The following is a 72,089-nucleotide window of genomic DNA, read 5'->3' as shown; positions in this document are numbered from 1 at the left end:
AAGTGGAAAGGGAAAAAGGCGAATTTTAAGTGCCTTTCTGGTGTCCCTGCTCGGTGGAGTCGCGCAGGTAGAGTCGATGGTCTTTACCCGAGTCGGTCTTCACACGAGTCGGTCTTCACACGAGGAGGCTGAACACGAGAGCTGAACGCTTCCGCTGACGCTTCCGCGACAGCGCGCAAAATACACAGATATACAGAAAAATGCTTTCACCGCTTGAGTGAGTACAGCTGTTTCGGGCTTGCAATTAAGTGGATAACGCGATAATGGGCCAACTTTCGCTTTGAAAGTGCTAGGAGCAGAGGCTTAAAGTGCAAATTAGACTTTAACAATAATAATTTAATTTAAAAGTAATTACACACTAAAATACTATAATTTACCATATGCTTACCAGGTAAATACTTAGTAGTTAGTTTGTAGTTTCTCTGCATTTACATACTTGTTACCTGTGGTAATTACCAATAACCAACTATAACTTACCATATATTTACCAGGTAAATACCTAGTAATTAGGGGACTGTAAAAGAAAGGGTTACCGTTTACTTTCAGTGTACTGTGGTCAATGAGTTGAACAAACGCCACCTAAAATGAATTTCTGCAATAAAATACTTTTGTTTTGTTTTTATTGACAGGAGAAGGGGTATTCTGATGTTTACTGTGTACAGAATTTTCCAAACTCATGAAGTTTTAATCCAAACCAAGTCAATCTGAGAAAGCTGCAGCTGTTAAAAATACGCCATTATTTCACCACAAGGTGTCAGTGTTCGTCTAAACTAGTGATCACGACGCTGAAATGAGAACACAAACATTTATTTATTTGGATTAAATATTTTAATCATTCTGTGTCATTTTTCAATGTCAATCTTTTTACTATTTACATGTTTATGCCCAAAAATGCTTAATTAATATTGAAAATAGTGGACTGTCGTTCTCCTCTACGCTGTGTGCGTTACTGTTGAATATTAATTAAATAGCCTATAGCCTATTTAACATCGTTACAGGCAACTATTTTAAAAGACTGGAATGAAGAACCAATGCACACAAGCAATCCTTTTTATTAGTCAAATTCATTTAAAAATGTAAACTCAACAGGTATAAAATATAAGTAAGAGAAAAACACGGTTAATGAGAAGACAAGCATATAGGACTGCTGCAGGTTAGTGGATAAATATATTTAGCCTGTTTATTATTCAGAATGCACAGTTGGAAAGAAAATATATTTACAAGGACATTTCAGCAGGCTCAAGATAATCAATACAGAGATCATTATTCATTGTTTTAATCAATTGGCATCCATAAAACGTAGTGATAATCTGCATTCTCATGTATGTAGGTGCGCTGAACGCTATAACCGGAAACTCCCGATATGTACTAAGTAGAACGCGGAAGTAGTTGTGCAAGTAGTCCATTGCAGGAACATCTCTTCTCTTATCTGATGGCGTTTTCTGGCGTGGGGGTCACTAACATTAGGTCACAGGTACAGCAATAGCAAAGGAAAACGTACTCGGTTACCTAATGTAACCTCGGTTCTCTCTAGAAGAGGGAACGAGTATTGCGTAAGCTAGCTTACGCTACGGATAAAGTTGTCTTTTCTCGAGATCTGAAGCCAAAAAATGATCCTTCATTTTGTATTTATTGTCAACGCAGTGCAGCAGCCAGCAGACCATAGCAGGCTGTATAAGCGTGCTCATTGGCTGTCCTGCGGCAACTGCTGCAGCCTACCAGTGAGCCCCGTGTGACGTCATGCCCAGCTTCGCACCCTCCACACCCCTCTAACCGTCAGAATGGGCGTGGCTAGCGTGTATAAAGGAAGGGCTCACAGGCTGGAAATCTGGTTTTCATAGTCTGAAGTGAATAAGCTCGTGGCGCGACACGGCAGGTTACGCAATACTCGTTCCCTCTTCTAGAGAGAACCGAGGTTACATTAGGTAACCGAGTACGTTCTCTTACGAGAGGTTCTCTCGTATTGCGTAAGCTAGCTTACGCTACGGGAACCCCTTGTCAACGCCGTGCGCGCCGAGCATCCAGTGCATGAGTCCCAGGGAAACCGGGGCCAGTCGGAGAAACGGGCCAGCACATGTAATAAACACTTCATATAAAAATCGAGCGGCACTGCCGGTCTATGTAATAATGTAAACAATGCAGCACAGTACATAAGCACATCATAGGGGGAAAATAGAGCGGTATCACCGGTCTATGCATAGAGAGAATAATCCCCAGCGCAAAATGGGGACAAAAAAGACAGAGCGGCACAGCCGGTCTGTGTACAGAGGAACTCTTCCCTGAGTGCTATTTACCAGAAATGCTAGCAGTACATGAACGTAGTCTGCACATAAGTGAGTGGGCAGAACATACATATCACTTATACTGATAACAGTTTAGCCTGCAAGGCGGGAACTTCCAGGTTATAAAACCTCACGAATGTAGATGGGGAGGCCCAGCCCTCCGCCATGCAAATATCGTGAATAGAAATCCCGCTGGACCAAGCCCACGACGAGGCCATGCCTCTAGTGGAGTGGGCTCTGATGCCCATAGGGCACTGCAGGTGTTTGGAGGCATAAGCTGCTGCGATCGCGTCCACTATCCACCTGGACAGGCTCTGTTTCGAAGCGGCGAGACCCTTGGTGCGCCCACCAAACAAAACAAAGAGCTGCTCGGAACACCTAAAGGCGGCGGAGCATGTGATGTAAACTCTCAGCGCCCTGACGGGGCATAAGAGGTTATCACTGTCCTCGCTATCGGATGCTGGCAGAGCCGACAGGGAGATGATCTGCGCCCTAAAGGGGGTACCAATTGCTTTGGGGATGTAACCGTGTCTCGGTTTGAGGATGACTTTGGAGTCATTCGGTCCGAACTCGAGACATGCGGGGCTAACAGACAGCGCGTCTAGATCCCCCACACGTTTTACTGAAGACAGAGCTATCAGAAAAACGGTTTTAAACGAGAGGTATTTCAAACCACGGATTCTAGCGGTTCAAAGGGAAAAGCCTTCAGGGCCTCCAGGACCAAGGACAGATCCCAAATAGGAACCGAGGGGGGCCGCGGGGGATTAATCCGTCTGGCTCCTCTGAGGAAACGGATGATGAGCTCGTTCCTTCCTATTGCACGGCCGCGCGTCGTCTCCGCGAACGCTGCAATAGCCGCAACATACACTTTGAGCGTGGAGGGGGACCTGCCCTTCTCCAACAGCTCTTGTAGGAAGGAGAGCACCCGTGGAACCCCGCATGTACGTGGATCCAGGCTCTTAATAGCGCACCATTTAGAGAACGCAGACCATTTAGACGCGTAGAGCCTTCTCGTGGAAGGAGCTCTAGACTGCGTGATCGTGTTTACGACCCCTTCTGGCAGGTCAACGGGTATCCGTTGATTATCCACGCATGCAGAGACCAGCGCTCTGGATGGGGATGCCAAATCGAATCACCGGCTTGAGAGAGGAGATCTTTTCTCACCGGGATCGGCCATGGGGCTAAGTGCGACAGCCTCACTAACTCTGGGTACCAGATTTGGTTCTCCCATCGCGGGGCTACGAGAAGCACTGGGTGATGTGTTTCCCTGATTCTCTTGATGACCTGTGGTAACAGGGAGATCGGAGGGAAAGCGTACAGCGGGCGGCTGGGCCAGGTTTGGGCCAGCGCATCCTCGCTCTTTGAGAAAAACGTCGGGCAGTGAGCGTTGTCTCCTGACGCAAAGAGGTCGACTTCCGCCCTGCCGAATAGGCGCCAGAGTAACTGGACTGTCTGAGGGTGCAGAGACCATTCTCCCGGGGGAATGATGTCTCTGGACAGTCTGTCTGGGCCGACGTTCAGATGGCCCGGCACGTGCGCGGCTCTCAGCGAGCGCAATGAGTGATGAGCCCACACGAGAAGGCGTTCTGTCAGATTGCAGAGGTTCCTGGATCTGACACCGCCCTGTCGGTTCACATAGGACACCACTGACATGTTGTCCGAGCGGACTAGCACATGGTGATCTCGTATGTGTGGGAGGAAGCGCTTGAGCGCGTTCTCGACCGCTATCATCTCCTAACAGTTTATGTGGAGGCATTTCTCCTGGTCTGACCACAGGCCAAAGACCGGTTTGCCCTCGAAAAGAGCGCCCCAACCTAAGTTGGATGCATCCGTCGAGATAACTTTGCGGTGCGAGACGGCTCCCATTGTCACTCTCCGCTGGTACCAGTCGGCCGCTAACCAGGGCTTCAGTGCTGAAACGCAGCTCTGAGTCACTCTGATTCGAATGCCGCCGGACGCCCAGGCTCGGTGAGGCACTCGGGCATTCAGCCAGCGTCCAAACCCAGAAAAGAGGTTGACTGAGTGGGCAGTAATGAGCTCTTGGTCCAGTTGACCGTGAGACCCAGGCTTTCCAGGTGGCTGAGAAGCACTGTTCTGTGAGCAATAAGTTCTTCCTCTGACTGTGCTAGAATCAGCCAATCGTCCAAATAGTTCAAAATTCAGGGGAGCGAGAGCCGTATCCATGCACTTCGTGAATGTACGGGGTGCCAAAGACATGCCGAACGGCAGGACGGTGTACTGATATACCTGACCGTCGAAGGCGAATCTCAAGAATGGCCTGTGACGGGGTATTATCTGGATCTTGTTGATTGTTCAAATATCTCAGATCCAAAATCGGTCTGAAAGCTCCGTCCTTCTTGGGAACGAGGAAATAACGGCTGTAAAAGCCTGACTCGCTCAGAGAAGGGGGTACCTGTTCTATAGCCCCTTTGCACAGAAGTGTCACTATTTCTGCCCGAAGTAGATGTGCTACTTCCCCATTCACTCTCGTCTCAGTTCGCGCTTGAAAGCGCGGGGGACGGCGAGCGAAATGCAGAGAATAGCCCTTTTTTACTGTGCTCAGCACCCATTCTGACGCGCCTGGAATAGCTTCCCACGCTTTCGCATGTGCGGCTAGGGGCAGAATGGCCTCAGAGCTCTGATTGCCGTGTTCCGCGGGCTTGAGAGCTTGATACGGAGGCGCGGGCGCATTGCACGCGCTCTCTGTGCTTAGATACGGCGGCTCGCATGCAGCGATGGCTGGCCGTTTTACACACAATGTCCCGGTGGCCTTGGACGGGGAAACCTAAAGTGAGGGCGAAATGTTTGTTAGTATGTGTGAGCGCTCGAGGGCGGGCACAGGACTTACATTTGAAACATGACCGGTAGTAAGAGGCTGTGTAACAGAGCGGGCAGTGAGTAGGTGTGGGCACAGGGGTGTGGACACGTGACCTACTTCTAACACTCGAGCGGCTTTTGCCCGCTTTATGAGAGTGGGCTCTGTGAGAGACACAGGATTTATAGTGCTTGTGTGTAGGGGTGAACACAGAAAAGTGGGCACATTTACTACACTTTACACTGCACATTTACTACACATCCATATCGCGGAGAAGATCGGCCTGGAGAATCTGCAACACAGCCATCGAGTGCAGGGCTGAAGCAGCCTGTCTGGCGGCGGTTAAAGCGCGGCCGACGAGGGCTGATGTAGTCCTGCAAGCCTTTGACGGGAGGGCAGCCTTTGAGCGCCATCCAGAAGGCGGGCAAAGGTGCGCTGCAACCGCCTCTCCCACGGGGGGAATGGAATTGTACCCCTTCTCAGCGGCGCCGTCAACTTGTGAGAGCGTCGAGGAGGCATGGGAAGAGACTCTCGCGGAGAATGGTGCATTCCACGATTTAGCAAGCTCGCTGTGGAGCTCAGGCAGGAAAGGTGCAGTCCTGGATGCTGGTGTTCGGCGGCGATGAAGAAAGCAGCCGTCGAGTCTGTTCGGCGCTGGCTCTTTCGGAGGAGACCACTCGAGGCCCAGCTGGTCAACGGCCTTGGTGAGGAGGCGCAAAAGCTCCGCGTCCTCGCCTGCTCGAGTGCGGCCGAAATCCTGGAGTGACGAGGAGGCAGTAGACCACACCTCGCTGTCAGAGGCCAGGATGGAAAGCACGGGCAAGAGCCGGCGGTTGTGCGGCCGGGAGGGGGGGGCGGAGAGGGCGAGGGAGAAGCTCGAGGGAAAGGTTCCGGCGAGCTCCTCAGTGCCACATCAGTCTCCGGTGGTCTCTGGGAGCGGCGCTTCTTCCTGCGCGGCCCGGCAGAGACAGGCGGAGCGGCAGTTTGGTCGAAAGCCTCAAGTCGAGCCCGCAGGGTCAACATTGAGAGCTCTTCGCACTCGGGGCAACCACCCATAGAGAGTGCGGTGGCGGCGTGCTCGCGGCCCAGGCAGAGAGCGCAGACGATGTGACAGTCTCCATGGCTGAGCGGGGCTCGGCACGAGCCGCAGGAAAAACGAGGCATTTTTAGAAAAACGCCTCGTGCTCTTTTAGATAAAACAGAGAAAGTATGTGTCGCAGGGCGAACACACACAGCAATGAAAGGATATGTCGCCGGATGGCGTAGCAGGCACGGATGGCTGAAGGCGGCGAAGGCGGCAAAGGCGGCCGGATTCCTCAGGCGCTTTCCTAGGCTTGCTGGTCACTGATTTCAACGGCGGCGGCTCTCAAGATCCAGCGATGCGAAGAGCTTCGCTGAAGACAAGAAAATCAGATTTCCAGCCTGTGAGCCCTTCCTTTATACACGCTAGCCAAGCCCATTCTGACGGTTAGAGGGGTGTGGAGGGTGCGAAGCTGGTAGGCTGCAGCTCACTGGTAGGCTGCAGCAGTTGCCGCAGGACAGCCAATGAGCACGCTTATACAGTCTGCTATGGTCTGCTGGCTGCTACACTGCGTTGACAATACATACAAAATTAAGGATAATTTTTTGGCTTCAGATCTCGAGAAAAGACAACTTTACCCGTAGCGTAAGCTAGCTTACGCAATACGAGAGAACCTCTCGTAAGAGAACAATCAAATCAATTCTCAATGGACAAATTCAAGTCCTGTCCTGCATTTTTTCTTGTTCAAGAAGTCATTTCACTATAGATCTCACAATAGGGAAGAAAAGACTATTGCAACTTCTATTTCATGCTGACTTTAAGGTTTAAGTTTTTCTGAAGAGCCTATAAAAGGCTGTTTAATCACAGGTTCCGTTGTGACAACTTAACTCATAATAAATAATAAAATAATATTTTCTCATTTAAGACCATTTCTTAAAAGAATAAGATACTACTGGATGTATTATTCTACGTTAAAAAATGGTATATAGAGCTGAGAAGATCAATCTAGGCCAAGAAGAGTGGGGGCATGTTTGATTTTCTATCTGACCAGTGAACCAAGGAACCGTGAAGTGTAAATGAGAGAGCTCTTTTTTTACATGTCCAATAATAAAATTGAAATTGAAAATACCCCCTGTGGATTTGGGTCATTGTAAAAAAACCTTCTTGATTCTGTCAGATAACTCAGATAGTTGGAGGACTCAGTAGCTGTGACAAACGTGAAAAGTTTATTAGAAAACTTTACTAAAAAACTTTAGAAAGTTTACAAAAAAAATAAATAAATAAAAATTCTCAGTTTGGTGGTTCCCGTGCACACCGCACACAGACTAGAGGAAATAGCACAGGACGACCACAGAAAGACGGACCCCGAGTCCAGCAAGCGAGATAGTGCTGCTACAAACTCCTCGTCTTAGGTTCCTGAGCACAACTGAAGTCACACACATGAAAGAGAGCACAGAACATGAGACAAGCACGCGGCAAGGAAAATGATCAACTGACAACAAGAAGTAGACACAGCTGGAAATATAAAGGGTAAGGGAAACGGTCAACAGGTGGAGGAGATCAGCTTGTGATTGTGCACACAGTGCTACCAGGCAGCACTGATTGCTCAAAGCTGCAGAAAATGACAGGACCAAGACAACAGAGAAGAACCAGTGACACACCCTGACCCGTGCCTCCTGGCGTCCCCAGAGGACTCACCATGTGATGGAATTGGAATTGGCCAGTGAGAGTGCGGTCCAGCACGTCGCGAGCCGGAATCCAGCATCTCTCCTCCGGACCATAACCCTCCCAGTCTACCAGATATTGGTGACCTCTACCCCTCTGCCTCACATCAAGAAGTCACCGTACCGTGTAGGCAGGCAACCCCTCGATGAGTCTGGGAGGTGGCGGAGCAGAGGTCTGGGGCTGAAGGGGGGAGCGAATAATGGGTTTGATCTCAGAAACATGAAACACCGGGTGAATCTTCTTAAACTGAGGGGGTAATTTGAGTTGAACCGTCACCGGGTTAAGCACCTTGGTTACGACATACGGTCCAATGAATTTGGGTCCCAGTTTATGTGCGGGAAGTTTAAGGGGAATGTCCTGGGCTGACAACCAAACCTTCTGACCACACACGTAAAGTGGGGGCCTAGAACGGTGATGGTCCCCCGACGCCTTGTTCCTTTCGCCAGTCTGGGAAAGGGCTTCTCTGGCAAGCCTCCACGTACGAAGGCACCTCTGAATAAACAAATGCGCGGACGGAACAATGGCATCGGATTCTTGTGAGGGATATAATGGGGGCTGGTAGCCTAAACAGCACTGGAAGGGTGATAACACCGTAGATGAAACCAGGAGTGAGTTATGTGCGTACTCAACCATGGTTAATCTGGAACTCCAAGTTGACGGCTCTGCAGTCGCCCCCAGTTTTCGACAGAATTCTGTCTAAAATCTAGACACAAACTGGGGACCCCTGTCAGAGACCACGTCCATCGGGAGGCCATGAATGCGAAAAACGTGATCTAAGACAATGGGAGGGAGGTGTCTCCCTCGCTGAAGGCAATTTGGGGAGGGGGATGAAATGAACCGCCTTTGAGAACCTGTTCACCACAGTGAGAACCACGGTGTTGCCATTAGCCGTGGGTAGGCCTGTGACAAAGTCCATGGCTATGTGTGACCAGGGTCTCGAGGGAATTGACAGTGGCTGGAGTAGCCCGGCTGAGGGTCGATTCGAACTCTTACCCACCGCACACACCGGACAGGCTGATACGAACTCTCGAGCATCCCGCACCATCGATGGCCACCAGAACCGCTGCTTGATTAACGAACACGTTCGAGCCTGAAGCGACTCCGGCACAAACAGCAGACCGGCTGGCACCCCGCGGGAACTGTGATGCCGTGTAATGATTCATGGACCTTGGACTCAACTCCCCAAGTAACCGCCGCGACCACCCGTTTGGGAGGAATGATGGCCACTAGCCTCTAGTCTAGCCTCTGCCTCAAATCCGTGAGAGTGCGTCGGGTTTACCGTTCTTACTACCCGGGCGATACGAGATGTTAAAGTTGAACCGGCCGAAGAACAGTGCCCAGCGAGCCTGCCGAGAATTTAGTCTTTTAGCGGAACGAATATACTCTAAATTCTTATGGTCGGCGAGACGGGTCGGGGTTGGTGAGAATAGGAGCCGAAACAAAGCGGCTCTTCAAACTTTCAAACGCCTCTTGAGCCTGCGTTGACCAACAGAAACGCATTCGTGTGGAAGTGAGATTCGTCAGCGGCAGGGACGACCTGGCTAAAATTCTGAATGAATCGCCTGTAAAAATTGGCAAACCCCAGAAATCGCTGGACCGCCTTATGACTATCTGGAGTTGGCCAATCAGCAACCGCTTTTACTTTGGCAGGATCCATTCGGATGCCTTCGGGCGACAGAACGAAACCCAGGAACGGAACCGACTGAGCATGAAACTCGCACTTCTCCAACTTAGCGAACAAACGATTCTCGAGTAGCCGTTGTAACACTCGCCGGACGTGCTGGACATGGTCGTGTTCATTCTGGGAGAAGATCAGGATGTTGAGGTAAACAAATACAAACCGGTTGACCATGTCTCTGAGCACATCATTGACGAGTGCCTGGAAGACCACCGTGGAGTTTGAGAGTCCAAAAGGCATGACCAAATATTCAAAGTGAACTGTAGGGGTATTAAAGGCAGTCTTCCATTCGTCCCCCTCCCTAATCCGAACTAGGTGATAAGCAATGTGTTAGTCCAACTTCGTAAAGATGGTTGCTCCCTGCAAGAGTTCGAAAGCTGAAGACATCACTGGCAAAGGGTGGCTATTCTTTACCGTGATGTCATTCAACCCCCGATAATCTATACAGGGACGCAACGACCCATCTTTCTTCCCCACAAAGAAGAACCCCGCCCCAGCCAGAGAGGAAGAAGGACGTATTATACCGGCTAGCAGAGAATCGCTGATGTATCTCTCCATGGCCTCCCTCTCAGGACTGGAGAGCGAGTAAAGGCGCCCCTTAGGTGGAGAAGTGCCAGGCAATAAATCTATAGCACAGTCGTACGGGCGGTGTGGAGGGAGAGATGAAGCTTGGGACTTACTGAACACCGCTCACAAGTCATGGTAAGCCTCTGGTACATCTGCCAGGTTCACCGGTTCCTCCTGTAATGCAGAAACAGACATTAAAAGAGAAGATGCAGACACTAAACACTGAGATAAACAAAATGAGCTCCATGCCGACACAGAATTAAGAGCCCAGTCAATCTGAAGGTTATGTTTAACCAGCCAGGTGTGCCCCAAAACCACTGGAGCAGAAGGAGAGTGTGAAAGGAGGAATCGAATCTCCTCAGCATGATTGCCCGAAATGGTGAGGTTGATAAGACCAGTGGAATGAGTAATCCTGGTGAGAGGAGTACCACAAAGGGTTCTGGCTGAAATCAGTTCGGCCAGGAGAGAACATGGAATGCCCAAACGCTCAGCCAGTCCAATGTCCAAAAAGTCACCATCCGCTCCAGAATCAATCAAAGCTGACACCCGATGGGCAGTCCCCTCCCACTGCAGAAAAGCTGGAAGGATAGAGCGACCACCCGATGGCAGCAGCGTGTTAGTAACGCTCACCTTGCTTTGTCCTCTGAAAGGTGATCGTTGCCTCTTAACGGGACAAGCCGCAGCCATGTGCCCCGCCTCCCCTCAGTAGAGGCACAAGTTATTGACAAGACGATGATGCCGTTCCATGACAGACAGATGAGCTCTCCCGATTTGCATGGGTTCCTCCTCAGGTGGCCCGAAATGCTGTGAAGTGTCACCTTTCACGCCTGATGCATAGCGAGAGGATTCATGAGAGAAACCCGCCCTCCGATGCTGAGAATGAATAGAAATCCGATTGTCAACCCGGATAGCAGGGTTGACCAATCCGTCGAGAGAAAGGGGTAATTCCAAGGAGTAGATCTCGTCCTGGATGTGTTCAGCCAACCCATGGAGAAAGTGGTCCCACTGAGCTTTGGGATTCCAACCAAAGGATGCAGCGAGTGTACGGAACTCGATCGAATATTCCGACACGGACCTGGCTCCCTGCTGTAACAGCGACAATGCTCGTGCCGCCTCTGTACCCAATGCTGAACGATCAAAGACTTTACGAAGCTCCTGTGAGAAATCCTCATACGATCTGCAGCAGTCGTGCTCATTGTCCCACATGGCTGTTCCCCACTCCCATGCGAGCCCTGCAAGGTGCATGATGACGAAAGCCACTCTAGACCTCTCCGTCAAAAGCAGGAAGGCTGCAGTGAGAAAGTCAGTGAACACTGTGAGAGAAACGAGCGGCATGAATTGGGCTCACCGGAGTAAGGAGCGGGTGGGTTTAGGCGGGTGTAAGAAATTATGTTCTGTTCCCAAAACCTTCCACTCCAATATATATATGTATATCAAAATGTTCCTTCACTTAAAAGAGTTTAATTATCATATAGAGAAAATTACATTCAATCTCAGTAATCAGTAAATAGTATCACAGAGGGCAACCAACAACCATCTTGATTACAGGGACTTCAAATAGCTTGTCACCTTAAACCTTTGACCGTTCTGTTTTAACAGAAGATCAAAGATGTGATCACTTCAGATAGATTGTATTACCTAAATCTTTTGCTGTTCTGATTTCATTTACATTAAGAGTTGACCATTTGTGTTGATCACATCCTGAACAAATGGTAATCAATTGTAGAATGGGAATGGGTGTGGGACACAGAGAATCTTCTCAGACAATGGGGTGTCTCAACTTCATTAACATACAGACCACAGCTGTTACAAGAAGAGCAACTTTATTGACATTAAGGGTTGTAAAATGTAACAGGATAAAAGGTTTGAGATTTGGATGTTCTGGGTTCATTCTGACGCCGGTGAACCCAAGGTGCTTTGTGTACCTTGCCACTGCTATGCTGTAATAAACTTCATTTTTGAGATCTTCGACGTCAACATCATTTTTTCTTACACGGGGTTCAGAATGGCGGAGAACGGCCACCTCAGCGTCGGGTTGATATGATGCAGTAGGAACCACGGGAGGACTGGTCTGAAGCTGTTCGAGCCATTGAGTAATCCTGGCTAGATGATGTGACATCTCCGTCATGGCCTGACGAGAAGCTGTCAGTTCCTCCTGTTGCCGTCGTAAAAGAATTCCCCGTTGAGTAATGGCTCAACGCAACTCAAGTTCATCCGCTGAGTCCATCTTGGTCAGTTGATTCTGCCAGATAACTCAGATAGTTGGAGGACTCAGTAGCGGTGACAAACGTGAAAAGTTTATTAGAAAACTTTGAAACACAAAATAAATACAAAAAAATAAATGATTCTCAGTTTGGTGGTTCCCGTGCACACCGCACACAGACAGAGAAGACCACCTAGGGGAAATAGCACAGGACGACCACAGAAAGACGGGCCCCAAGTCCAGCAAGTGAGATAGTGCTGCTACAGACTAGTGATGTTACATATGACACTTAAGCTTCGAAGTGCGAAGCACATGCGACGCGATTTCTAGTGAAGCCCCGTATCGGGGTGTATATTGGTTTACTAGAGTCACGTGATCGACAACAAATGAAGCCTCACTTTCTGTCCAATCACGTGCGCGTTTCGCTTTGGGTGTCAGAAGGCTCGAACCCCAGATCTTATTTAACGAGTCATTGTTGGCTCAGTCTGGTTGATGGGTTTGTGAGGAGAGAAAATGAATTTATTTAATGAACAAATTGAAAAAAAAATGAAACACAAACATGTAAGGCTTTTATTTGTACACATAACATTGAAACTATGGAGTGTGTTGTTGTTGCTTCATCTGCCAGAGCTTCTAACACAGGCTTCTGGCTGCTTTATTTTAAATAAGCACCAGATGGCGCTATTCTCGACACTCTCGAAGCTTTGAATCTTTTCCCGGAACAGTCAGGGGAAAGCCTCAGTGATTCATGAGGCTTCATTTCCCCATCCCTACTACAGACTCCTCATCTTAGGTTCCTGAGCACAAATAACAAGCAGGTAAGTTACTGAAGTCACACACATGAAAGAGAGCACAGAACATGAGACAAGCACACGGCAAGAAAAATTATCAACTGACAACAAGAGGTAGACACAGCTGGAAATATAAAGGGTAAGGGAAACGAGCAACAGGTGGAGGAGATCAGCTTGTGATTGTGCACACAGTGCTACCAGGCAGCACTGATTGCTCAATTCACAAGCTGCAGAAAATGACAGGACCAAGACAACAGAGAAGAACCAGTGACACACCCTGACCCGTGACAGTTCTTGTCCTAGATATACTGAGACACAATCTTATGTTGTTGTTTTTTAAATTCCCTATTAAAAATACATTGAAATAAGAATAAAAATATGAATACAGCCTGCTTGAGAGATGGGCAGATTGAGCCATTTTTTTATGGCCATCTTTTTTTACGGTCTGATCATATAACTTTAAAAAAAAAAAACTTAAATAACGCTTTTTTTTTTTTTTTTTTTTTTGCAACAGTGAATATTCAGAAGAGTCTGTATTATAAAATAGTCTGACACTTTAAAAGGATGAGAATAGGATAACTTATGTGTGGTTGTATGACTAATTGGAAATAGTACACTCATAAAAAAAATATTTTGTATCCTGAGATCCTCCCAAACTCCTCTAAAATTGACATAATATTGGGTAGTGACTTTGAAGGATCATATATATATATAATTAATTAGCATACAAGGACACTATATTATTTCCCTCCTAGTTATCCCTCTAAGTATGTGAGGTGCGAAAAGGGTTCTATGGTGAGTGCAAATAAAAGGGGAGAGAGGACAGCCTTGTCTAGTAGAGCAACTGATTTGGAAATAACTAGAGCTATAACATTTGTTAATTGTTTTTACTGAAGATCGAGGGTTTGCATAAAGTAATTTAACCTCTTACACTCCTAGACCATTTTTGGGGATTTCCGCCTGGATTTTCCTACCGAAATTGAAAAGCCTCCCATTTCCACATATTTTTTCCAAAATAGACAATTTTGGTGTCATTTTACAGGAAACCCTTTGCAGATTCACAAAACAGTGCTAAAAGTGATAAACATTTGAATATATGTTGTCTGAGCTGTAATAAAAAAAAAAAAAAAAATAGGCGCTTTTTGATTTTTTTTATTTTAAATTCATTTTTGAAATTGTGTAACTCAGGCCCTGTGGGGTCTAGCAACATGCAGACACTTATGGCTGTTTCCTCTAGATGCCAGCAAACACTGGAAAAAAGAATTTTTTCTCTATACTAAAAAATGAAAAAGATGTGTATATTAATCTGAAGGGAGGAATATTACCTTTTTTTAATGTAATTTCCACCTACCCAAATCTAAACTCTGCTCATACCCATATACAGTGGAATATATGCAATATTCCAGTGTCATTTTACAGAAAACACTTTGAAATTATATAAAACACTGCTGGATGTGATAAATATTATAGTATATGGTGTCTGTGATATAATAAACAGAAAGAAAAAAATAGGCGCTTTATGATTTTGATCATTTTATTCTTTCAGAAGATACAAGACTTATCATTTTACAAATTATTTACCTAAAATCTTTGGTCTATTACAATCTAGAACAGGATCCTCATCCTCCAGATTTATATCATTCATTATATGGGCATCATTTTTGTCACCTGTGTTGTGCATCACCTCAACATCACCGGCCAGCCTCCTGGTGATCTGATGCCAGCTGTGCCGACAGTGCCCACAGTGCCAATCTTCAACAGAACATGAAACAAAGAAAACACTATTTATACATAGTTTCTGCACTGTAATAATATCCATTTCACAATATAAAAATGTAGATTTACTGAAATGACCATTTTATTCCACTTATGGAAAGTTGGAAGCTATTGCGCAATCATACTTTCCATTTACAAAACGTTTGACATTTCTTTTCAAATAATAGTTTATCAGATTGGTTGCTGTGCTTTCACATTTCAAACTAACAATAACTTTATCAAAAACATTATATAAACATTATAAATGTTGAAAAACCATAAGGTTATACGTACCCAAAAGTTCAGTGCATCTGGAGAGTGCGCATTCTCCAACTCCAAATCGTCCATTTAGAAACCAGTTGCACTTCCAAAGATCGCTTTTATCAATGCCATTGATGCTTTTATCTTTCTAGATGCAATTATAAAAATCAAAACAGTTCATAAACTATAATAACACACGCAAACTCGCGCATATCTTGCTCAAAAGAGAGCTCGCGCGCTGACCCGGAAGTGATCAAGGGAGCGCATCCATATAGCGCGTCCGTTTGTCTCTTGAACTCGCGTCGTCTCTGATATGTGACGCGAGATCAGTTCCGGTTAGATATATATACTATATAGACTTCCCTTAGCAGTAGCACAAAGTAAGGCTCGCGCCTGTACAGATGGCTTGAAGATCCAGTGTCTTGCGCTCAGAGCGCGTCTTCTCTCAGTTCATTCGAAAAGGTTTTTCTTACCAACGAAAGCTCGCAGAAACGTGAAAATGGTCTCATTTGAAAGATAACATCCTAAGCTAAAAGGTGATATAGATTATGTGGCTGTTTGCGGCTGACTGAAGCCGCCATCGGAGCAGGAATGTGATATTTTTATCTGTCATCTCTGTTTGATTTTATTTCACTGCGGGATTCTTTTGAAGATATTTCGGTCTATGATTGTCTCACAATGTAATAATCTACATCGTCAAATTCCTTAGAATGAGAGCTTTCTTGTGATATATGACTTGTGAAATATATAAAAAATAAATATTTGTAGAAATATTTCTTCGCAATCATAAAGCGGAATTTTTTGCCTGGGACCAATGCATATTTAAGCTAATATTTCATTCGATATGTATCATAAAAACGAAAGTGATGGTATTCTTTGTAAAGCTTAGATTCTAAGCTTTCAAATGATACCATGAATTCTGTAATACCATATAAGGAAGTTTATTAAAAAAACGTACGAACTTCTTAACGAAGATTTTCGATCCCGGTGCCGGGATGGTGGAGTTTATATTAACCAATGAAATAAATGCAGGGCCGAATCCAAACTTTGATAAAAAGGAGAAAAGATAATCCCACTCCACCCTATCGAAAGCTTTTTCTGCATCTAGGGAAATAAGTATATCAGAGTGATTAGGATTAAAAATAGGGGACTAAATAATATCACATAATCTCTAAATCTGTCTTTAATGAATCCTGCCTGATCTTGAAAGATCACAGGAGGGAAAGATATTTTCAAGGCAAGTAGCTACCCAGCAGGCAATTTTGGTTTAAAAGACGTCTAATAGCCGTCCAAACACAGCCCAGATGTTCAGGCTAAATCAAGGCAAAATTTGCGCTATCAGTGAAAATTTAATAGACGTTTAAACCAAAGCCCAAGAATAGACTAGTCATCAATTACTGTAGATATTAAAGAAAACAAATGAGTGAAGAAATGAAACCAAACACCTTCACTCAGAAGCTGTGTCCCAATGTGAAGGCTGCATCCTCTGAAGGCAGTATTTGAAGGCCGATTGCGTCACAGCGGCGCAACAAATCGTCACAGCGGCGTGACGAAGGATGTCCCAATTCAAAGGCTGCCCCCTTCGAAGGTCGCATTTGAAGGCCGATTGAGTTAAAAGCCACAAGTTTTTCTTTCTTATAAACTTCATCTTAACTCCTTCGTCACCATTGCGTGGCTTCATTTGTCAGGTGGTTTGAGGCAAAACTTGTGCTAATATTAGTTTAATAATTGTTTCAGGGAGCAAGGAGCAGACAGCTCAATTTATTAAATTGCGGTCTGAAAATGACCATTTCTTTTCAGGGGCCAAAAACTCTGCCAGCGTGTCTTGGAGGTAAGACAACGACCTTTTTGTAATATTTGCACTAGTCTGTCTCACTTGTGTATTATAAGAAATATCACTCACCCTATAAAGCCCACAGCAATAAGAAAAGCAGTAGATAAGGCAATGGGGTTTCACTTGCATTTGTTTTTGTAGTGCTGTCATGCAAGCTATGTCTATAAAGGTTTTAACCAAATTTGAGTATCCAGAAATATGATTTCTGAAGTATTTTGTATGCATGTCCTGATGTGTCATATTTTGCAGTGATAACAATGCACTAATGTTAAGATTGCACCCCTGTGTTCATATTTTATATCCCCTTTTCTGCTTTTTTCGAGCAATTCTGGAGAAAATGGGTCTGCTGGGGAAGGTAACTCCCATACAGGCAAAAATAAAAAAATAAGTAAGTAAGAAAGTTAATACACACATCTTTGCTGAAATTTATTGTGCTGTTGTTGTTAACAAGCCATGGTTAATTTGCTCTGCCTTAGGATTGCAAGTGTCCTGGGACAGGTGAGGGTGTGAGTGGGAAACCCACTGCTGAAACTTGGCCCTGGTTTGTCCTCATGGATGAGGTGTTGGGACAGAGGCATTGCACCAACCCCTGATTGACACACCAGGGCAGAAGTGGGTGCCCACAGTGAGGAGGACTTGATCAGATAAGACATGCAACTGCAGAGGCGAGCAGAGCACAGGAGAGTAGGGAGAGGATGGACAGGTTGTTTTCTCTTCTTGAGAGAATGATTGAAAAATATATATTTTTTCTATATATTCTTGTTTAACTTTTTTTTCCACTTTTATTTATGCAGCTTTAAATGTATAAATAAAAGATAATGTATTGTTCTGGACATTGTTTATTTTTGTAATGACAGAATTGTTCTTGACATTGTTTATTTTTGTAATGACAGTCCTAATTTCTACATGAAACAAATTCTTCTATACCTTTTTTTTTTTTTTTTATAAAATTGGTAAATGAAAATCATTTGTTCTATAGGCTACATAAAAGTACTTTATCCAACTATTTACAACATACGTCAAACATATCAAAATCAACATAAACATTTAAATTTACAGTACTGTGGTGAGATCTGGTATTTATCTCATTTTCCTGAAGAACCCCTAGTATCGAAGTAGCCAGGTAGTCTTTTGCTGTCAGGTCAGAATAGGATTAAATCCAAACTAGTTTGTTTAATTTATACCAGTAAATCTAGGTGTGTCCCTACACTCTTGTAAACAATAACAATCATTGACAACTAGGCACATTGATCAAATTCATGCAGAATCTTTCCTGGATCCTTCGTTGTCCTTGGTCTTGCAAAATATAATATAATGCTCTGTCTATTACTTATAGAACTGTCTTTGTAAGCTGAAGTAAAACTTAACAGTGTTTGTCTTTATAAATAAAAATTTATTTAAACAAAAGATAAAAATACTGGTTACACAATGATTAATATTTTTAGCAAATCATCAAAAGGTTACAGGTTATAATACTTCAGCTTATCCAATCTCAACAGGGCAGTCCTGTATGAGTGGAAAATTACACAGGCTATTTACCTTGTAAGCAGTTCAAGCAATAGATGTAAAAAATAACTTGTTCTCATCCGAGGTTTTCTAGTTATACAGCAGAGCGATATAAGCAAAAAGAATTTCAGTTAATAAACTGAGATAGAAGAGAACTAATTTCTCCCCAGGGATGCACACGACATCAAAATCAAAAATGCAACAACTCAAAATCAAAGAAGCAGTCATATAAGTAACCGGTTACATTTGTTCCTATGCAATTTCTTGTTTTTTTTCCAGAGGATATAAATCATGTGACATCAACCTTCTATTGCCTCAGTCAAGGGGGTTTCTTGTGACAACATCGTTTCCCATATATGGGCATTCTTCCGTCCTTTCCGTCCTCTGCGCTTTGGGCCTCTGTGTAAGTGTGCGCGTGCGTATGTATCTGGAATATTTGTAGGTCCAAAATATATATCAAAATTAAAATAGTTCACTACTGTACATAAAATAAGAAAAAAATATGTTGACTTTTATTCAGCTAAGCAGGGAGACCCTGGTGGTGCTGCTGGACCGGGATGGGCTGCCACAATAGAGACCCTGGTAAGGCCTCTCTGCTGGTGGGACATCATCTGGAATGGTCTCCAGAGTGTCCATCTATCCACTAAGTTGTCTACCAACAGGTTTGCAGGGCTGACTCAATTGACGGCTGCCATGTCACTGAGATTTTCACTGGGATGTTGGTCCACTCCTCTTCAATGCCTGTGCGAAGTTGCTGGATATTGGCAGGACCTGGAGCACGTTGTCGTATACGCCAATCCAGAGCATCCTAAACATGGACATCCTAGACCATGTCCGGTGAGTATGATGGCCATGCAAGAACTGGGATGTTTTCAGCTTCCAGGAATTGTGTACAGATCCTTGCAACATGGCGCCGTGCATTATCATGCTACAACATGAGGTGATGGCCGTGGATGAATGGCACAACAATGGGCCTCAGGATCTCGTCACTGTATCTCTGTGCATTAAAAATACCATCAATAAAATGCACCTGTGTTCGTTGTCCATAACATACGTCTGCCCATACCACAACCCCACTGCCACCATGGGCCACTCGATCCACAACGTTGTCATCAGCAAACCGCTCACCCACACAACGCCATACACACTGTCTGCCATCTGCCCTGTACAGTGAAAACCAGGATTCATCCGTGAAGAGAACACCTCTCCAAAGTGCCAGACGCCATCGAATGTGAGCATTTTGTTCGATTGCTCCTAATTGATTGCTCCTGTCTGCCTTGTTTGCTGCTGCTGTCCCTATTAGAAGTTGGTTTGCGTCTGTAAGCTTCGTATATCTTTCTGTTTTTAATCATTATGTACTATCATTCCTTGTTGTTTATACTGCTAAATATTAGCTTACTCAACATCACACATTAACCTGACATCGCTAGCTTCAATCTAAATCGTTATTGCTAGCACAACACGCTAGTAATTCGCTAGCGTGTTAGCGTGACATCGCGCACGCCTTTTACAAGTTCATCAAACAACTGTGGTGAGTAGGATCAGTCAGCAAACACGGTGAGTAATGTCATCTTCTCCTCTTATTGTCACTTGCACTTCATGTAACATGTATAGCATAGCCTTCTCTGTCAGCACAGGATTTACATGTGATAAATGCAGGGAGATAGTCAGGCTGACAGAGAAGATTTCAGAACTAGAGATTTCCAAACTTTAATCAAGGTTAATTGTAAGAGTGCAATGGCTTTAGATACTGCTTTGGATGCGACTAGCTTAGTGAACTCTGTACATTGTTCGGTTCCAGCTGTAGTAGAGCCTGAGCAGCAGGGCAATTGGGTGACGGTGAGACACTGTAGTCGCGGGACAAAACACTGCTCTTCCGTTCCGATTACCATAACAAATATGGTATCATAAATTCTCTAAGATTATTATTCACGTTGGCACTAATGATGTTCGGCTTCGCTAGTCGGATATCACTAAAATGATGAGATACTTAGTAGATTGTCCTCACTCAATGGCTGGCTGTCTAAGTGGTGTCAGCAAAATAATATAGAATTCATAGACAGTTGGAAAAGTTTTTGGGGCAGACCTGACCTGTTGAAAAGAAATGGTATTCATCCTTCCTGGGATGGTGCTGCTCTTCTCTCTAGTAATATGGCACATAGTCTTAGAGCTCAAACATGAACTGGGGCTCAGGTCAGGAAGCAGACAGACTGGCAAATCCGACCATTTGCTAGCTGTCTCACGTCACCAAGCTGGTTACTGTATACAGGCCACCAGGGCGCCATACAGACTTTATCAAAGAATTTGCTGAACTTCTATTAGAGTTAGTACTGGCTGCAGATAAAGTCCTAATTGTTGGAGATTTTAATATAAATATAGATAATGAAAAAGATGCATTGGGATTGGCATTTAAAGACATTCTTAACTCTCTTGGAGTTAGACAACATGTGTCAGGACCTACTCGTTGTCGTAATCATACTCTAGATCTAATATTATCTCATGGAATCATTGTTGATGCCGTTGAAATTCTGCAACAGAGCAATGACATCTCAGATCATTGTCTAGTCTTGTGTAAACTTAATTTATCCAAGGCTGCAAAGCCGACTCCGTGTTACAAATATGTTAGACCTATCACTTCTGCCACTAAAGATTGCTTTATTAATAATCTTCCTGATCAGTTTCATCATTTCCCAGATAGCTTAGAAGAACTCGATATTGCGACAGAAACTTTTAACTCTCTCTTTTCCAGCACTGTAGACATAGTTGCTCCGTTGTGCTTAAAGATTAAAGAAAATAGTCCAACGCTGTGGTACAATGAGCACACTCAGGCTCTTAAGAGAGCAGCCAGAAAAATGGAGCGCAACTGGAAGAAAACAAAACTAGAGGTATTTCGCATTTCATGGAAAGAGAGCACAATTGCATACAGAGAGGCCTTAAAAGCTGCTAAATCTGCTTATTTTTCAACCCTATTAGAAGAAAATAATCAAAACCCTAGGTATTTATTGGAAACAGTGGCTAAATTAATGAAAAATAAAGCTTCAAGCCCAGAAGTTTCCAAGCAGCACAGCAGTAATGACTTTATAAACTTCTTCACTTATAAGATTGATATTATCAGGGAGAACATTATAACTATGCAACCGTCTACTACAGTATCGCATCAGAGAGTGCATTGTAGTCTCCCTAAGGAAAAATTGTATTCATTCATTGCTATAGAAGAGGAAGAACTCGTTAAATCATCTAAATCGACAACATGTATGTTAGACCCTATACCGACTAAGCTACTGAAATAGATGCTTCCAGAGGTCATAGATCCTCTTCTTAATATCATTCATTCATCTTTGTCATTAGGATACGTACCAAAAACTTTTAAGCTGGCTATGATAAAACTGCTTGTTAAAAAAACGCAACTTGATCCTACAGAATTAGTCAATTACAGGCCGAACTCGAATCTCCCTTTTCTGTCAAAGATACTAGGAAATGCAGTATCCTCACAACTATGTTCCTTTTTAGAAAGAAATGATATCTGTGAGGATTTTCAATCAGGATTTAGACCGTACCATAGTACTGAGACAGCTATCATTAGAGTTACAAATGATTTGCTCTTATCATCCTGTAAAGCCCGATATACTGGTCCAACGCCGGTTTGCCAATACACAGGGAAGGTTATCACGTGTTCTGTCCTCACTCATGCAAAGTATTGGTTGGTTAAATTTGTAATACATTAATCATATGTATTTACTCATTAATTCACCTGACTCCATAAATGAAAGGTTTTAATAACATCTGTGCCTCACTAAAAGTGAGCGAATGTATGACTATTCCTTTTAACCATTAAATGAACAATGTCAAAATCAGTTAGAATAATCATATGTAACAATTTAATATTTCAGATATCAGAGATCAATTCCACAATCAATTCAAATATCTAGAACATGGTTATCGCTATTAGTGTTACTCGATCTTAGTGTTGCATTTGATACTATTGACCATAACATTCTTTTAAATAGACTTGAAAATTATGTTGGCATTAGTGGAATTGCATTAGTATGGTTTAAATCATACTTATCTGACCATTATTGTGTCGAAGAGGCTGAGGCGGTTGGATCCATCTGCAGTATTTTATTAATACAGGTAAGCCAGCAGAGATAAGCAGTCATAAAACTCAAAAGCACTAGGCAAGGGCAGCAGAAATAACTCAAAACAGCACACAGGTAAGGGCAATCCAAGAATCGTAAATCAAACAGGCATAGGTCAGGGGCTGGCGGCTTAGGTTCAAAAACGAGATCAGAGTCCAAGTCAAAATCACAAGAGCAAACACAAGAAATAAGCTAGAGACAGAGTTCACAGTAAAACAAGACTTCACAAATGAACAATGAACAGAGCAGTCCAGATAAAGGGGAGCTGAGGGTACACAGGTGATAATAATGCAATGATAAGGAGATAAATCAGGAGATAATGAGCAGGGGTGGATAATGGGAAATGCAGTCCTAATACGCAGGAGAGATGGATCTGGTGAAACCAGGAGGAGGCGCTGTCGAGCGTTCCGTGACAGAGCCCCCCCCCCCCCCCGCGCGAGCGGCTCCAGAAGCGAGGACCTGGCCGACGGCGGGGTCTACCACGGGGTCTTGGAGCAGGTCGATCTGGGTGGTCCCGGTGAAAAGCAGTAGTTAATGTGGGGTCCAGTATATCCTGAGACCTGACCCAGGAGCGCTCCTCGGGACCGTACCCCTCCCAGTCGATAAGGTATTGCAACACCCCGCCATGACGTCTGGAGTTCAGGACCTCTCGCACCCGGAAAGCCTCCGCGCCGTCCACCTCAATGGGGGGAGTCTGCACAGGAGCGACTCCTCTCTCTCCTGGGGGCGACAGCGGGTCTGAAAAGGGACACATGAAATGTGGGTGAGATCTTGTAATGAGCAGGGAGTGCCAAAGAAAAGAAACTGGTGTTATCTGACGAAGAATCTTAAATGGCCCGACGAAACGAGGAGATAGTTTCCTGCTCGGGAGCTTGAGACGGAGATCTCGTGCAGAGAGCCACACCCACTGGCCGGGTCGATACCTGGGACCCACACGCCTCCTCCGATCTGCCTGATAACGGCGGATGGCGCGCTGCAAGTGAACGTGAGCAGCATCCCAGGTGGCCTCGCTGCGCCGGAGCCATGCATCTACTGCTGGGAGGTCGGATGGCTCCCCGGCCCACGGGAAGAGGGGAGGCTGGAAACCTAAAACACATTGAAAAGGAGTTAGACCAGTGGCAGGCTTTAACAGGGAATTCTGGGCATACTCCGCCCAGGCCAGAAAGCGACTCCAGTCCTGCTGATTCTGGTGGCAGTAAGTTCTCAGAAATCGAATCAAATCCTGGTTTAGACGTTCAACCTGCCCGTTGGCCTGAGGATGGTAACCAGAAGTTAAACTGACATTGATATTGAGTTTGGACCACAACTCTCTCCAGACACGGGAGGTAAACTGGGGACCGCGGTCAGTGACAATGTCCTTGGGCAGACCAAAGAGACGGAACACCTGGTTGAGAAGAGCCTCGGCTGTCTGTAAGGCCGTGGGCAGGCCGGTCAGGGGTATAAAACGGCAGGACTTAGAGAAGCGATCCACCACGGAGAGGATAGTAGTAAACCCCTGGGATGGAGGCAGATCCGTAACAAAATCCACTGCGATGTGCGACCAGGGACGCTGTGGTACTGGCAGAGGTTGTAATAATCCAGCGGGTTTGAGATGGGAAACTAACTGTATGGTAGCCGCGATACCAGGATGACCCGCGCTGGGGGTGCAGTAAACCCACTGAAGCACACGGTGGCGGAGCCCGGGCGGAACAAAGAGGCGGTCAGCGGGACATTCTGGCGGAGCGGGATGATTACTTAGAGACGCAGTGATCTCAGAGATGATGTCCCATTGGACAGGAGCCACGATTAGTGTAGTGGGAATAATGGGTTCAGGCTTAGATTCTTCACAAGGACCATCAAACTGTCGGGACAGGGCATCAGCTTTGCCGTTCTGGGAGCCCGGCCTGTAGGTGATCTTAAAATCGAATCTTGAAAAGAACAGAGACCAGCGAGGCTGGCGAGCATTCAGACGCTTAGCTGACCTGATATACTCTAGATTCCTGTGATCAGTGAGCACTGTAAAAGGCTGACGAGCTCCCTCCAGCCAGTGCCTCCACTCCTCAAAGGCGGTCTTCATGGCCAGGAGTTTGCGATCACCCACGTCATAATTGCATTCTGCAGAGTTGAGCTTGCGAGAGTGGAAGGCACACGGGAACATTTTCGCAGGATTACCATACCGCTGAGACAGGACAGCCCCCACTCCTGTGTTAGACGCATCCACTTCAATGATAAACTCCCTCTCAGGCAGTGATGGGAATAACGGCGTTATAAATAAACGGTGTTACTAACGGCGCTATTTTTTTCAGTAACGAGTAATCAACCTAATTACTGTTTCCTCCGTTACAAAGCCATTACCGTTACTGACAATAAAATGCGGCGTTACTATAATTGAGCTCACTAAAGCGGTTTTCATCCTCTCTTTCAACCATAGGACCTGCAAAGTTTTTTCTCTGGTGTGTGTGTGTTTATGAGGCACCGGACTGGACAAAAGCGAGGCGAACGCCGCGAGCGCGCTCGACAGTGCGTGAGAGAGACTGAATGTGTCTGAGCATAATATAGTTTGTTTATAAATAAATAACACATTTCAGCATTAGAATAATCTCTGTAGCATATTGGTATCATCTGCAGTGTTTTAATTAGTTTATATGGTTATAAAATAAAACTCCAAAATAACCTGCAGGTAACGTTCCCAGAAAACATCTTTGTTTGACTGGTTGTGAAGATGTGTGGCAAACACGACTAGAATTTGGCTTAAATAACCTCTGATGATGACATCCTCTGTAGGTTATAAAAATAAAATCCCAAAATATTATATTTTATTATTATTATTATTTATGTTGGTACATTGTTCAGTATTATATTGAGAGCACTTTTTGTAAAACTGTTTACTTTTGTGAGGAAGAAAATACTTCAAGTAGGCTATACAGTATGTCTACCAGTTGTAAAGGTGTGTTAGTTTTATAATTTTAATTTGCACTACAAAGAGTGTATGTGTATGTATATTTTTCATTACTATTTATTTATTTATTTGTGGTACATTTCTTAAGAAGCATAATTTATTTTTAGACTTATTTGTTGGCCAGTTGTGGTCTGTGCAATAAATATTAAAAGTTCTAAACCATCTATTGTGTTTTGTTGTTCCACTATAGTAATGATAATATTTTAATATTTAAGTTAATAGGTGTCTCTCACATTGTCCCACAGTAACATTAAAATAGTGTAGATTAGTGTACAATGTTTTATAATAAAAATATATAATTTATTCTATTTAGTGTCCATTTCATTAATTTAACATATTTAATATTGGGGGTATCCAAGTTATTTCACACATTTAATTTTTATTTGTTTTAATAAAATAGTTACTTAACCTGGTAATTAGTTACTTTTGTAATGATGTAACTCAGTTACTAACTCAGTTACTTTTTGTGAGAAGTAACTAGTAACCATAACTAATTACTTTTTTAACCCTCTGAGGTCTGAGGTGTTTTCTGGGCCCTGGAGGTGTTCTGACATGCTCTGACATTTGTGCTTATTTCTGTTACTTGTGACATTTTCATGGCTAAAGTCTAATTACACTGTATTCAGCACAAACTCTGCTACAATAATATATCAGCAGCATGTGTGTAAAAGTTTGTAGTTTTGAGATAATGTCATTTATGCGTGGTTTGTGAAAATACAAAAAAAAATTCTCACTGAAATAAGGTCATGAAACCCATACTGATTATTTCTTCACAAGACTTTTGAAAATTGTATCACGTAGCCTAGAATATTTGCTCCAAAACTATGTGAAAATCACCCTGACTGCTCATTCAGAGAAGACAATATATTGATTTAAAATTTTTACGACGTGTTTTGTGTGAAAAAGCAATATGCGAAGGGGCGGACCATCTCATTAATATGTAAGGCTTTTTACACCTGAGAAAGACAAAGACACTCCCTAATGGCCCTATTAGGAGCTTATCAGGGCCCATCATTCTGACCAACCTTGCACAAAGAATGAGGAGATTTAAAAAAGAATGGCTTTTAAAATTGTTTGGATTTATTTACAACACAACATAATCCAAAGATACACAACAAAAAAGCACTTATTGATAACAATGATCCAAAGAAAGAGACCTTTGTGCCATTCCTAAAAACATTGTACATACCTTTCATTTCCAAGGTGTTTGATTTTCACTTTACCATGTTCATGTACAGAGACATGTACTGTGAATGTTGAAGTCAGCAGGACTCAGTGGCATCTGGGTCCTGAAAAAAAAAAGTGAACATACTGATATCAAGAGAAAGGCCTGCACGATTTTGGGAATACATTTTTGATTTTTCTGGTTAAAATTGCTTTTTAAAATTCACAGAATACACACACACACACAAATGTTTCCAACAATATATTATATAATGAACACCACGTTTGTTGTGCCTTGTAGGTATAGGCTATGCGCAGTGCTGCATAAAATAATAACAATATAGCAGCCTATATAAATCTTCCAAAAGATTTCAGTAACAACTAAGCTAGAGAAAAATATATTGATTATCATGTTACTTCAAATGTTTCCATTCGTTATGATGATATGAAATGAGATAATAGTAAAAGCCGTTTGGAACGTTTTGCTTTTCCAAAATATGATACATTCAAACGCGATCGCGATCCAAAATGTGATACATTCAAACGCGATCGCGATCCAAAATGTGATACATTCAAACGCGATCGCGATGCAAAATGTGATACATTCAAACGCGATCGCGCTCAAATATAAAACATTATGGTTACCATATATACATATCTACGTTTGAGCAGATATCCACAAACACAGTAACAGTAAACACGGATCTAAATATGATAATATTCACCATATATCTAGCAACAGTTCAACTGCAATGTGAAATTTATGCAACAATAACAAACTAATATGTAAGAATTTCTTACCTTATCTTCAAATCGCGTTCTTCTTCTGGGGTAAAGCCAATGTAAGCTCAGGACGCGTCTCTCAATCTCGACGAAAAGCAGAGACTGATGAAGTGTTTTGGTGTTTTGTTTTTGAGGTAATGAGCGCGTTCGCGTTCCATGTGGAGATTTGCATGTGAATATCTTTTGCGCGAGTAGGCGTGGTCAAATTAAAACTAATTAGGAAGCGTTTGAGAAGCTGGACATCTTGTTGGTTTTATACAAATTACTTAAACAGAGAATATTTGTTTTCAGTTTGAATCCGATCATTTAAAAGTACACACTTAAATGTTTATAAAGGTATATGGTTCATAAATGTGTGACAAGTATTCGCTGAGTTTTGTTTCAGTTTATAGACGTGCTCAAGAAAAAAAAGTTCACCGCGACGGAGATGCAGAACGCACACCCTGTTTATTTTCTTTATTTTTCAAAAGCACAATGTTTTGATTTGATTGTAAGTGGACACATACAAAAGTAGAAATATCACAGATTCTTTTTTTATATTTCTTTTTTCTGTATGACCATAAATGACGGAGTAATTTAAGTTTAAAGTGCTACAATGTGAAGAAAATCCAGCAAAACGCGTGGGCGCGTTTGCCGACCTCAGAGGGTTAAAGTAACTTACCCAACACTGCTCTCAGGATCCGGGTGATGGAGAATAGGAGCAGAAGTGAATTTCTCCTTGAGCTGAGCAAAGGCCGCAGTACAATCCGCTGTCCACTTAAAATATTTTCCCCCTCCTTGAAGCAGAGATGTGAGAGGAGCTGCAATTACACTGAAATTGTGGATGAATCTGCGGTAAAAGTTGGCAAAGCCCAAAAAGCGCTGCAGCTCTTTAACAGAGGAAGGTTGGGGCCAATTCACCACGGCTCTGACCTTGCTGTCATCCATCAGAACTCCGTCCGCACTGATGATATAGCCCAGAAAGGAGATACGTGTCTGGTGAAACTCGCACTTGGAGAGCTTGGCATAGAGCTGGTTATCAATCAGGCACGTGAGGACCGCACGAACATCTTGGACATGCTCTTCAAGGGAATCAGAATAAATCAAAATGTCATCAATGTAGACAATAACTCTCTGATGTAACATGTCCCGGAAAATTTCATTTACAAAAGCTTGAAAAACGGAATGATTGTTTGAAAGGCCGAAAGGCATTACCCGATATTCGTAGTGCCCGGATGTAGTAGAGAACGCAGTCTTCCACTCGTATGCGAATCAGGTTGTATGCTTTCCTTAAGTCCAGTTTGGTAAAGTAACGGGCAGTACGGAGCATCTCCAGGGCTGCTGGGACTAACGGGAGAGGATAGCGGTATTTCACTGTCACTTCATTAAGACCACGATAGTCAATGCACGGCCAAAGACCCCCATCCTTCTTCTTAACGAAAAAGAATCCGGCGGAAGCCGGAGATGTAGAGGTAGTAATAAAACCTTTAGCCAGCTGAACGTCAATGTACGCCCTCATGGCCTCTGTTTCAGCTTGTGACAGCGGGTAAACTCTTCTGCGTGGAGGTACAGCCCCAGGCAAAAGCTCAATAGCACAGTCGCCAGCACGGTGAGCAAGAAGATGAGAAGCTTCAGTTTCGCTGAAAGCCAGAGCTAGATCGTGGTATTCGGGGGGAATTTTCTGAAAATCCACTCCCTTGAGGGAAGCGCTGTGGAGTTCAGTACCTTGGACAGCGGCCATGCAGTTGATCTGACAGAATGCGGACCACCGGGATATTCTCCCGTCAGACCAGGAAATTTGGGGGTTATGTCTCTCTAGCCATGGAAGCCCCAAGATTATAGGATGCACGGGCGAGTGAATCGTGAAGAATTGGACAGTTTCAGAATGCTGTGTCCCGAAGCTGAGCGTGAGGGGTTGCGTGGTGTATTGCACCTCTCCAGACCCCAGGGGGCGTCCATCCAGCGCTTCCACGGTCACACCAGACTTACATGCGAGGAGAGAAACACTATGAGTTTTGGCAAATGCAAGGTCGATAAAATTTCCAGCAGCTCCAGAATCAATCAAGGCTCTTACGTTTAAAGTTTGTCCGTTAAACTTCAAAGAACTATCCACAGAGAATAATTTAGAAGAGTGATTAGAACTCACCGCAGCAGAATTCTTGAGCGCTGGATTAACCGGACAGGTGGCCCTCAGATGTCCCGCCTCTCCGCAATACATGCAGAGATGATTACGGCGTCTCCTCTCCCGCTCCGCCGTAGAGAGGCGTGTGTAACCAATCTGTATGGGCTCCGACTCCGCGCTGGGGGAAGCACACTCGAAGAAACTGGACCTGAGAGGTGTGCGTCGGGAGCGAATCAAGTTGTCGAGGCGGATGGCGAGCTCCATAATTTGATTCAAGGATTTACCGTCGTCGCGGCACGCCAGCTCTCCCTGGAGGTCCGGGTTGAGTCCCTAGCGATACAGGAGCTTTAGAGGTTCTTCCTCCCATCCAGCTTGGGCTGCAAGGGTCCGAAAAGAGAGTGTGTAGTCCGTTGCGGTAGAATTTCCCTGGCGTAACGTGAGCAGTAGTTCTCCTGGATCCTTTCCTCCCGCTGAATGTTCAAACACCTCTCTAAATTGGGTTAAAAACTCATCATAAGAGGGGAAAGAGAGCTGACCTCCATACCAGAGTGCAGTAGCCCATTCCAGAGCCCGGCCGGTGAGTAGGGAACATATGAAGGAAACGCGGCTCTCATCAGTGACTGTGTCTGCTGGTCAAAATACAAGCTGCACTGCAACAAAAATCCCTTACAGGCAGAAGGTGAGCCATCAAATTTCTCGGGAAGGGATAATTTGGGATGGTTTGAATTGTTACTCACGGCAGGTGGAACGGGAGCAGGTGCAGCTGGACTCGGAGCTTGATTCTCAGCCGCGCTCGGCGGGGATAGGGCTCGGACAGATCTCACGAGCTCCTCGGTGAGAGCTGTTAATTTTACCAGCTGTTGCTGATGAGCGGCCAGCACATTAGCTTGAGAGGATACCTCGGAGGCCAGTCGATGGAAATCTGCTGGATCCTGTTTTGGTGAAGTCTTCTGTGACGAAGAGGCTGAGGCGGTCGGATCCATCTGCAGTATTTTATTAATACAGGTAAGCCAGCAGAGATAAGCAGTCATAAAACTCAAAAGCACTAGGCAAGGGCAGCAGAAATAACTCAAAACAGCACACAGGTAAGGGCAATCCAAGAATCGTAAATCAAACAGGCATAGGTCAGGGGCTGGCGGCTTAGGTTCAAAAACGAGATCAGAGTCCAAGTCAAAATCACAAGAGCAAACACGAGAAATAAGCTAGAGACAGAGTTTGGGTAAAACAAGACTTCACAAATGAACAATAAACAGAGCAGTCCAGATAAAGGGGAGCTGAGGGTACACAGGTGATAATAATGCAATGATAAGGAGATTAATCAGGAGATAATGAGCAGGGGTGGATAATGGGAAATGCAGTCCTAATACGCAGGAGAGAGGGATCTGGTGAAACCAGGAGGAGGCGTTGTCGAGCGTTCCTTGACAGTTATCAGTTTGTAGCAGTAAATTAAGAGATGTCTTATCGATCACAAGTTCAGTATGGCGTACCTCAAGGCTCAGTACTAGGACCGTTGCTTTTCACTCTGTACATGCTGCCCTTGGGAGATATCATTAGGAAGCATGGAATTAGTTTTCACTGTTATGCTGATGATACTCAGCTCTATATTTCTTAACGCCCTGACGAAACTTACCAATTCACAAAATTAACGGAATGCATTGGTAATATAAACTTTAGATGACTAGTAATTTCCTACTACTTAATTCTGAAAAAAAAAACAGAGATTCTAATTATTGGACAAAAAACTTCCTCACGTAATAATCTAGGATACTGTCTAACACTTGATGGCTGCTCTGTCAAGTCTTTGTTGTCGGTTAGGAACCTGGGTGTGCTCTTTGATTCCAATCTTTCATTTGAAAGTCACGTGTCTAGTATCTGTAAAACCGCATTTTTCCATCTTAACCCTCTGGGGTCTAAGGTGTTTTTGGGGTCCTTGAGATGTTCTGACATGCCCTGACATTTGTGCTTTTTTCAGTTGCTTATAAACATATTAATGGCAAAAAAAAATTACACACTATTTAGCACAAACAGGGCTACCATAATATGTGAGCAACAAGAATGTACATGTCTGCATTTTTGAGAGAATAATGTTTATGCGTGGTTATTGAAAAAACTAAAAACTAAAGTTTCTGAAATAAGACCACAAAACACATACTAAATATGTGCCAATAAGACTTTTGTCTAATAGATGTCATTGCCTAGTGTTTTTTCTTCAAAATGATGTGAAAATCACCCTGCCTAATCATTCACATAACACAATACATTGATTTGAATTTTGCAAAGCACTTTCTGTTTGGAAAGGCAATATGCGGAGTGGGCGTCAACGATCATGCATATTTAGTGGTTCACACCTGAGGAGACAATGGGGCCTGCATACTTAATTAGCCATTCATTCAGGTGAGTCACTGAGCCACAAGAATGCAAGAGCAACAGTTGGAAGTATCTCAATTCTTTTTTATTTTTCCACATATTGTGCTTGCAATTTGGCCTATAATATCCAAGGAAAACATGTCTAGTAATTGTGCAGTTAATTCTCATACTGTATTTTCAGTTTTGGAATATTTATCCTCTCCCCAAATTTGTCACTAATAAAACACAATAAAAATTATTTAAAGAAAAGGCTTATATTTACCTTTTAATAGTTTGTTTACATCTACCTTGTAAATATATTTTTTTATTAAAAAGGTTACAATTACAACAACAATTCAAGTGTAATCTTTCTTTGTAAAAACTAAAGTATACATTTTATCATACATATTTCAAAGTTAAGGATTTGATTGATTATTTGATTACTTTATTTTTGACAAAACATACTATATTTAACATGAGCAAATATTGGCAAACAAAAGCTTATTTGAGGTGGCAGATATTTTACAGTAAAAATGTATAATCTATCCAAAACTAATCAACGAAATGTTGTCTTTCATATGTCTGTAACATAGGTCTTTCATTTTTATTATAAGAAATATAAATGTTAATTTGCAGTTTAATACGTTGCTTATACAAATACATTTTATTTCAACATATTTCAGTCGATTTTTACTCAGTATAGCAATACAGTTTGCTAAAACCGAAACATTCATTCACAAACAGAAACGCCTGACTGTAACGTTGTTTTTATTAAATATTAGGGCATATAAATGTTAATTTTCAGTTTAATACGTTGCTTATACAAATAGCCTACATTTTATTTCAACATATTTCTGTCGATTTTTACTCAACTCAGTATAGCAATACAGTTTGCTAAAACATCATCATTCATTCACACAGAGACGCAATTTAAATTTAAACTGTCTTTTTGCGAGCTGTGATAAACAGCGCGCATCTCTGCGGCTGCCGTTCATTCATTCACAGAAACGCGATTAACTTGAGAAGGAAAAAAAACTTACTACAGTATTCGGATCCTCTCTCCTCGCAGTACCCGCACTCTGAGGTAGATTTTCCGTTATTATTATTCTTCACAGCGCTGCCAGATGGTGTAAACACATAGGCTACAATGATATGATTAAACTTGTGTTTTCTCGAGCTGATATGGGGGCGTTCACAGGTTTGCTTGGATTGCCTCAGTAATTTGCATTTGAATAGCACGCGCTCTCCGTGGGCGGAGTCACATTACATTTGAATGAGCTCTAATTAGCTCGACTGGAATCGCTCTCTTTTAATACAGATTTCACAAGATGAGAATATTTGTTTTTTATATAAATTACCTCATTTTAAAGAAGATAATTCAAGCTTCATGCCTGTGTGTCTGTATGCCTGTTTGACTCAGTATTCGCTGAGTTATTGTTCATTTTCGGACGCGTTTCAGAATGGTCTTCACTGACAGAGAGAAGGCAGTACTCGCATCATGTTTATTTTTCTTTATTTGGCAAAAAGCACAACACTTTGTTTTTATTGTGAGTATACACAAAAATAATACACATTTAACAGAATCGATTGATGTATGAAACTTGCTTGTAATATCAAAGTCAACAGAGCAAAATTTATTTCTTTTGAACTGAACTGAAAAAAATCCAGCAAAACGCGCGGGCGCGTTTGTCGACCACAGAGGGTTAAAAATATATCTAAATTACGTCATATGCTCTCATTGACAAATGTGGAACAATTAGTTAATGCGTTTATGACATCAAGGCTAGATTAGTGTAATGCTATTATGGGTGGTTGCCCTGCACGCTTAATAAACAAACTACAACTGGTCCAAAACACAGCAGCTCAAGTTCTTGCCAGAACCAGGAAGTATGCTAAATTTAAAATATTGCTGATTACTTACAAAGCACTAAATGTTTTAGCTCCGCAGTACTTGAGCGAGCTCGTAACGCATTATAGTCCTTCACGTCTATTGCGATCTCAAAATTCTGGCCAGTTGATAAAACCTAGAATATCAAAATCGACTGCAGGCGGTAGTTCCTTTTCCTATTTAGCACCAAAACTTTTAACAATCTTCCTTACATTGTCCGGGAAGCAGACACACTCTGTCAGTTCAAAGCTAGACTAAAAACACATCTTTTTGACCAAGCATACACATAACACATTATAGACTTCCATAATTCAATGTTAGGCTGCATAGATTAGGTCAGCCGGAACCGGGAACACTTCCCATTGATCCTGATGTACTCGTTACATCATAAGAAGAATGGCGTCTACGCTAATTTAGTCTCTCTGTTTATCCCGAGGTTTACCGCAGTCCGCCGGATCCAGTCTGATGAAGGACCTGCAACTGGACGCGACGATAACGCAGTCCTGAATGTCAATTAGTCTTGGTAAAAACCATTTGGTGAATTGCAGAATTACAGGAAGGTATTGGCACAATTTCACCTGCAATAAGTCAGTCTGGTCACTAGGAACCTACCACAAGCTTTGGGACATAAAAAAATAAAAATAAAAAACCTTTAAGTGATTTACAGTAGGCCTAATGTTTTTATAAAAAACAAATTGTGTACTGTGCATACAGGGAGCTATTGGCACAATTTCACCTGTTGTAAGTCAGTCTGGTTAATAGGATCTACAACCTTTGAAACATGATAAAAGAAAAAAAATATTTTATTATATTACAGAAATTTCCTAAAAAATACTTGTTTACTGTAAATACATGAAGGGGGGTATTGGGGAAAGTAATTTTAATTAATACAAATGATACATTTTAACAACTTGAAGGAATTGGCGGACGTTCCCTTAGGAATCATGCGCTGTGGTATCGTGTCAAAGCATTCTAGAGTATAAATGCAGCTATAATGCACGTTTGTGATTTTAAATTAATAAATGTCGATATACAATGGTTAGCTACATATTGTTAAAACTAATCATGGTGTTGATATATTTTTTAGAGTGCTGACTCTATAGAACAGTGGCATGGAAAACTAACTTTATCACGCTCCGAGAGGCCTCCAGTGGTCGGGAGCATTTCCGTTGTGTTGTACATTTTCCGTTGTGTTGTGGCTTATTTCCGTTGTGTTGTGGCTCATTTCCGTTGTGTTGTGGATTCATTTTGTTGTGTTGGGAACTTATGTTTGCTTTTTAAATTTCGTTGTGTTGTGCACTACTGGGCCACCATACATATCAAGCTTTATATAGGTATATTTATCATGTATATGAGGTTAGTATAGCCTACGCTGTGTTTCTGTTTATTTTTGAGACGCGCTCCAGTTCACGTAGACCATGAAAGCGCTCCATGATTGTTTTTTTTTTTTTTTACGAAAGCACAGCGTTTTCTTGTTATTGTGAGTTTACACAAATAAAAGTAGTTGCGACTGATGCATTATTCTTTTCTGTATGACCAGAAATTATGGAGTATTTTAAGTTGTTTCCACTGTTTATAGGAAAATGCAAGTAATTGCGTTGGCGCCTCCATGTCATGCAGTGCATGCTCCACACTTCTCACAAACACTTGAATATGCATCTAATAATAGCGAACATTTATCTAGGTTAAAGTTAGAGTGAACGGCCATCCCAGATGGATAATTCCAGTAGTTTACGACTTTGACCTTTGACCTTTTGACAGGTTGAACTTCCGGTTGCCCTTTTGATTGATAGGTTGAACTTCCAGAATGAGATCATGGGATTAACCTTTGACCCTCCCACCCATCGATCATGTGGTATGACAGTTAGTTTTGCCTTATTGACCTAGCGAGCCCTAAATCATAGTTTTGACGGGTAGTTTTGCCCTTTTTGAACCTTTTTAGCCCTCGATCATGTGGTTTTGACGGGTGTTTGATCTTTTGAAGAAGGGTTATATGGGTTTCTGTCTGGTTATATGGCATGTGTCACAGACGCCTTCAGCATCGCGCCCCCTCCCTCCCTTCACATCGCGCACTGTGAAACTGTGAAGTGTATGTCACACAAAAACATTCTATCCTTTATATTCTATCCTTTATATAATTTATATAATATAAATTATCTAAAATAATTAAACTAAAGTTGAAAACATACTGGTCTTTAAAACTATATAAATTATATAATATAAATGAAATGGTTATAAAATAATTTAACTAAGGTTTAAAACACACTGTTCTTTAAAAGTGTATAAAATAAAAAGCTACTAAAACCAATTCTTTCAGTTTAGATAAACAAAAAGAATATAAAATCATCTTACATTATTTTAGAGAGAGTTGAAGAAGCTCTTAACACATCAGTGGCGCAATTGTTTTCTAAACCTGTAAAATAGCATGAGGGAACGTTTGCGCCGGAACACGCCTCCTCTTTGCGCTGAACCGCCCCGGGGAGCGCAAGTGTATTTCTTAGTTAACCGACGTGCGTCTGTGGAGGGAAAAGTCCGCTTTGCGCGGGTGCAAAATAGGAATGATACATGCGTCGGTGTACAAAGTCAATTGCGCTGGGTGCAAGATAGGGCCCTCTGTATGTGTGTGTGTGTGTGTGTTAAACATAAATCAGAGTGGTTCTCTCTCACACCAGCATCTCTGACTCAGAGGGGTGTATTCAGTGATGAGATGAGACATGGTGAATGTTGTGTTAGGGCTAAAATTATTTCAAAGTTTAAATGATATCTTTTTTAAAAATATTTGTTTCATAACATATAGATGTCATACATCCTATGAATGAGATTGCAGTTGTAATAGAAAAGACTGTTTTTTCCTGAATGCCTCTCCAGTGCACCCCCGGCCTGTGTGTGTGTCTGCGGGCGTCCCCCATATCTTACAGGAGCTGCTCCGCTCCTTCGCATTCCTGAGCACAGTGAAAGTGATAATAATGTTTTATATTTCACACAAATAATATAATATACAATAATATCTTGTTAAAAATCTACTGAAACCAATTGTTTTAGTTTAGATGAATAAATAAAATTCATCTCACGTTTAGAGAGTTACGACTCTTGAACTTACGTGTTCAAGAAGCTGTTGAGAGCTATAAATCACAGAGTGGTTCTCTCTCACACCAGTGTTTGATAGTCTCTGACTCCTAGGGTTTATTCAGCGATCAGAATGAGACATTGTGTTAGGGCTAAATTTATTTCAAAGTTTAAATGATATCTTTATAAAATGTTTTTTAATTAAATTTAATACATTATTAAAAGTCGTAATAATGTTTTTAAATTCAATACATTATTAAAAGTCTTTATAAAAAAGTCTCTCAAACAGAGGCCCCCGCTCGTGTCTGTCAGCAGGCCGACGGGGGCGCGCGTGTGTCTGTGTGTCTATGCGCGCGTCCTCTGCATTCTGACATCCCCTCCTTCGCATTCCAGAGGTAACAGTGAAACTGTGAAGTTTATCTCACACTAACTAAAGTTAAAAAGCATTCTGTTCTTTATAAGTATATAAAAAATATCTGCTGAAACCAATTGTTTTAGATAGACAAAAATAATAAAATCCATCTTACATAAAACATTCTATTCTTTAAAAGTATATAAATTATATAATATAATACAAAATCACAGAGTGGTTCTCTCTCTCTCTCTCTCTCTCATTTAAAAGCATAACCTTAAAAGTTTACATTAGATATTTTAAAAGATTGATTAAATGAAATCTTTAAAGTTTCAATACATTCATATCTTCTATTTATCTTTTAGAAGACTTATGTATGATATAAATTATTTTGCTTAACGGTGACCTAAAGTATAATTGTTATTAAACAATGTCTGTTCAAAACTTTAGAGTGTTGAAAAACTGTACTTAGCCGTCTTAAATCTCATTTATGTGAAAAAGATTCAATCAGCATTTTTTGTCCATGCGGGGGTTTCGATTTTTATGGTGGGCGGTTTCCATAGCTATCCCGTACACCTAAACACAGAAAACTACATTTTTTAAAAATGAAATAAATAAATAATTTCATCAAATGTAAACAAAGTTTTAGCTAAATAAAAACACCTTACATTTCCAGAGAGGCGAAGTAGTTCTTTATGCAATGATAAAAACAATCCAAAAAAGCAAATAGTTTAAGTTGTCATATAACAGCCCCAGACCCTCCCAGTGATAAACTACAGTGTGAACTGAAGCTTCAGACCCTCACAGAGACTAGAGGAGGAGTTACAGACCAGATGAGTCTCGGGGGGACAATGTCACAGTAAATCTAGTCTGCGTTCCAGAGTTTTATACTAAATTCATTTAAAAGCATAACCTTAAAAGTTTAAATCAAATCTTTAAAGTTTTATTAAAATCATATCTTCTATTTATCTTCTTAGAAGACTTATGTATTATTGTTACTAAACAGTGTAACGACAATGGGTATAAACCAACCACCAACTAATCTTCTTCCAGAAAATTTGTTCAAACTTCCCACTTCCTGCCGAACAAAGAGGAAGATTTGTTCAGAACACCTCATGATCGTCATCAATCTTGCCATCGGGTCCGGCATCACCGGTCTGACTAATTAAAGGAGCCCCCAGCACTAACACATAACTGGTCAATGCTATCTTTGTTGCCGAAATTACTGATTGGTTAAGAGAAAGACAGAGACCAAGGTCTCACACAAGAGCCCTCACATTCCAGATTCAAATTACCCAACCCAGAGCCATGAATCATTTCAGTCTCCAGAAAGTCTGCTAACCAAAGACTTTTATTGGTTAACTGAAGGAAGAACTGGTCAACGTTTGATAGTTTCGCAAGACGGATCAGTTCAGAAAATGGTACTGTTGACCCCTGCGGCTAACGGACCCCATCTTGGTCCCATGAGAGATGAACAAAACCTCTCTTCAGCAGGAACTATCCATGACCTCAGATTGGAATGTCTAAACTTTACACACCAAAAAGACTTTACCTATCAAAATCCATAAAACTCATTCAAGAACAATTTTCAATGGACTTATAGACATCAGACATCATTCTATGTGTTTCTACGATATATGTGTCCATTTAATATGCTTTAATCCCATATAATTCATGTAATTGTTATAATTATTAGGTGTGTGAATGAAAGTGTGTACTGTTTCATATCAATGCTATCTTACGAACACAACTAGCAAGATGGCTTGAATGATATCGGTGTAATATGTTTTGATCTTCTTTTAATTAGAAATCATGTCTAAACTGTGGCCTCTGTCCTCTCTGCTTAAGAGCTAGAGAACACACCAACACCCCAGATAATGCATGATTTACGATGAGACAAAAAAGCCAGTGTCTAATTGGTCCGCTCTCTTCAGAAGGGGGGACAAACTTTTAGTTAAAAACCTTAGACCCAAAAACAAAGCTCTCTCTCGGCTCTCTCCCTCTCGAACCGCTCTCAGCTCTCTCTGCTCTCTCGCTCTATAGGAACTATGTAAACGCGCAAACGAAATAACCCAAATCAAGATCTGAAGAACATGGGTTAAACAGCTTCATTCAAGCCATCATCATCTACTCTCAATTTCCTTTCTTTTCTTAGTTTCATTTCTTTTCCGTTGTGAGTGTCGGTTCTAAGTTAAGTTTTGCGACAAGATTTCGAGCTACGTTTCTTCTGCAAAGCCAGCTTCAAACAAAGACTTTCATTCCGCCAGCACACCACGTGACTGACCACGTGACCCAGACATCAGGCACGAGGAGACCGAACGGACCGGGAAAACCCCTTTCACGGAACAAAAAGGGAATCCCCAAAAGCAAATACGCAAGTAGACTACCTCCAGACTTTTTAAGCTGAAACTGGTGTTTTGATAAGGGTAATAACCAGTCTTAAGGAAACGATAGAAGGGTTAAATTAATGATTGATGGTTCGTTCAGGTCATGTCTAAGTGCATATGGAATCGTGAGATTTCATCCTTTCACTCTTAAACCCACTCTTTCCTCACTCTATCCCTTTCTGCAACGCGTATGAATGTGTGTGTGTGTGCGTGTGTTTGTGTTAGATATTAGCTTCATGTGTTAGTATATAATCAATAAAGTATTGTTTGTATTTGAAAAGAGATTGCTTGTGTATGTGCTTATCAGATTTATTGTCTTGAACTTCGATTTAAGTTGCCTATGCTGTTACCCTTAATTTACTTCGTAATTTATTGTTAGCTGGGGATTAATTCTTTCTTGGCCAGGAAGATATTATATTTCCTAGAGTTAATACTTGTTTATGCTTTCTGTTCATTGGATGAACTGATAAAATGATCATACTATTGATTCTGCTACAGTAAATTCTGAAAATAATTAAAAATAATTAAAATATTAATTATTGGTCATATTCCGTTATGAATAATAATTAATCATATTTATACGTGGGCGTATAAACGCTACAACAGCGTCTGTTCAAAAACTTTAGATTGTTGAAAAACTGTACTTGGGCGTCTTAGATCTTAGATCTTTTGTCCATGAAACATGTTGTCAAAGTTTGTCACAATGTTTTGTTGCTGCGTTGTTTTTAAGAAATCCGAGGACTCCACATTGCTCTTATTTAGACTAAGTTGTATCATTTGGAAAATCACCACACGATTTCAGAGACGCAATGTGTGATAAGTAAAGTTTGTCTTGAGCGAACATTTAATTTTACTCGTCTTAATTCAAAGTATAAGTATAAGATCGTATAAGATCATTTTTACTTGTTTCTCCCGAACTATCCTTAATCAGTGTGGAAACACACGGGGTGAAACCCTTTTCTGAGAATATACTATCGGTTATCTACTCAAAATATATGTAGAAGTTTCAAATGTTAGCATTTGTTGATGGTGGCCGCATGAACAGACTTTGGGGAGAGCTATAGTAGGAAGCATGCCCTTTGACCTCCTCGATTTTGGAGGCTTTTTTGTTAAAGACCCTACAAGTTAGTCCTCCCAAAATAATTCCTCCCATCTAGCGATTCTCCCATCTACTCGCTTTTTCAAATGCGTGTTGTGTCAAGAATCTATGACAACATGTCTTCCGATAGCACTTCATCGAGTTTAATTGTACATGTTCTACCGTTATGCTGCCTATATAATGATTTACACAACCAAGCTTGTCATTTAGACCATACCTTTGACTTACCCGTCGAGAAGAAAGCAGGCACCTACAGCGTCCCTCTTTCCACCTGGGAAAAGCTATCCCGATATTTATTTACATACCGATAAATTAAATTTTAGCTTTTTGGCGACGAGGATTCCTTCTCCTGTGGCTCGGCATAAGTATGATTCTGCATAATATTGTACTGTGCAGTGCAGCCTTTCAAATGTGCCGGGGCAGTATCAACGCCTCCCATATGGTCTAGCGGTTAGGATTCCTGGTTTTCATCCAGGCTGCCCGGGTTCGACTCCCCGTATGGGAAGACAATTTTTTTTTTATATTGCCAACAAAATTCAAGTTATTCAAGCTCATCAATCATCATTTTTTTGTTATTTATAGTCTTAGAGGCCTACACGAACTGCAGAAACAAGCAGAAGATATGTAAAAACTCATAAATGCTGTTTCAGTACTGAATCATTTTCACAAATACAATTATACTGAATTCAGAAAATTTCACTATGGAATATTTACTTTATCATAATTTCAATTTAGTATGTCATCATTTAAATTTTCCATCTCATAATTATGACGCATAGTCATAATTTTAATTTAAACTTTTTAAGTCATAAATTCGACTTGTCATAATTATTACTTAATTCAGAATTACAATTTTTGTCAATTACGCCTTTTTAATGTAATACTTAAAACGGTTTTAAGTCATAATTTGGTTGTTGACTATAGTAGTGTTGCACCTGCATGCCCACTAACTCGCTTGTGAGAGTCAGAGTGTGTTAAGTAAACTCTCATTAGTGTTAGTAGAGTATTAGTGGACTGGTAGGGTTAGAATAAATTGAGATATAGTTGAGTTACTTATAGTCAGTAGAATATCTGTTGGGGAGCATCACAATAAAGAGTTAGCAGATATCAAGCACAGTCTATTTTTTCAGATGTTTAAATGACAACATACCATTTTTCAACCGAGCGAATCTGCACATGAGAGGTCTTCAGAAGTCATAACTTCAGGGGTAGGTCAGTTGGCGAAAACACTGCATGTGTAAAAATCAAATACTGTATGACACTTTTCAAAGTTAGAATAAAAAGACCTGTTGTGTTCTGACACAAGGCCATTAAAGGAGAACTCCGGTCAATTTTAACATTGAGCTCATTTTTTTGTACATTTGGAGTGCTGTCAGTACAGAGAAAAACGACAAAAATCGGTGTTGCCTACACCGAGTTATCCTCTTTTTAAAATTTGCACCCTGTTGACTTCAATGGGGCAAGTTTTAAACCTGCTTTTAGGCTCTTAACATCCTTGATGTGTCATTACAAGTGCACAGGTCATGTGAGTGATTCCTTCGGAGTGAACGCGGGTGAATCTGACTGCAGTAGATGTGAAAGATATTAATAAAAATGATGTTTATTCAGCCAGCGCACATACCTGTATTTACATCCTGTTTTCGGTCGAAGTCCACAGTAGTCGATTGTCGAGTTCACGCACATAGGTTTAGTACCTATGATCACGCGCGTGAACTCAACAATCGACTACTGTGGACTTCGACCGAAAACAGGATGTAAATAATTTTTAAATCATCATTTTTATTCATATCTTTCACATCTACTGCAGTCAGATTCACCCGCGTTCACTCCGAAGGAATCACTCACATGACCTGTGCACTTGTAATGACACATCAAGGATGTTAAGAGCCTAAACAACCTGGTCTCACAGGATTCCGTGAAATGTCCACGGGCCCTTAACTCAAAATCCGTGGAGCCATCACGGAATCGCCCCAAATTCTGTGATGCGGCCACGGATATAACTCCAACGCAAGTCAATGACACTGACCTTCCGTGGTCCACACACGGATACCCGTTTCAATGACGGAGTACAGAACTCACTCAACGGACGTGCTGTGATCCAAAGTCCTGTGATGGCACCACGGACCTCAACAACCTGACCTCACTCATGGACGTTGTAATGTTGCTGGCTTGTTTAGGAACTTATAAGCTTTAGGTCGACTGTGTTGCAATGGCATGTAATTAACTTGACATTTTGTCTCGTCCTGTCATCATAAAATCCAGTTTGATGGCGTTTTACACCTATTGCTCGCTTGGCTATAGTCAGAACTAAAATCTGTGATAGGAGCACGGAGTGAGTCTGTGGTGAGACCACGGATAACTCCAACGCAAGTCAATGACACTCATCTTCCGTGGTCCACACACGGATATCCGTTTCAATGACAGAGAACAGATCTCGCTCAATGGATGTGCTTTCTCATTTGGAAACACAACATTTTAAGTATTTATTTATTTTCCAACACCAGATACCATAAAGACGTTAACCTCTCTGTTATTGCAGCTATTGCATTGTCCTGCCATCATAAAAATTCAGTTTGATTCTGTTAGCCTAACTGAAGTCCCGTGATGGCACCACAGACCTCAACAACCTGACCTCACTCAATGGATGTTGTAATGTTGCTCACTTGTTTAGACACTTAAAAGCTTTATGTCGACTGTGTTGCAATGGCATGTAATTAAGTTGACATTTTGTCTTGTCCTGTCATCATAAAATAATGTGTGATATAATGTCTTTTCTGTTTGTCGATATTAATCTGCCATTATATCTGCCATCTCCACTGAGACTTTGCGTTTCATTGCTTTCTAATTCAAAATAGGGTGATTAAACACTGCCTGTCACGTGACGTGCTATAGGCCTAGACAGAGCCAAAGAGAGAAAGAGTTGCGACACTCCCATAGACCTCCGTTGTAAAAAATGGCGGCGCTTTTAACCGCCTACTTCCGGGATTTGAAGATCGGATTAGTTCCAAACACTGTCATTTGGTCGTTAATGAATCGCTGCCACCTTTATAGCGACTTAATTCATTTTAATCTTAATTTAATTTTTTGGGATATACTAACTTTTCATTATGTTTTGTTGTCTTGAGTGAAGCAGCTTGTGTGAACAATGCTGGACCTCTAGGATTGTTATGGCCATCACCAGTCCTGTCTGTTTCATGGATCACCTGCCCCTGGTTTTTGTTTTTCTTGTTCACACACACTCACACAGGCACACGTTTTTTGTTGTCTGTCATTGTTTAATAAAACATATTTTATTTGAAAACCTTCATTTGTATCAGCCATGCTTAATTGATGTCTCAATAGCTGTAACAGAAGTTACAAGTGTTTTGTTAGTGAATTGCTTAAGTTACTTGGATTGAGTTACAGCTACCCTTACTCTTAGCCTACTCTGTACACTAACCCAGAGCCATAGAGGAAAATCTTCACTCTGCACTTACCTATAGACCCAAACATAAAAGCGTAAATTCGTTTTTAATCTGTTATAGTTTTGATAATATGTGTATGGCTTAATCTTAAAATTATATTCTTAGTCTTAACATGATCATGTTTCACGTTGTGGTCCTGGGGGTGGCCACTTTCATCAGAAGAAGTGAGCTAGCTTCTAAGCGAATTCTGAACGGACCACCACCGCAGACCTCTTTGCAGCCAACACACCTATGTGGGGCCCAAACGGGCTGCAAATGGGCTGATATCCGGGGCCCACCTGGGCTACCCAACTGGGAACCCAGATAATTTTGGCCGCGGTTTCCGTGGTGGCCCCACATGTGTTAGCCCAGATGGGCTGATGATGGGCTCTTGATGGGCTCCATATCGGGCCCATATGGGTAACCTAGGTAGCTCCCATTTAGGGCCTACAGGAGTCTGTCCACATGGGTTGATGATGGGACCCAGATAGGTCTTATCTAGGGCTCTTAAGGGCCACAACGGGTATATATATGGGCTACCATATTTGTCTGTTTGGGTTACCTTATTTTACAGTAAACCCCTAAATACAATCATTACATGTAATCCACTAAACTATACTAAAATGTTAAAGGTATTCAATGAACAGAAACCAGTAGTTCACTTTTAAAGTTACTTTATTAAGCAAGTACAAGTATCACAAAACAAGAAAAGAAAAAAGTAAAATATAAATATATATATATACACGTTATATATGCATATCTGAAAAATTAACCATTTCACAAACAAAACAATAACCGTGCAGCTTCTCACTCCTCTGTTGTCGCTCTCCCAACGGCCCTTTGAAAAGAAAAAATAAATCAGTCAACCATTATGCCACTTTTTAAATTCCATTTCACAGTTCAATCAGATGTGTCAGGTTAGCCTTTTGGGGCCCCACATCAAGTGTATCTAGATAAGGGGTTTGCAAACCTGTCCTGGAACACCCCCTGCACTGCACATATTGGAAGCACAAAATGTACATTTTGACCAACTTTTACCACTTTTGAAGTAATTTCTAGAAATTAGTGTTGTAGATCATTAAACCGTTATGCTGCCTCATAAGTCTCTCTGAAATCAGAATGGTTACTGCTCAAATACATAAAAACTAAACTAAACTAAATTGGTTTTGTGAGGCACCTTAGTGTGTAAACGCTGCCTGCTAAGTCGTTGCCTGATAGGGCAGCGAGGCAATGAGTCAGCTGCCTAAGTTTTCAGATGCAGACTTTGTACGGTTCCCTCATCTAATATACCTGATTCATCACATTAGCTCATTTATAGAAACTGCAAGATCTGAAGTGGGTGTGCAGTACTGAGGGTTCCCAGCCAGCACTGTAAACCCCAATAAGGTCATAGTACTCAAAACTTTTGTAGAAACCGATTACATAAAAAAATTAAGTTAGTTACCTCAAAAGTTATTAAGTTCTATTTTTTAAAAAATTACAATCTAATCAAACTTAAAAAATTTGATTTAATTTGTATTTTTTTTAAGTGCACCGTGCTTAAAAATATTGATTAACACTCAAAATGTTTTAATGTTTTCATACTTAATTATTTTGATCTAATGGAACTTAAATAGAAATATATTAACTCAAAAAAATATACTTTATAACCCACAAGCAAGTTACAACTACGGTACAAAAAAAAAAAATACTTCAGCTGTACATTTTCTTTTTTCTTTTTATTCAGTCTTTAAATTGTTTAATACAAACATGTCAGAAATTACTAGTAAAATTACATCTGAAATGACTGTTTTAAACAATATAATTAGGAACTGAGGATCTTAAAATGCTTAAATTAAGATACTTGCCATCAAAGTCAGGCAACACAAACCTGTTTTATGACTTGAAACAATATAATCTGTTAGCACATGCAAAAATGTAAATTAATTTTTCTCTTAAGATATTTATTTTGTTAAAGCTTCAGTCCATAACTTTTTTGGGTTAAAAAAATGTCAAAATAAATTTGAGCTAGTACATAACCAGCCAGTGTTCAAAACTATCTGCTTGCCTTAGCTCGATTCATAACGGTAAGCTTGTAATAATGTTTTTAATTCCAGTGGTACTGGTGGATTTCCGCAGAAAACTCTAGCATATCTTTGCGTCATTGTCACATCTATACACAAAGGTGTCTCGGCTAGTAGGCTATGTTGCGTGTGAGGATGTTGGAGGTGGAGATTTATAGCCTTTTCTCACAGCACTTGATATAATTAAACTTATCAATTTAATTGCGCATCCAGAAAGGTTCAAACGACAATCACCAGTGACAACTGGAGATTCACCCGTTGTAAAATGCAAGACTTCGGGGTGGCTACAAAAAATGTTTTCAAAAATAAAAGAGAATAATTTTCTTGTAAACAACTCTTAAGTTAGCCTACTATTTCATTAACAGGTCATTTTTGAGACTCAGTAGGCAGGGTTTAAGTGGTTTACCATCATCAAGACCCATTATGATTTTCTGGATGAATGTAATAATGAGTTTCTTGGGATAGTCCAGATGTAATGCATACATCAACCCAAGCAACAATGCAAATGCATCAGCCAAGTTAGGGATATCACTCATCACAACATCGTCTTCCACAACAATAGAGATGCTTGTAGGACTGAAATGCACTGGATCTGCAGTCTCTTCTGTGATTGTTGTGATAAGAGCAACAGGAGTTTCAATGATGCCTGGCTCATCTGACGACACCACCTGAAAGACACAGAGAGTGCAAATGTTAGGTTAAAGTCCTTGTGAACCGGAAGCTGCAAACGACTTTTCTCCTGTGTTGTGACGGATTTTCCAGTGAAAGGGAATATTGAACAGAGGGCAGGGATTTACTCTAGCACTCCTCTCCATCTCATAGCAGACTAACAGTTTGAGGCCAGTGGTTTAACATTTTCAACCCAAGTTGGAACACCTTTCCAGACAGGAAGTAACTTTACAGATTTTGATTAAAGATTACCACGGCAAACACGTTTTTTTTTTGGGTAGTAATTGTTTTGTTATCAGTAAGAAAATGTAACATTAAGTCTATATAGTTACAGAAGATAAACCTGCTTTACTTTTAGTCAGCATTTCAGTAGGCTATTATAATGTGTTCTAGAAATATGCTTTTCATATGTGTTTGTATTTAGGTCATGGTCACTTTAAGATCGCGCTGTGCTAAATGTCCTATTAGTTGGTCCTGTCGGCACAGATAAAACAATCAATATGAAACCAGTCAATTTATGCAATCAACCTCTTTACATTAATGATACAAAATATGATACAAAATTTCAAGTGTTAATATAACTTACCGATAAAGTTGCTCCTTGGTGACAATGTAGGTCTGCAGACAAGCACACAAAAACAGACAGCAAGATATTTAATTTTGATTGATTTACTCAAGTACAGAAAAAGCTCAAATAATTGTCAAAGTGTTTTATAGACACTATTACAACCCACTTTGGCAACAATCAAAGTCTTCAATGTCCTTGCATTCACTGCTGACTGCCTAAAATAGCCTAACTAATCTAGACCAGGAAAAGCAGTGAGGCACTTTATGACCAAGAGTACAAATAATGTTATCAGATTTCAAAATACAGGTGGGATCTTATGTGCTTTATGCTTTGATGTTATGAAATCACACAAAGTATTGTCTGTTTCCGCTCTTCCTATACTTTTAACCCTTGTGTTATGTTGTGGGTCAAATTGACCTGTTTAGATTTTATAGTTGTTGGAAATACTGGTTAACCCTTTTTTTTCTTGATATTTTGTGACACTCTCTCATTTATCATCATGAACTTGCATGCAAAGTTTCAACATGCTGGTGTTTTTTGACATATACAAACAAAATCACTATTACATTCGTGATGTTCCGGGTCAATTTGACCCGCATTGGATTCAATACAATTCCTCAAAAATAACACTATGAAAAACAACAAAGATTCAGGTATAAACTGTAAACTTTTAAAATCAACTTTTGTCATATGTTCCAATAAATATATATATGAAGATATGATTTAATGAAAATGTTTTTAAACCATTTTTAAATAAACAGTATGCTGACTTGGTTTGCATATAAATTTTGTAAACTTTTTTTTTTTGCTTTGCTCAGAACATCATAAATGAACAATTAAATGGAGCTGAAAATGAAAACAGAATGAAAATATTTAGTTTTGTAAACTCATTTCATAAAGTAAAGAAGTTACTTCTGACATGATGAGCACACAGCAAGTGTGTGCTTTTCTACATATGAATTTCTTGCACCCACAGAAAATGGAGTGAACACAGATGATAGGGAAAAACAGAAGAGATGCGAGGTGTGCCCATCCGAGCATGACAGCAAAACCAGCACCATGTGTGTGAAGTGCAAGAAATACATATGAATTTACGAAATGAGATTATTTTTAATGAGTTTAGTTTGTTTTATTATACAGCTACATTTATTTGCTTAATTAATTTGTTCTTAAAAAAAAATGTACATGCAAAACAAGTCAGCATACTGTTTTTTTTCAACTACTTTTTAAAAAAAAGGTTAAAAAACAGTTTCATTAAATATCTTATATATATATATTTGGAATATTTGACAAATGTTCACATTAAAAGTTTACAGTCTGAACATGAATCTTTGTTGTTTTTCATAGCGTGATTTGAGGAATTTTATTAAATCCAATGCGGATCATAAAGGGAGTGCACAGAATTCCAACATAACAGGAGAGTTAAATGAATTGTCTGACAACACAGAAACCATTTTGTTACACTTAAGAGGGTGGCTAACTTGTTATTCACAAATAATAGCAAAAGAGATATTGTATGGCTAGATTTATATTCTAATCTGAATTTGGCGCCAAATTAAATAAATGGTGAAAAATAGGTTACAGCCTAAATTAACATTTGAGGTAGGCCTACCTTGATTTTGGCGGATGATCACTCTACTCCTTACACTTCGACCTATAATGAAAAAAAAAAGAAGAAAAAAACCTTTTTAAAAAACTTGCAGAGTTCATTCGGTTACAATTATGTCTATAACCTTAACTTTGTTTGAGTAAAAGTTAAAGCTAACAGCCACTAGCTCATTTGGGTGCATGTAGAAATAACATCTCATTGAACTTGCCAGAGCTGGGTGCTTAACACAAAGAGCAGCAACACACTAAAAAACCGCAATGACTATCGTTTCTGAAAAGAATTATTGACTAACGTTAGCATTATTGCCTTGACACGACATTAACAGTAAACTTACACATTATATTACCTTGTCACTAGCACGCGTGCTGACAGTGACGTTAATCGCGCACGTGCGCGCCAACGTGAAGCTCCGCGCTTAAAAAAAAAAAAACTAATCTAGGCTAACAGTCAAATATCACAGAGCGCTTAACACAAACAGCAGCAAAACACTCAAAAACAGAAGGACTATCGCTTGCTGCAAATGGTTATTGACTAACGTTAACATTATTGCCCTGCCACGACATTAACAGTGCACAGGACGGTCATCGCGCCCGCGCCAACTTAAATAGTCAAATATTAGTCTAACAGTCAAATATCATGTGTAACATGATATTGTTACAATATGACAACAAGCAAAGTAGTTTTAAAGTGTTTTGGTTTACTTACGAGTTATTTCATGCTTGATAAACCAGCAGCTCCACTTCGCTCGAGAGGGTAGCCATCTTGAATAGATTTTTCAGATAACGTCAGCTAGGTCCGCACGTCGTGACGTCATATCACGTGATCGACAGTAGACTTAAAAATAGTGAGTGAACCAGCGGGGTTCACTCAGAAATGCTGAGGTACACAACCATAAAAATACATTTTTGTTCATAGACAGTAATAGTTTAAAGGTGGATTAACTCAGCAAGAGCTTTTAACTGTAGTGACCTCAGTCCTTATAAGCTAGTAGTACTGTTCGGGCTTACAGTGAGGACAAGTTAGAAAACCAAACATTTGCCCATCATTCATCCAACTCAAATATTGCTTATCACTTGACATGCAAGTAGTAGCAACTTTACAAAGTCTGCTCGCTCTAATGTTATGTTACAGAACATATTTCTCCTGTTTTACAACATTTGCACTGGCTCTTAGTTCAATTTTAAAAACGAAACAAGTTGGCTCCTTTATATCTTCTTCATACACTCCCTCCACTACATCCTAAGATCGGCTTCTGCACTTACACTTGTTCTTCCACGCACTCGGACAACTTCCATGGGGTCACAAGCTTTTGGTTGTGCTGCTCCTGATGCCATCACTTCCTCTTCACTTCTTGCCTGCTGTCTGTACTATCCTGTATAAATAAAAGCAAGAAAACTCAATACAAAATAAGTAACGTACAAGATTTTCACTTTACAGTTCAATTAGTCGGGTAGAAAACAAAGTATACAACACTATCCATTCTAAAACACATTTTATGTATTCACACAAGCAATTCTTCAGAGCCCCAACATGGAATTGTAAAAAATGTAATATTACTCCCATGTGTCAGTTACGATTACTATAATGATAAGGTCATGATTTCATCTTTAAAACAGATGAAGAAATCAACAAATTGTGGTGTTGAGCTGAGAGGGTTGTGGTCTGTTGCTCTTTGACTTATATCTTTCAATGCAGGTTTATATTGTTTCAACAATTTTTGCCTGACCCCTGGGGGCTCCGTATATTTCTGATAATATTTGTGGAGAAACATTACACTGTTTTAATTCAGAATCCTAACCATACATTGTAGGCTACTTATTAAAAGTAATTTATTAAATCAAGTAAAATAAAAAAATAACACAAAAGGCCAATGAATCTGTACCAGAAGTGATAGTGCAATGTAGCAGCTAAAGAATAATCCTCCTCCAAATTGCCAGTAATCAGCTGGATCCTTGGCGAATCTGAAGGGGGGAAAGAAGAAATTATTCAATGAAAAGTCCTTAAAAAGCAGTATTTTTTTGTATCATTCCTTTAAACAATCTTAAATTGTAAAAACGTTTGCCTTATAACATTCACACAACATGAACTGAGTAATGTCAAGGGCTGGGTAAAAAATATTGATTTCTCGATTTTAATTGATTCTCATTTTTACGAAACGATATCAATTCTTAAATCCCAAGAATCGATTAGTCATCCTGTTTTCAGTTGATGAATGAATGGAACATTGTAGCGCGCATCCCATCCAATAAATCTAGCCCTAGTAATGTCATCTTTGAGACTGTTAGTTGTTACATGATTAAAAATGTAAACGAACTTTAAGCATGGCAATCCCATCAGAAATGTGTATCATAGCAAGGGAAGCACAAAAAAAAAAAAAAAAAAAAACAACAACAATTTGGTACCAAAATCAAACCATCAAATAATTTTACCTGCAGCCATTTATCCTATTATGACACGTCTGAGGGTATTTCCCTTTATGGTGTCCAGTGATTAAAGAAAGGACTGATGAAGGTGACATGAAGCCACTTTCAGTGCGCCACTTCAGCAGAAGAAAGACAAAAGGACAAAAAAGTTACTCAGACTTTCTATCAGTAACATTAAATGTCTTCCTTTAAAGGTGAAAATCATACTTAATACTATATATTAATCCCAGTGTAGGTTTTTGAACAGTGGGTAAAATTAACTTACTGTAACAGTTAGTTGGTGAATGGGTCTTTCTGTTGGGTGTTCTCCCCAGATAAAAAATATTCCAATGCTTGATCTAAAAAAAAAAATAGGGTTATGTAAACTTCTAACGAATAAATGACTGTTTTATCACTTTACTCATTCCCACGCTTTTTTACCTCTCATGCGTTTTTAAACTAACGTTAGCTGACAACATTAAACACACAACGTTAACTACCAACAACAAAACACAGCAATGTCAGATGGTACTAAATTACATTGAAATACGTGCTTATATCGCTACAGCAGTACAAAAACACACACAGAGATAACTTATTTAACGTATAAGGTTGCATTAAGCCTATAACCGTTACTCGTGTCCATAAATGTTAATTTAACTGACTGCTAAGGACTGAAAAATGTTTTCTTACCTGATGTCGCCAGTATTTTTACAGACCACGTACGACCCCTTCCTCTGTTCACATTCCAGCTTTTGTTCTTCATTGATATCAACGTAAATTCACTCAAAATTTAAGAATTCAACAGGCAGATATAAAATAATCCAGGTCTGACCGAGTAATCAATGCAAGCAGCAAGCAGCTCAGTGCTCAGTGCTCACCGACCGAGAGTAACGGAAGTATTTTAAGTAAAACGGCGAAACAACCAATAACAATAGTTTGCGCGAGTTAACATAGCGGTGTATTGAGTTTTATTTTCAGTCTGTATTATTATTTAATTAATTAGTCAAATGACATGACAGTGTATGAATACAAATGTAATAATGCAATGTAAACGGTTAGGCAAGCAGACAAAATTGTAAATTCACACAAAATCACATAAGGCAAAAGGTTTCTGCTGCACTGCTCTCTTGAGGGTGAAACTATTGTTAATAATGATAATTATATTTTAACATATACAGAGCTGTTATATCAAAAAAAAATATGAAATGCTAATTAATTGTCACAATAATGTTAAAAGGCAGATATTTCTGTTGTATGTTGTTTCAATGTACAGATCTTGTAAAAATGTCAACGTTGATTTAGAAGTGTTTTAAGTGTTTTAAATCTTTTACTTTTTTCTTTTCTTGTTTTGTGATACTTGTACTTGCTTAATAAAGTAACTTTAAAAGTGAACTACTGCTTTCTGTTCATTGAATACCTTTAACATTTTAGTATAGTTTAGTGGATTACATGTAATGATTGTATTTAGGGCTTTACTGTAAAATAAGGTAACCCAAACAGACAAATATGGTAGCCCATATATATACCCGTTGTGGCCCTTAAGAGCCCTAGATAAGACCTATCTGGGTCCCATCATCAACCCATGTGGGCAGATTCCTGTAGGCCCTAAATGGGAGCTACCTAGGTTACCCATATGGGCCCGATATGGAGCCCATCAAGAGCCCATCATCAACCCATCTGGGCTAACACATGTGGGGCCACCACGGAAACCGCGGCCAAAATTATCTGGGTTCCCAGTTGGGTAGCCCAGGTGGGCCCCGGATATCAGCCCATTTGCAGCCCGTTTTGGCCCCACATGGGTGTGTTGGCTGGGGATCTTGTAAAAATGTCAACGTTGATTTAGAAGGGTTTTTGTTAATTTTTTTCAACAACAAACTGACATTATTTCAACCATATTTCAACGTTGAAGGTCGGTCATGTGCTGGCTGGGTATGTACTCATTTCCCATTAGTGAACTGACTAGGTCCCACCAAGGGAGCCCATCTGGGTTTGCCCATGTTGGACCTACTTAGTTGACCCAAGTGGGCCCCAGATAAGATGCCCATTTTGAGCCCATGCCCACTCTGTACCCCTGTCGCCCATTTGTAACCCATATGGGCCCCACATAAACGTGTTGGCTGTAGGCTAATGGCTGAATCGGAATTTATAAGCAAAATCACGGGAATCAATAGCCTAATACAGCCCAGTTGTGCTAAAATAAATATCATGAGACGTCCATCATCAGATGAATGATATGGAAAAGTAAAGTTAGAGCCGCTAAAGCCAGTGCTACTACCCATGCGAACATGAACACTAAGCTTTTCCCTCCAAAAATATAGCCTAAAACTTATCTCCAAATGCAAAACTGACATTAACAAAATGCAATAATGCAATAACAGCTGAAAAAGTACTTGGGTGTGTGTTTTATTTTATATTTACCGTTCAATAATACAATCGCTGCTGTCTGTCCCATAGAAGAACATGACAGCCAGCGTATGTTTTGGAACTATTGGGGCTTACATGAACCATGTGACAGCCATAGCGGCGACATCAAAGAGTGTCGCAACTCTTTCTCTCTATAGCTCTGGGCCTAGATATTCATATCAGATTAAAAATAGTACAATTAGCTCCAAAGTTGTATTTGTAGTAGAAGCACAGTAAAAACAACACTTACCATGCTTTTACCACAGTAACATTAGTTTTACTGTGATAAGTGTAGTAAAAAGACAGTAATCACAAAACTTACCATGCTTTTACCACACTATTGGTAGTTTTAATGTGATACTTATTGTAAATGCACAGCAACCACAACACTTACCATGCTTTTACCACAGTAACCCTAGTTTTACTGTGATAGGTGTGGTAAAAGGACAGTAACCACAAAACGTACCATGCTTTAAACCTCAGTAACCTTAGTTTTACTGTGATTGGTGTAGCAAAGGACAGTAATCTCAAAACTGACCATGCTTTTACCTCAGTATTGATAGTTTTAAAGTGATATTTGTTGTAAATGCATATTAACCACAACACTTGCCATGCTTTTAATGCTTTATAATGTAACATCCAATATTTGTAAGGTAAATCAGTACTTTTTCCTTTAAATAATCCTATATATTATACATAATGATATTTTCTTTTCTCTTTTTTCAGCTGAAAAGACCAAAAGGGCCTTTCGGACTCAGTCAGCCGAATAATAATAATAATAATAATAATAGGCTAACAATAATCGAATTATTGTTTGAGGAGAAGTAAACGGAGGAGACGGACAGCTGCAAAGGCAAATATTCACAATGGTATGTATGTGTTGGTTTTAACCCTAAATCAAACATTTTATCAAGCATTTGTTGTTTCTTAAAACTTTTCTCACAAAACCCATAGCTGTCACGTGATAATCAGGGAACATAAACGAGGACTCAATTGCAGGAAAACCAAGGTAAGACTTTAATTAACCAACCAAACAAAATACAAGGTATAAACAAAACTCCCACGTGGGGGAAAAAACCAGAACAAACATGATCAAGGCAAAAACACTAGGAACAAGAAACAGGAACTTAGACAAACGAACCAGCACCGGACTGAAAACACAAAGGAGGCTATAAAGGAAACACACACAAGGGTAACGAGACAACAGGTGAGGAATGTTAATTACTAAACAGATAACGAGAAAGGAGGAGCTAACAATTAAACAGAAAGCACATGGCACAGGAATAATCAGGAGCCATGTGCTCACATGAAACTAGACTAACAAAACACGAGACAGACAGGAAATGTCATCGCTCTGTCACCACACAGAACTAGTAACAAAAGCAAAAGTGACAGAACCATGACATTACCTCCCCCCAACTCAGGGACATCAAACAAAACCAAAAACACACAAAAAAACAAACAGACCAGACAACCACATCAGAAACATTAAAACAGGGAGGGAACCCAAACCAGTCCATAATCGCATAGCGGCAAAAAGTCCTAGAAGGCCAGGGAGGGATGGGAGGGTTAAACCAGGTAGTGCAGGCCTACAGGGCGAAGCAGGCTGTGTAGGCGGCCAGGGCAGAACAGGTCGTGCAGGCGGCCAGGGCAGAACAGGTCGTGCAGGCGGCCGGGGCGGAATAGGTCGTGCAGGCAGCCGGGGTGGAACAGGTCGTGCAGGCGGCCCGGGCGACCCTGGTGAAGAAACCTCCTCGGACGGCCCAAGAACAGTCTCTGGATTGGCAGACATAGCATGAACGGTTTCTCTATCAGCAGAAGTGACAGGAACAGTCTCTAGATTGGCAGCCGTGATCTGAACAGTCTCTATATCAGCAAACCTGACATAAACAGTCTCTGAATCATCAGATGTGACGGGAACAGTCTCTGAATCCTCAGACGTGACCTGAACGATCTCTGGAACATCAGATATAACGGGAACATTCTCTGAATCCTCAGACGTGACCTGAACGATCTCTGGAACATCAGATGTAACGGGAACATTCTCTGAATCCTCAGACGTGACCTGAACGATCTCTGGATCATCAGATGTAACGGGAACATTCTCTGACTCATCAGACGTGACCTGAACAGTCTCTGGATCATCAGACGGGACAGAAGCATTCTCTGAATCATCAGGCGTGACCTGAACAGTCTCTGGATCATCAGACGGGACGGAAGCATTCTCTGACTCATCAGACGTGACCTGAACTCTCTTCCTCCTCCGCTTTCGTGAGCGGGTAGTCTCTACCAGCTGCTCTACAACCCCTGGGGTCTTAGCAGGGAGAGTAAAACCCTCTGGAACCCTCGAAGTAGGATCATCCAGGACCATCGGGGCTGGGACCGCCGAAGTCGAAACCTCCAGAACAACCGGCGTTTTCTTCCTCCTGCGATGATCAGTACGAGATGGTGCAGGCAACTCTGCCTCTGGGAATACAATAGCTGGCCACTCTGGAAGTTTCCTCTCAGGATCCAGAGCATTGATGAAACCCCAGAAGTCGAACTCCTTCAGTACCCCCATCTCCACTGCACTGAGTGGTTTGTCAAGTGCAAAATTAAACAGGTCCTTAAGGGCCGTCTTCCCCAGGCTCAGTCCCTCAGCTGCTGAGCTGAATCTTAGGGCAAAGTCTCGAATATTCATACCTTCCTGATGGAGAGAAACCAACACGTTGAATTTCATAACCCGTTCATATTGAGGACAGGTAATCGAAGGGCCTGGTGACTGGTATGATGTTTTCCGCTGAGTCCTCATTCTAGGCTGGTTCGTTCTGTCACGTGATAATCAGGGAACATAAACGAGGACTCAATTGCAGGAAAACCAAGGTAAGACTTTAATTAACCAACCAAACAAAATACAAGGTATAAACAAAACTCCCACGTGGGGGAAAAAACCAGAACAAACATGATCAAGGCAAAAACACTAGGAACAAGAAACAGGAACTTAGACAAACGAACCAGCACCGGACTGAAAACACAAAGGAGGCTATAAAGGAAACACACACAAGGGTAACGAGACAACAGGTGAGGAATGTTAATTACTAAACAGATAACGAGAAAGGAGGAGCTAACAATTAAACAGAAAGCACAGGGCACAGGAATAATCAGGAGCCATGTGCTCACATGAAACTAGACTAACAAAACACGAGACAGACAGGAAATGTCATCGCTCTGTCACCACACAGAACTAGTAACAAAAGCAAAAGTGACAGAACCATGACAATAGCCCAATCAGTACAAACAAAGTCTGAAAGTCTTAATAATTCACAAGATTTAACAAGTTGTCAAATTCGTATGATACTCGTACATATTTGTATACTCGTACACAATCCTGCAGCTTTTACTCATTGGCTACTGCCTCAATTCCTGTACATATTTATCGCGATATTTGTAAATCAGTTGCGCCACTTCTTGGAAAGTTGTCGGATGTCACACACACTGTCAGAAAGTTTATATTAATTGCAAATTGGTCCCCGTCTGTTTATGTTCCAGTGATACATGTTGTCTCTCCACACCTCATAACCTACCTCTGTTTGCAAGAGTGGAAAAGCTTATCTGACTTGTCACATGACATCAGATACTCGATTATTTTGTCATAATCAGATCAGTTACACTGCTGATATCTGTCCCGTTTGCATGTAAATCATTTTCATATGATTATTGCTTGCTATTAAAGACATACTTTTATTCATAGAAATGCCCACATATCAGTGAACTTATAACATAAAAATGCTTTTAACATTTAATTATGCAACACTCTTTACAGAAAACATATCCTACAGTTATAAACTGACTATTTGCAAGTAATGTATTAAAATTACCTTCCTTTCTGTTTTGCAGGATTACTTAGTCCTTTTTTTTAAAGCTCTACCAATATCAAACTCAACAGCTCTTTTAAGAGCCAACCATTACAAGAGCTACTAGTGAGTCGCAGCGAATCTTGCGTGATCAGCCCTTCCCAGGTGAAGTTTCTAGAATATTGCAATCAGTATTTACTCATCAAATGCTCTCTCCTGAATTATATGGTAAATTAACTTATTTATAACTGTCTTAATTTATGTTTCAAGAACAATAGTAATTGCACATAGAGTAAGTCGAGACTTTCTTGTTTTACAGCAGAGAAGGAAGACCAGTCCTTATATCAACGCAAGCTAATCGAATAAGTCCTTTGTTTCGGCTGAGGAAGGAACATCTGGTGCCCAAGGAAGACAGAAAAGTGTGCGAGTCCATTGGTATGTATTGTATTGAAACAATGCTGTAAAATGTAGTACATAATTTGATGTTGACAATTTTACATTGTACAGGTTATCACTTGCTTTTTGACCAAGTGAAGCTCTTGAAACAAGTGACAGAAGAGTATGTTGTCTGGAAAGAAATCAAGCATCACTGGCAAAGGCTCAAAAGAGACCATGCCTTTCTAAAAGATCTTTTAAAATAGGTTGCTGTTGATATGGGTAAAACTGTTTTTGTTCAGTACTTAGCTTATATTATGTGCTGCAATATTATATATATATATATAATACTTCAAAATGTGTATATTATATAATGTACTGACTGCTGCTTTGTAAATTTATGTAAGGAACAGGCAACTCTGGCCCTTTGCATTCTACTTTTTGAGGTTAATGAAGAGTTAACCTCCAACCCTAATCGAGCACATCAGAAAATTTTAACCAAAGTCTTCAGGTTTATTTCTAGACAATAGGCAGGAGGGTTTGAGGTCGGAGCTAAATCTGCAGGACAGTGGACGCTGAGGGCCAGAGTAAACCATCACTGCTTTAAATAACGCAGAACATAAGCTGACCCGACTGTCCATTAAACAACTTCATTTGAGAATGGTTTGTGTTTTTTGTTTTACTTTCAGACCAGGACTGGAGAACCCCTGACAATGGGATGTTGAGACTTCTTCCTCTGGTTGAGAAAAAGCTACACCACATCAGTGATCACATCTTCTTCAACTGAACAAACTGTTTAGACGAGGAAGAAGAACACGAACACGATAGAGACGTACAGGGAAGAGCAAGAAACCAGTTTAGCTGTGATAATGAATCATTATTTTCCAACACAATATCAGATCTGTTTTCTGTATCATACGTGACTGAATATGATTATCTGGCACTCGTTTTGTGGCTTCAGCAGCTGTGAATGGATTCATATGATGTTAACGTATTTTTGAAGACACGTTTTTATTTATCTTGAATCTCATTTGTCTTTATGCTACTTTATCAACTTTATGCTTTGTCCTCCAATAAAGTGTTGTTTAATAAAGTATGGTGACTATTGTGTATTGAAAGTGGCGTTTGGTACAGTAAATAGAAATTTTTATTTGAGAAATTTTAATTTCTTATTTCTTTAGTTTAATTAATTTAAAAAATAACTACATATAATTAATGACCATGATTCTTTTACTTGGGACATAAAAAATGTAGATCTGGTTAATGATATTTGGGACAACAATGCAACAAAAGTTGCACCAGTATGCATGTATGCCAGTTTGCAGTGAAATAAAAGGAAGCTATGTGAATAACAACTTGCTATAAATACTTAACGTTTAATTGAAGATGATCCATGTTGATCATTCTAGTACATCTACTACTGCTTTTCGAATGAAAGCATATATCACTGATGTCAGGCATATAAGCAGCAATCAGAGGGGGTGAAAAGGAAATGTTGGCACTGTTTTTTTAGTTTTTTTTTTTACTGAATGGTGCATTATCCTTGTGTAATAGTAATAGTGTGTGTAGATCTGTGTAGATTATACTGCCCTTCCACCCCCAGGGGCCAAGCAACGGCCCCCAGAAGAGCAAACAAATGCACATTTCAAATGGCTGTAACTCAAAGTCCGGTTAATGTATCAAAGAGAAAATCAGCTGGACAACTGCTTATGCTATGTTTAATAAATAATGTTGGCCAGAGTTTTCAGACATATATGGAAAGCTGGCATAAAGGTTATTTTTAAAGTGCTCACAGTAAAATATCAAATTTCAGCCTGTCCCTCATATATGTCATAAAGGTTTGCACAATGAACAAATTTAGATATCCAGTTGTCCATTAAATATATTATTTATTTAACATTTATTGTTTTATTACTAAACGTTTAAAACTACATTACCCACATATCTCTGTCATTCTATCAATGGAACAGGAAGCATGGTGCTGTAGTTCATTGAAATGTGCAGACATGCTTAGGGTTAGGGTTAGGATCTCAGTAAAGGAGTAATTTCTCACAACATAGAGACACTTTATAGTTAGCTTAATGTATAACTAACGTAATAATAACACCAAACCATACTTTGTAACATGAAGCGCCGTTTTATATGGGTTAAACGATTGTCCAATCACAGCGAGTTCTGCGATAAAGTCACAGCCAATAACAACCCAGCTGAACAGATGCGTCACACTTACATGCTCATTTATGGTAAATGATGACAGATCTCTTCTGGTTCCGGCTGCAGGGATAGATACCTTAAATATTTTATATTTAGGCTGTTAAACATGTATTCCTTCTAATTAAATTATAAAACTCATATTTAAAAACAAAAGACTCCTTTGTGTGGTTACCATCCAAAAACGAGTTCACATGATCAATGACACAAATTTGCTTATTTGATTAGACTGATGCATAAATTTGAAAGAGAAACTTTTTTCTAAGCAATGGCCTACAGCAGGAGTAGTTTTGCAGTATTTTAATTAAAGATAATTACATGTACTAAAGTGCTTCTAACATTTACAGTGTATGTATAGTATATTAAAGGTACAGTATATCAATTATATTCATATAAATGTAACAAAAGCACAATAAATGGACACAATTTTGAAAGCTTATTCCAATATTTAATGTCAAACTGTTTAAAGACAAATGTAGCGCCAAAACTACTGCACAACAGTATAAAAATCAGTTAATTAAAAATATCCAGATACAGGGGCAATCTATTATAGTGGCACATACATTAACGTTAAAAAAATTGCTATGATGAAGTTATATATTTACAAACCAAGAGATGAGATTCAACTTTGTTATGTGAAAATACATTTGTTTCTTCGCTTTAAAGAACAAATAGCCAAAAACATAAGCACAACATTTTACATTCTCAACTTTCATTCTATATCCTTGTGATTATTGGTCACTTTTATTGTAACTATGCAATGAATATGTCCTTTAGCAAAACACCTGATGAGCACTGACCCTTTTTTATAAAGGCATTAGGCAGAAATCAAGTACAGTTTATGAAGCTTAAAAGAGAAAACAAAATGCTTTAACAATATGGAAAAAGATAAATCACTATTTTTAATATTGGTTCTGCATATATCAAAGAGATCCTGAGGAGGAGTGGGACTCCACATGAAGACTTTCAGAAACTGAGACAGAGCAAAGGGTGCACCTCGCTGGACACATCCTACGCATGCCCAAACAACAACACCCAAACACAGTGATGAAGTGGACACCACCAGGAGGATGCAGGAGACAGGGAAGACCAAGGAAGACACGGAGACAGATGTTTCACGAAGATCTGAAGAATGTCAGTGTCCCATGGGAAGATGTGGAGAACTTGGCCACGGATCGAATACGTTGGAGGACACTTGTCGCCCAATGTGCCCAGCACAGCACTTGATGATGACGTTGTGAGTTTATCCATAAACGTGGGATATTTTTCTGTAAAGAGTGTTGCATAATTAAATGTTAAAAGCATTTTTATGTTATAAGTTCACTGATATGTGGGCATTTCTATTAATAAAAGTATGTCTTTAATAGCAAGCAATAATCATATGAAAATGATTGACATGCAAACGGGACCAGTTATCAGCAATGTAACTGATCTGATTATGACAAAATAATCGAGTATCTGATATCATGTGACAAGTCAGATAAGCTTTTCCACTCTTGCAAACAGAGGAAGGTTATGAGGTGTGGAGAGAAATCATGTATCACTGGAACATAAACAGACGGGGACCAATTTGCAATTAATATAAACTTTCTGACAGTGTGTGTGACATCCGACAACTTTCCAAGAAGTGGCGCAACTGATTTACAAATATCGCGATAAATATGTACAGGAATTGAGGCAGTAGCCAATGAGTAAAAGCTGCAGGATTGTGTACGAGTATACAAATATGTACGAGTATCATACGAATTTGACAGCTTGTTAAATCTTGTGAATTATTAAGACTTTCAGACTATGTTTGTACTCATTGGACTATGGGTTTTGTGAGAAAAGTTTTAAGAAACAACAAATGCTTGATAAAATGTTTTATTTAGGGTTAAAACCAACACATACATACCATTGTGAATATTTGCCTTTGCAGCTGTCCGTCTCCTCCGTTTACTTCTCCTCAAACAATAATGGCCGTAATAATGAGTACGAAAGGCCCTTTTGGTCTTTTCAGCTGAAAAAAGAGAAAAGAAAATATCATTATGTATAATATATAGGATTATTTAAAGGAAAAAGTACTGATTTACCTTACAAATATTGGATGTTACATTATAAAGCATTAAAAGCATGGCAAGTGTTGTGGTTAATATGCATTTACAACAAATATCACTTTAAAACTATCAATACTGAGGTAAAAGCATGGTCAGTTTTGTGATTACTGTCCTTTGCTACACCAATCACAGTAAAACTAAGGTTACTGAAGTTTAAAGCATGGTAAGTTTTGTGGTTACTGTCCTTTTACCACACCTATCACAGTAAAACTAGGGTTACTGAGGTTTAAAGCATGGTAAGTTTTGTGGTTACTGTCCTTTTACCACACCTATCACAGTAAAACTAGGGTTACTGTGGTAAAAGCATGGTAAGTGTTGTGGTTGCTGTGCATTTACAATAAGTATCACATTAAAACTACCAATAGTGTGGTAAAAGCATGGTAAGTTTTGTGATTACTGTCTTTTTACTACACTTATCACAGTAAAACTAATGTTACTGTGGTAAAAGCATGGTAAGGGTTGTTTTTACTGTGCTTCTACTACAAATACAACTTTGGAACTAATTGTACTATTTTTAATCTGATATGAACATCTAGGCCTATAGCACGTCACGTGACAGGCAGTGTTTAATCACCCTATTTTGAATTAGAAAGCAATGAAACGCAAAGTCTCCGTGGAGATGGCAGATATAATGGCAGATTAATATCGACAAACAGAAAAGACATTATATCACACATTATTAGGACATTCATTAAAGTTGCCATTGTCAGCCTAGGCACTCGAAGGTCCGCGTGCACGAAATGGACGACACGAGCTGCTTAAACCAATGGTGGCGTGGACGTTTTGTAAAATCGCATATAAAGTGGCCAAAATTAGCATAAATTAACATAGGCCCTGTGTGGACGCCTCTGGGGGTGCCAGCGCACTACGGGGAGGTCCACCAAGTGCTTTTGGGGTCCGCCAACGACCTACTCTTCACCATAGTCCTCCTCAGTGCCACGAAGCGCCTGTTTTGACCCCTAACCACCTATCCTCTTCTTCATTGCAACTTATTTGACAGGGTCCCTGTAAGCTGTCCGTGTCACATAGGCGGTCAGGGGGACGAATAGGCTGTCCGTGGTCAGTGGGCAGGGCCACGGGCTGTCACTTAGATTGGCCGTGGACGAACAGGCCGTTCGTGGTCGCATAGGCGGTCAGTGGGACAAATAGGCTGTTCGTGGTCAGTGGGCGGGGCCACGGGCTGTCACTTAGATCGGCCGTGGACGAACAGGCCATTCGTGGTCGCATAGGCGGTCAGGGGGACGAATAGGCTGTCCGTGGTCACACAGGCGGTCAGGGGGACAAACGGGCACTTCGTGGTCACATAGGCGTCAGTGGGACGAATAGGCCGTTCGTGATCACACAGGCGGTCAGGGGGACGGACGGGCACTTTGTGGTCACACAGGCGGTTAGGAGGACGAATAGGCTGTTCGTGTCAGTGGGCGTGGTCAGGGGGCGGTCACGGGCGGTCGGGCGCTTCGTGGTCAAACGGGCGGTTAGGAGGACGAATAGGCTGTTCGTGTCAGTGGGCGTGGTCAGGGGGCGGTCAGTGGGACGAACGGGCGCTTCGTGGTCGGTGGGTGTGGTCAGGGAATTTCGCGAAAAGGCGGTCAGGGGGAGGCACGTGCGCTCCGTGGACGCCCGCCTGCAACCTATTTGGCGCGCGTTGAAACGATTGCAGGTGGTCGGGGGATCGCCCCCTTGTGGCCGCTGCCCAGATTGCGAGCGAGGGGGCCGAATTTCGTCGAGCTCCCGCGGGGCCCCCGAGGGCCCCCGAAATTAATGATTTTATTGACACTACGTTATACTTTTGCGCAAAAAAACCCCAAAAAACGGACGTGGGCTTCCTAAACATTGATTTCAATCGTCTCTGGGTTTATTTCGCGCAACAACACTGCTGATTCGTATATCATTCGGTTCAGGAACTTCTTTTCTGTGTCTTTTCTATTAGAAAGAGTAAAAACAGACTTTAATATCAATCCGCGAGCGGTAATCAGGTCAACACAACGAAAAAAAAAAAGAGAGATTTAAGCCGGGTTTAGATGTCTGTGGTGATTTTTTCTTGTCATAGCCAATATTTTAAGAACTGCTTATTTGTTTTGTAGCTTAGTATTCTGCCAATAATATTCAACTTATTTTAAGGACATTTTTGGCCTGCTACGTGTTATTTGCTGGATGGTAACGTTAATGCGTTAATGCGTTGTTTTGACATCTGACATGGCCATGGCTTCGCCAGCGACACCGAAGTATGAGCAGGAACGGAAAATAGCTGCTTGCTTAAACAGCTTGCTTGATATTAATCTCGGTGGAATTGCCTCAAATTATGATTTAACCGGTTTTATTGCGGATTATTTTCTGGAGGATGATTGTGATGATGAACAGGACACATTCTTTGACGAAACTGGCGAGGAATTTGACGGTAAGTTTTTGTTATTATTTTTTTTATGCTAAATATGTAAATGTATACTGTCAGTGTCCAGCCAATGTAATGCTAACACATATCTGTGATGCAAAAATAGTGGATTTAAATGTTTATTACATTTTTTGATTGGGATCAGTTTAAATTAATTACATTTATGGCATGATGTTTATTTGTTTCATTACACTCTGAATTTAAGTCTGCTTACCACCTATACTAGGCTGTTTATTGTTCCTATGCCCTCCCCTCAATTAATCAGATCCAGTCTGACTAAACTGAAAAAATATTTGATGATATTTTCATATAAAATGCTTCATTATCCATTTTAAATGTGGAATTAAACCCACTTCCCATTCTTGCATGTTACGCAATCATGTTTTTAGGTATCTTGCTTTGAATTGAAAAAAACGTATCTTTGCTTTTTCAGGCAGTGACCAACATGATGAGGAGGACAAGCCAGTTTTGGTGATTGAAGCCCAAGCTATTTGTCTGGCGAACATGAAGAGGGAACACCAGCAAGAAGAATTTGCTTCGAATGCTGGAAGTCCAGATGTGAAACTGAAAATCAGTTTCTCTTGCAACTGCAAGTATTTCAATGGGGAAAAGTGTTCTTTATTTTTCAAAGAGAGAGAGAGTTGCTGTCACTCAGGATGAGTCATTTGGAGATGTTAAAGGGATAGTTCACCCAAAAATGATTTACTCATACTCATACTCACCCTGATGTTATTCCAATCCTGTATAAGTTTCTTGCTTCTGTTTAACAAAAAATAAGATATTTTAAAGATTGTTGGTAACCAGACAGTTGGCGGCACCTATGGAAGTCAATGGGTGCCGTCAACTGTCTGGTTACTAACATTCTTTAAAATATCTTATTTTTATGTTCAGCAGAAGAAAGAAACTCATACAGGTTTGGAACAACATCAGGGTGAGTAAATGATGACAGAATTGTAGTTTTTGGGTAAACTATCCCTTGAAATTTTATTTATTTATTTATTTTTTACTCCAGATTTACTCAATGTTACACCGTGGGCCAGTAAGAGAATGATAATTTCAGAGAATGAGAAATGTTATGTTATTTAATTGATATATTATTGACATTTCACTGATATAACATTTTACTAATAAAGTTATACAAATCATTCCACTGAATTGACATGGTAATTCTTGCTACGATCAAGCTCTTGTGTTACCCCCATTCGTTTTTATGCTTTTAGCTTTTTGGACATGCATATCATAATAAATAGACCTGTTTTACAAAACTTTAAGAATTTTTTGATGTGTCATATATCACTAAAAAGGGGAGAATCTCAGCTTTAATGTGTTATATGGCACATATGCAGGATAACTATGGCTCAAATGTGTTGCAGTTTTAACAAATAACCTATTTTTAAATTGGAATTTCTCAAAAATATGATTTTCTGAGGCCTAATTTTAGCAAATCTTTGACATGGCCTTACTCAGTCAATATTAAAGATATCAAGGTTATATTTTCACAGAATGTTCTTTACATTGTGTAGGATGATTTTATGTAGAAAACATTGAATCACAAAAAAAAATGACTTTAGCTGGGTTTTCACAGGCAGGGTCACATATGCTAGTGAGAGAGAAATACATTCTACAATGATATAAAAATATAAAATATGTCTTCATTAAATGCCTATTTTGTCTATTCTATTCTTTAATCCACACATAAATTGTAAGCGCATAATATCACCCGCTCAAGTACTTCTTGATGAGTTTCTTCTGTATTGAACAGCGAATCTTCTCAGTCAGATCATTGCAAGATCTCAGGAATCCTCTCACACTGCTCGTGTTCACGCGCTCCATCGCTGCACTTGTGTGTATGACTCGAACGATTCAAACTTCCATAATGCGCGCCAAAACAGCAGCGCGGAGATGTGAAGCTTTCCTGAGGCCAACCCCCATACACCCTACACACCCCCTCCAGCGTGGCGGGCTGAGCTCTGTCAGTTGTCATGATAAACTCTACACACAGTGCTCAGTTTTCCTAACTGAAGGGCTCTAGCTCTACTAGCCACAGACTGCTGTGCTACTGCGACCATCCGCATCAGATTCAAGGAACAGTCGGGACTATTCTGCGTCAGGGACGTGCACAGACATTTTGAGGGGCAGGGGCTCAAGTGAAATAAAGGGCACTTCTCATAATTACGTGTTTTTTTTTTTTGTTTTTTTTTTTAACAAAAAAGTATATATATTAACGCAACTCTGACTTCCTTTTTAAAAAATTAATTTAAAAAGTTAATTAATTTTATCTTCCTCAAACTCACGCAATTGTTTCATTTTCAAAAGATGCTACTAGTTTCAAGTATATATTTAGAATAACCTAAATAACTGCATCAAGCAGAGGGGCGTGTTTTACTAATAATTTGTTTATTTTTGCACAAGGCACTACATTTTAATTATTTTGGTGTTATCAGAATACATAACACTTTAAAATCAACACAAATATTCACTCTAAACTGAAGAGGGCTGTTGCTGCTATTTTGTTAACTTTACTGAAAAAAAATCACTGCAAAAATGATTGACAAAATACAAAAATACAGCAATTTAATAAAATTATTACAGGTCTTCTACTTCAAAATAAAATCTGTTACTTCCATTCCCTGGTTGTCTCTCCTTCCTCCCTTTGTCACGGTTCATAAATCCTATGCCTCTTTCTTGTCTCGTGTTTCCTGTTGTTGTGTGTGTGTGTGCTGATTGTGTGGGCGTGCCGGCTGATTAACGCTCGTCAGCAATCAAGCTCATCACTGCCGTCACCAGCTGCAGCTCATCTCACCACCTATATATACTCACTCATTTCTCATCTCCCTTGTCAGATTGTTGTTTGTGAGTTCCGGTTGTGTTGATCCCGTCTACGTTCCAGTCTTGTGCCTTCTTCGTTTCCTGTTCGTGTTCCTGTGGATGTTCACTCTGGATTCATCGTGTCACTTCACCACTTCTCATCACGGCACTCATCTGACCATCGAAGTCCCTGCGCCACTAACCTGTTCTCTCTGGACTGTGTCTATCATCAATTCTGTTACTCAATAAAAGAGAGAGTTTTACTTGCAACTGCTTCCGTGTTTCATGACAGAACAATCTGACCAGGCAATGGAAGCAGCGAGTAGCTCCACTGGATCGCTGGAAGAATTCGTGAACAGCAGCATACTTCGAATGGACTCCCAGGAGAAGAATCTCAACGATACAGCTCGCGCTGTTCAGGCTCTAGTGGCGCAGGTGTCCGAGCTCACCCAACAGCTTCAACATCTGCGAGCTCCCACTGCGCCCCCCACACCGCCGGTTCCCCCACCACCACCACCACCACCACCACCAGAGAACCCCTCCCAGTCGGAGCCCCGCCTACCAGTTCCCGAGTCATATGCAGGTGAACCCAACTTCTGTCGAGCTTTCTTAACACGATGCTCCATGCACTTTTCTCTTCAACCCAGAACATTTAACAATGAGCGAGCCAAGGTCGCCTTTGTGTTGACGCTACTGACTGGGAGAGCGGCACTCTGGGGAACTGCGGTGTGGGAGAATCAAGATCCATGCTGTGCCTCGTTCCAGGATCTCTCCGCCGAAATGAAACGGGTTTTTGATCGGGCCGTCGCTGGACGAGAGGCAGCAAGGATGCTGGCCGATTTGCGACAGGGAGAGAGGTCCGTTTCTGACTTTTCAATCGAGTTTCGGACCCTAGCGGCGGAGAGTCAATGGAACGAGGCGGCGCAGTGGGACATGTTCCTGCATGGGCTGGCTGACCGTGTCCAGAAGGAGATCTATGCCATGGACCTTCCCACTTCGCTCAACGACCTGATCGCTTTGGCATTAAGAGTGGACGCACGGTTATCACGAATGGATCGTCACACTCTGCCCAGTCGTCCCACAGGAGGGTTCGAGGGCCAACGGTTTGGAGGCGGGGACACGGTCAGCCCTGTCTGCGATCACGAGCCCATGCAGGTGGGGCGAGCTCGGCTTTCCCGGGAGGAGAAGGAAAGGCGGAGGTCCCAGGGCCTCTGCATGTACTGTGGAGGAGCGGGTCACTTCGCCTATAACTGTCCGTTAAAAGGCCCAGCCCGATAGTAAGTATGAGGCTACTATCGGGTGGGATCTCCGCCGAAAAGTCCTCATCCACATCTACTCTCCTTCCGGTAAGACTGAGATGGTCAACTCACCTTCACGACTGTCAAGCACTTCTGGATTCTGGGGCAGAAGGTAATTTCATGGATCACTCATTTGCACGCAAACTCCACGTTCCCTTCAGACCCCTCACACACAAGATCTCAGTACACGCTCTCAACGGCCAGGAACTTCCCACCATCTCATTCATCACAGAAGACATCACCCTCATCACTTCAGGAAATCACACAGAAACTATATCCTTTTACATTCTGGACACTCCCCTTGCACCCATCGTCCTTGGTCACCCCTGGCTCATCCGTCACAACCCTAGAGTGGACTGGCAATTGAAGTCTGTGTCGGCGTGGAGCAGTTTTTGTCATAAGTCTTGTCTTGTGTCTGCCTGTCCGTCTGTTTCTGTCCCTGTGTTTCAGGAGGAGGCAGTGGATTTATCTAACGTGCCCGCGGAGTACCTGGACCTGAAGGAGGTGTTCAGTAAGTCTCGGGCTGCTTCTCTTCCCCCGCATCGTCCCTATGACTGTGCCATAGAGTTACTGCCAGGTACGTCTCCGCCTAAAGGCAAGTTATATTCACTCTCTGCTCCAGAGAGGGAGGCTATGGAGAAATATATTTCTGATTCTCTGGCAACAGGGTTCATCCGTCCTTCCTCTTCTCCAGCGGGGGCGGGGTTCTTTTTTGTGGGGAAGAAGGACGGGTCCTTGTATTGACTACCGGGGGCTGAACAACATCACGGTAAAGAATACTTATCCTTTGCCATTGATGTCTTCAGCCTTCGAGAGGTTGCAGGGAGCCTCTATCTTCACAAAGTTGGATTTACGTAATGCTTATATTTGGTCCGCATCAGGGAGGGGGATGAATGGAAGACCACCTTTAACACCCCCAGGGGGCACTTTGAATATTTGGTCATGCCCTTCGGGCTGTCCAACTCCCCAGCGGTCTTCCAAGCACTTGTCAACGACGTGTTGCGAGACATGGTCGATCAGTTCATATATGTCTACCTGGACGACATATTGATTTTTTCTTCGTCTCTCCAGGAACATGTGCAGCACGTCCGACAAGTGCTCCAGAGGTTGCTAGAGAATGGGCTTTTTGTCAAGGCGGAGAAATGCGATTTTCATGCACAGTCTGTTCCTTTTTTAGGTTACATCGTGTTGGTTGAGGGAATGCGTATGGATCCTGAGAAGATCAAGGCTGTGGTAGAATGGCCAAGCCCAGATTCCTGTAAGGCCCTACAGAGGTTTCTGGGATTCGCCAATTTCTACCGGGGTTTTATTCGCAATTTCAGCCAACTAGCCGCACCTCTGACCGCCTTGACCTCCCCCAGAACGACGTTCAGGTGGTCAGACGCAGCCGAGGCTGCGTTTGCCAAACTGAAGGGTTGCTTCGTTTCAGCCCCCATCCTGATAACCCCTGATCCATCACGTCAGTTCGTGGTGGATGTCGATGCGTCAGAGGTGGGGGTAGGTGCAGTGCTATCCCAGCGTTCTCCTTCAGACGATAAGATGCATCCTTGCGCGTTTTTATCTCATCGTTTATCCCCTGCCGAACGCAATTATGACATTGGCAACAGAGAGTTGTTGGCAGTCAAGTTAGCATTGGAGGAATGGCGCCACTGGTTAGAAGGGTCGGGGGTACCTTTTATCATCTGGACCGATCACAAGAACTTGGAATATATTCGGATGGCTAAAAGACTAAACTCCAGGCAGGCTCGGTGGGCTCTTTTTTTCGGTCGTTTTGATTTTACTCTCTCGTACCGCCCGGGTTCCAAAAACATCAAACCCGACTCTTTATCGCGTATTTTTGACCGTTCCGAACGCCCGTCTACTCCCGAGTGCATTTTACCAGAGACTCTATTCATCTCTACACTCACATGGGAGATCGAATCGAAGGTCAAGAAGGCCTTAGAAGGGTTAACGCCTCCGGTCCGTTGTCCATCGAATCGTTTATTTGTGCCTGAGAGTTTACGGTCCAGCGTTATTCAGTGGGGACATTGTTCCAATGTGGCTTGCCATCCAGGAGTTAATCGCACTAAATTTTTGGTCAAGCAACGATTCTGGTGGCCTCTCATGGCTCGTGACGTTCACAATTTTGTCTTGGCTTGCTCAGTTTGTGCCACGGGTAAGACTTCCAATCGTCCTCCAGATGGGTTACTTCAACCGCTGCCGGTGCCTTCGAGACCCTGGTCCCACATCGCTCTAGATTTTATCACCGCCCTCCCACCCTCCCAGGGTAACACGGTAGTTTTGACCGTGGTGGACCGGTTCTCGAAGGCGGCCCATTTCATTCCCTTGCCCAAATTACCCTCAGCCAAGGAGACAGCGTTGATAGTCGTTAACCACGTCTTTCGGCTACATGGCCTCCCGACAGACGTGGTTTCTGACAGGGGACCCCAATTTGTGTCCAAATTTTGGCGAGAGTTTTGTAGATGCCTGGGTGCGACTGTCAGTCTGTCCTCTGGGTTTCATCCCCAGAGCAATGGTCAAACTGAGCGAGCCAACCAGGATTTGGAGAGAACGTTGCGATGTTTAGTGTCCAAGAATCCTTCCTCTTGGAGTCAGCAATTGTCTATGGTGGAGTACGCCCACAACACGTTGCCAGTGTCATCCACGGGCCTATCACCGTTTGAGTGTAGTGTAGGGTACCAGCCACCAATTTTTCCTAGTCTGGAATCCGAAGTCGCGGTCCCCTCCGTCCACGCCTTTGTCCAGAGGTGTCGTCGCACTTGGACTAGAGCCCGTGAGACTCTACTCCAAGTGGGGGCGCGCACCAAGGCCAAAGCCGATCGCCACCGGCGTAGGCCTCCCGTATACGTCGTCGGTTCCAAAGTGTGGCTTTCTACCAAGGACATTCCTCTCCGCTCCGTTTCTAATAAGCTTGCACCTAAATTTATTGGCCCATTCTCTGTCACTAAAATCATTAGTCCGGTGACAGTCCGTCTCAATCTTCCTCCAGTGTACAGGAAGATTCATCCCGTCTTTCATGTGTCCAAAATTAAGCCCGTTTTCTTTGCTCGCATTAATCCGCCAGTCCCGGTTCCCCCCCCCCGCCGCGACTCGTAGACGGGGAACCTACTTATTCGGTCAGTCGTATTCTGGACTCAAGACGGAGGGGATGCGGATTTCAGTACTTGGTGGACTGGGAAGGTTACGGTCCGGAGGAGAGAAGTTGGGTACCAGCTAGA

At 41.4% G+C, this 72,089-nt stretch overlaps 1 protein-coding gene and 3 long non-coding RNA genes across 5 annotated transcripts in view; 2 read left to right on the top strand and 2 right to left on the bottom strand.

Moving 5' to 3' along the window:
* LOC311306263 (uncharacterized protein) overlaps positions 1-4,013 on the bottom strand; it is a gene marked incomplete at its 5' end in the record, with an annotated part of 7,080 nt that extends 3,067 nt beyond the window's left edge. The window contains one exon of the mRNA XM_084434584.1: positions 3,447-4,013. Within this exon, the coding sequence (XP_084290710.1) occupies positions 3,447-4,013 (567 nt within the window). The remainder of the gene's footprint in view (positions 1-3,446) is intronic.
* Positions 4,014-39,209: 35,196 nt separating this feature from the next.
* LOC311306659 lies at positions 39,210-54,868 on the top strand. Its single transcript, XR_014630201.1, has 3 exons — positions 39,210-39,590; positions 54,585-54,727; positions 54,813-54,868. It is a non-coding gene; the product is annotated as an uncharacterized lncRNA (long non-coding RNA).
* On the bottom strand, positions 44,799-52,315 carry LOC311306657. The gene is made up of 8 exons (XR_014630198.1): positions 52,146-52,315; positions 51,739-51,811; positions 51,480-51,589; positions 50,933-51,011; positions 49,756-50,422; positions 49,054-49,095; positions 47,460-47,491; positions 44,799-46,872 (listed from the first exon to the last, which is right to left on the bottom strand). It is a non-coding gene; the product is annotated as an uncharacterized lncRNA (long non-coding RNA).
* A 2,863-nt stretch (positions 54,869-57,731) lies between the features above and the next one.
* LOC311306658 lies at positions 57,732-59,153 on the top strand. 2 transcript variants are annotated; one of them, XR_014630199.1, is made up of 3 exons: positions 57,732-57,856; positions 58,011-58,126; positions 58,756-59,153. It is a non-coding gene; the product is annotated as an uncharacterized lncRNA (long non-coding RNA). The 2 variants fall into 2 exon arrangements; XR_014630200.1 differs by having other exon boundaries at positions 58,014-58,126; positions 58,756-59,016.
* Positions 59,154-72,089: the final 12,936 nt, after the last annotated feature.

The sequence above is a fragment of the Rutilus rutilus genome (genome assembly GCF_951802725.1).
Source record: "Rutilus rutilus genome assembly, chromosome: 16".
In the NCBI taxonomy this organism is placed as follows: domain Eukaryota; kingdom Metazoa; phylum Chordata; class Actinopteri; order Cypriniformes; family Leuciscidae; genus Rutilus; species Rutilus rutilus.
The sequence above is the reverse complement of the archived record's forward strand: the minus strand, read 5'-3'. Positions and strand labels throughout refer to the sequence as shown.